This window comes from Epinephelus fuscoguttatus, linkage group LG3 (assembly GCF_011397635.1).
Source record: "Epinephelus fuscoguttatus linkage group LG3, E.fuscoguttatus.final_Chr_v1".
NCBI lineage: Eukaryota > Metazoa > Chordata > Actinopteri > Perciformes > Serranidae > Epinephelus > Epinephelus fuscoguttatus.
Window position 1 is genome coordinate 1770082 of NC_064754.1, and position 65391 is coordinate 1835472.

The 65391-nt window shown below is 43.0% G+C and overlaps 1 protein-coding gene and 1 pseudogene across 1 annotated transcript; both read left to right on the forward strand.

Annotated features, from left to right (window-relative positions):
- Positions 1-1771: 1771 nt before the first annotated feature.
- Positions 1772-18561, forward strand: LOC125886159 (NACHT, LRR and PYD domains-containing protein 12-like; annotated as a pseudogene).
- Positions 18562-22133: 3572 nt separating this feature from the next.
- On the forward strand, positions 22134-39441 carry LOC125886154 (NACHT, LRR and PYD domains-containing protein 12-like). The gene is made up of 11 exons (XM_049572157.1): positions 22134-22516; positions 22728-23010; positions 23965-24033; positions 26112-27975; positions 28341-28514; positions 32467-32640; positions 33594-33767; positions 34268-34441; positions 35447-35620; positions 35913-35959; positions 37285-39441. Exons 2-11 carry the CDS (start codon positions 22734-22736, stop codon positions 37851-37853), a joined length of 3696 nt encoding a protein of 1231 aa, XP_049428114.1. The 5' UTR covers positions 22134-22516; positions 22728-22733; the 3' UTR covers positions 37854-39441.
- Positions 39442-65391: the final 25950 nt, after the last annotated feature.

Genomic DNA, 65391 nt, shown 5'->3' on the forward strand with positions numbered 1-65391 from the left:
TAATTTTTTAAACAGAGGTGTGGATGGAGCTAAATATGGAGAGTTAGTTCTTACAAAGGATTTTTGGAGTCTATGAATTGGTTGTAAGTAAGAAGGATAAGTGCTAGCCCAAATTAAATTGCAATAAGAGATATGAGGATAAATTAAACTGTAGTACAAGGTTAATAAAGTACTTGTTTTTAAATAGGGTTTAATCTTTTTTATGATACCTAAGGATTTTGAGACCTTCTTGCACACAAATTCACAATGAATCTTAAAACAAAGTTTCTCATCAATATTAACACCTAAAAACTTTGCTGATGAAACATTAGAAAGTAAATTGTTATTAATATAAATTTTAGTTTTTTCTGGATTGTAATTCTTATTCTTGTTCTTAAAGATGATGAAATTAGATTTTTTTGACATTAAGTGATAGTTTATTTAACTGAAACCACTGAGCAAATTGAATGAGCCCAGAATTTACTTTATCAGTAAGTGAGTCAGTGGTACTGTCAGTAGCAAAGACATTGGTGTCATCAGCAAATAAGATAGGTGACAAAATACTAGACAATTTTGGTAAATCATGAATGTATATCAAAAACAACAATGGACCCAAAATGGACCCTTGTGGAACTCCACATTTTAGAACATCCCGCTGTGACAGTTTATCATTAAAAATGACATATTGCTCTCTGTTGTGCAAATAATTTTCAACTACAAGTAACTTTCAATTACCTTTCAATATTTAGCAAGTAGGTGCTTTCCGGCCACCAGATGGTGCTATTTTCATCGTCTTTAGAAATTGGAATTGCTGCTGAGGCTCAGACGATACATTTTATTTATTATTTTATCCACTTTGCTTCAACCGATCACCACCAAAATTTTATCATCTGTTCCTTGTCCCATTATCCACCTTTCCTGAAAATTTCATCAAAATCCATTCATCACTTTTTGAGTTATTTTGCAGACAAAAAAACAGACAAACAGACAAACAGACCAACGCCGGTGGAAACATAACCTCCTTGGTGGAGGTAATAAATAAAACATACACATGTATTAAACTTATCCCTGAGATTCACTGGTGATATTTCTTGTCTTTTACTTTTGTAAAAATCTTGTTTTTCACTCTGATGTTTAGGAAGCTGTTTGATTTTGCAGCAGTTCCTGTTACACTTTACTTATGTAGAGATTAGAGAGGTGCAGATTTGATCCTAAAGATAATGAAGCATTTCAGATGTTAATAGTATTATGATGACAGTATTAAATGTCTTTCTTAGTTTGAACAGTTTACATTGTCTCACGGCAATGCAAAGGTGTAATGTACAATGTTACAGGTGAAGGAGACTCCGATGACACCATCTTGCATGTATATAGAAAAGGTTTATTACAAGAAGTACAGCATCAAATCAAGCACCTAGGAAGCCTGAGAGAGAGTTCGACGCCAATATGAACTGCTCTGAATAACGGCTCAATTTACCCTGCATATATAGGTCGGTTGTTTTGATGAACTTTGAGACAAAATGTGACAAGTGACAGAGAGACAATCTAGATGGAATCCAACCTTTCACCTTACTTATCTATCCTTGACCTGGGCCTCTAACTGATCATATAAGACCCCGGTCGTCACATAACACGTGGCACGTCAGATACTACACAGGAACTCACACAACAAAGAGGAACCTGAATAAGATGAAGTTGGAATTTCACTTCTGTGTTCACACATGAGCATTTCCTCATTTTCTACTTCTGGTAAACTTACTGGCTCAAACACAGCAGCCAGACTGCAGAGTGACCTGACTCTGATGTTGTCGATACGTTCTAATGTTCTCCAAACTTTCAGGTAAGAGTTTTGTGATTTTCTTTTTATGCTTCAGCTCATTATGTAGTTAATACAGTAATGCAGTTCTGATCTGTCACTTACTCAAAAATATTCAAATTAATATTTTTGAGACAAATCCCTGATTTCTTAAATGTCCAGTGTGTAGGATTTTGGGGGATGTGTTGAAATTGAAATGATATAATCAGTCTGTTTCCTTTACAGGGTCTAGACTATCACAGGGCTGACACACAGAGACAGACAACCATTCACACTTATGGACAATTTAGAGTCTACCACATGTCTTTGGACAGTGGTAGAACGACATAACTTTCCAGACTCTGCACACCAGTCACACCAACACAGCCCCTGTGTCAGCCAATCAGAACTCACTGTTGCCGCACTCATACATTCGTGTTACAGTTTTCTTTCAGTGAACAAAACTGTCTGATTTTAGCAGGAGGCCACAATGACGGCAGAGGACCTTTTGAACGTTCTGGAGGATCTGAAAGAAGATGAATTTAAGACCTTCAAATGGTACCTGCAGCAGCCTGACATCCTGGAAGGCTACCAAGCCATCAAAGTGTCCAAACTGGAGAAAGCAGAAAGATGGGACACAGTGAATGTGATGGTGAACACCTATAAACCTGATGGAGCTCTGAAGGTGACCAAGAAGGTCTTAGAGAAGATCAACAAGAATGATCTGGTGCAGAGTCTGTCAGACACCAGCTCAGGACCACGAGGTCAGTGACACTTTTTTATTTTGTATATCCAGGCAAGAGTGAGTTGACATGAGCAACACAATACTTGTAGAGGAACAGGCTCTTTGTACAGACGCTCATTGTATTCACCAAAGAAGAACAATTGGAGACCTGATCTCAGAATTATGAGAAAAAGTTCAGGTTATTAATCATCAGAGGTGTGATGACACTACCTGATTTAATAATCTAAATTTCTCCTTAGCAGTGTTAATTTTGATGACAAAAACTATGACAAAACAACCTTTTTCCATGATGAAAGTGAGACGGTGACGAGCTACAAACAGATCTCAATAATATAAACTAAAGACGTGATGAAAATGCAATTATCTTCAAATGCTGCAATAGACAGGCTGGTAAACTCCAGTAAATAGTCTGCACCAGGATGTTTGGGTTGGTGCGAGTTGTGAGCTGTAATTCAGCAGTAAATAATCAGCCGTGTGTGTCTGACTGTGGATGGTGGAGCTGCTGAATGGATTTGTGGAGTTTGTTAGTTGCAGCGGTGGCTGTTAGCAGCTAGCTCCGCTTGCAGCCTTCACAGCTTCACCCCGCAGGACTCCACTCAGTCCGGACTGGAGATGGTTTGTGGGTTGATGGTGTTTGATAGGCAGGTAGGAGGCTCAGTTATCTGTGAGTGTAGCTGTGCTGTAAGTAAACAGTCTGAACTCAGATCAGTTTTCTCTGACAGAGATGAAAGTTTAGTTTGAATCACCAACTCTGTGAGAGGACACCAGTTTAAACCTCCAGACTAACATGTTGCACATGAAGAAACAAGTTATGTTTCTGCTTCTTAACAGTCACATGGATAAGTCAGAGTTTACAATGAACCTGGGGACAAATCCTAGTTGGCTCACATTAGTTATTTGTTGAGAGCATAAATAGAGAGATGTTGAGCTTTTCAGATGATGATCAGTAAGTGTGTGCTCGTAAATCAGCCCCTAAACCTGTCACACACTGCTGGAGACATGACACACACATTACTTTATACAACCTGTCACCTTGAGTCTGATTTATGATCCATGAATCAGACTCACTGGATTAGTTTGAAGATAAAAGACATATAGAAAACATCAGGACTGAAAGGTGACTAAAATGTTTTGAATTTCCATCGACTAAAACTATGAAGGATAAAAATAACTAAAATGTGACTAAAACTAATGAAACATTTTAATGTCAAGACGAAAAGACTAAATCTAAAATAGCTGTCAAAATTAACACTGCTGCTCAGTTTGAGACACTGTGAGATATTATTCGTAGTAATGTGAATGTTGTTATTGTGCCTTGAGTTAATAACCTGTGAGATGTCCTGATGACGCAATGCACTTATGCACATGAGGCTTATGGACATGAAATAAAGCAGTAGTATCCTGTATGTCGTCATCAGAGAGTTCATGGAACACATAACCTGTCTCACACAGTGTCAGTGGATGTCAGCGATGTTGGAGAGACTTCAGAGAACAGAGGAACTTCCTCCTCTCAGAGCAAAGGCAAAGCTGCTATATTCTCTGGTATGTATAAAAGCCCTGAGAGACAAAGTGCAGTTTGAAAGTTTGAAATAATGAAACGTAAGTTTTACTTTGTGTGTGAGGCATCATGAGTTTGTTACAGTAAAGTAAAGACAGGGAAACTCCCTGAGATTTAGTCAAAGGAGTATCAGAGTATCTTGAGGTCTTAAAGTCTGAATTCAGTTCCCTCCATAAAATTACAAAATTAAAAATTAAAATAAAAAAATCCCTACAAGCTTTTAAAAATCTTAAATTTCATTTTGTGCTGCAGGACACTGTTCAGACCCCTTTTGTTTTGTTTGGTGGCGTTTCAGTCAGCAGCACCAGACCTGCAGCAAACACGGTCACTGCTGCAGCGCTAAGAAGCTCAGTCTTTACTTCTGATGTACAATACACACATGGACAACACACACAGTGGTTGGCGTGAATTTGGTGCTTTAATTGCTATGACATTATTTACATTTGAATGATGAGTAAAGTCTCAACTTGAGCGCTTGTTACTTAAACAACTGTGAAGACTTCATATTGAAAATGAGTGATGGTTTCAAGAATAGCTGCTCATCAATAAAACAGGAATTCTGACAATTAGTCATTACATAATTTGCAATATTTATGAGACTTATATGCTGTAATATTTTATAATCAAACCTTCCCAAAAATGTTCTATATTTAGAAAAATGAGCATGAGAAATGCTGAATAAACAGAATCTGATAGCCAATACAGAGTGAGAATACAACCCTACATCAGACCTGTCATGGTAAGAAAAGAGACTGAACCACCGATGAGGATGATATGTCTTTGGGATTTGAACATTCATGTGAAAATTTCAGTAGAATCTGCTCCTCTAATGGCACAGAATTTACTCCACAGATGCTCAGTTATGATTTAATTGATCTCTGTCATGTAATAATAATAATAATAATAATAATAATAATACATTTTATTTATAATGCCCTTTTCATCAAAAGATCTCAAAGTGCTACAAGTTAAAAGCAAAGAAAGATCAATAAAAAAATAAAAACAAAAAAGGAATGGAAGAGAATAAAAACAAGATGAGCATTTATTGAAAAAGGTTTAAAAACAAAAACATCAAACCAAAAGGTTTGCTAAAAAGAAATGTCTTAACCTCCTGAGACCCGGAAGAAAAAAGGTTTTGATATTTAGAATTTTTTTTTAGATAGTTAAAGTATTGTAGTTGAAAGAAACATGTTACAGCAAAAAAAAAAAATCATGAATGTTATTTATTTATTTATTTTTTATCAAATGTCCCTTACAGTGGACATCGGGTCTTGCTTGGTGTAAAATTTAGTTTTTTTCCAACAGATAAATTACATTTCTTTTCATTTCCTGAACACTTAAAACAGATTAATCCAATTTCTTTTCATTTCATGAGCATTTAAAACAGTTAAATGCATTCAATAAAAAATGTTTACAAAAAAACAGTTAGATGAAGGAAACACATCTGAACACTAAAACATAATTTTAAGAAGTAACATCTCATTGTGGAGCTTTTTAAGTTAATTGCATTCTGCACACTTGATAGTCACCTAAAGCTGAGTTTAGGTCACATCACACACAGCACTAACAACAGATCAATCAATTTCAATCAATTTTATTTATAAAGCCCAATATCACAAATCACAATTTGCCTCACAGGGCTTTACAGCATACGACATCCCTCTGTCCTTAGGACCCTCGCAGCGGATAAGGAAAAACTCCCCCCCAAAAAAACCCTTTAACGGGGAAAAAAAAATGGTAGAAACAGATCATGCATGGTATAACAGGAAGCAGTTTTTTGTCTTTGAAACACACAAAAACATGTTACATTTGATACACTTCACAATTTCGGAAGTATGGAAATTGGATAAAAACAGAAGTTAGCAAGTCCCGCTGTCCCCTACAAAGGACATTGAATAAAAGTTGTGTTTTGACAGGGTTAAAAATATTGTACATTTCTGAAATCTTATTAAATTGAAGTTAAGACTTTTATATTGAAGAAACAATTTGATTATTAGCAACAGAAACATGATATCTGCAAAAAATTGATCACTTTCCTCCCTTGATGCCAAATGTGTAAGCTGTGGTTCCTGCCATTTTGAAAAGAGTGCATGTGCTCTGTTAGCCACACCCCCACACATGGATACATTGATGTGTGAGGAGGGAAACCTTGTACTCAATCCTGATGGAGACGGGAAGCCAGTGGAGTGAGTAGAGGATGGGAGTGAGGTGCTCATGTGTCCGCACTCTCAAGCGCTCCAAGCTGCAGAGTTTAGGATGTACTGAAGCCTCTGCAGGTTCTTGCTAGGAATCCCGATGAGAAGTGCGTTACAGTAATCCAGTCTGGAGGAGAAAAAGGCATGAACCAGCTTTTCGGCATCTGAGAGGGAGAGAATGGGGCGGAGTTTGGCAATGTTACGGGGGTGGCAAAAGGAGGTCTTGCAGAGGTGGTTGATATGGGATTCAAAGGTGAGCTGGGGGTTCATTTTTACACCAAGATTTGTGACTGTTGATGAGAGGGGGATATTGGAGCCAGAAAAGGTGATGCTGGTTATGGATGATGATTTGGTCTGGTGAGGGGTGCCAACCAGGATGGCTTCAGTTTTGGAGCTGTTGAGTTGGAGGAAGTTGTGCTCCATCCATAGCTTTATCTCCTCCAGACAGGTGGTGAGTTTTGATGGGGATGACTGTGATGATGAGGGTAGGGTTGTAGCAGTGGCATTTACATAGAACTGTGTGTCATCAGCATAGCAGTGGAATGAAATTCTGTGACTGCTGATGACTTGTTTTCCATTGATTCAAGGGACAGTAATATCCCATTCAGACTGACACTAAAGGGCAAAGTGCATTAGTTAGGCTTTTTCACAGTGGAAATGCTTGATTTTTTTTTTTTTTAATAAAGTCAAAATATTGCCAAAAAATGCTTAGCTGTGGTGGAAAAGTTGGCACATCGCTAAGTGAAGCCAAACATTACACCTGTCATGATATTAAACTATTAAATTAAAACTTATCATACAAGATTCAGCCATTCAAGCATTCTTCCTTATTTTTGAAAAACACCCCTTGTCTCATTTCAGAGCTACTTCCTGTCAAGTTCCCTGCCTGTGTGATTGCCTGCCCCACCCCAGTGTATTGCACGTGTCTCATTGTCTTCCCTCTCCTAGTGTATTTAGTCTGTCTTCCCTTTCTTTTGTGCTCAATCTTATTTGCCTTAGTTTGAGAGTTCCAGCATTTTCTTTTAAGTATTACTACTGTGTGTTTAGACCTTTGCTCCTCTTCATTACCTACATTTTACCTGCTGATTTGGATACATTTTCCCGGACTGATTGTCTGTATACCAACCTGTGCTCAATTAAACCCCCAAACTGTTATCCTCCCTAAAGTCTGCTTTGTGGGTCCATCATTGGTATGCCCAAGGACATACACTGGCAAGAGGAGCAATCAAGTGTTCATGGACACAAAATGAGAGGCAAACCTGAGTTGTCAGTGCCGACAGCAAACTTAGTAATTCTGAACGGTAGTAGTCTGATAACCTGCTTTAAGTTTTGAAAGCCTAAATTCTGACAGGACTAAAACACCACTGTCCAACTTTGCAAGTAGATTTTGATTACTTTCTTGGTAGTATTTTGTCAGTAAGACAACTAGTTGAAAAACATGAGCTTAGGACTAGCAGTATGATGTAACAGAGCTAGTCGAGCACGGGTCCATGTCACTGGTCCGCCAGCCCATTGGTCCGACATCCCATTGGTCCGACGGTCCGCGGTGCTGAACGGCTCCCGGCGGGCGTATTTCTACCTTGATACTGCGCCGCAACCGGCTCTGGGTCAGCTGGGAAAGGCTTGAGGCGAAGCAGGGTCACAGCTTATGTATTTGCCACTTTCTTTTTCATTTTAACCCACACCATGATCTTACAAACCCCCAGTTTGTTAACAAACTGTCCAGATGTTACAACTTGAACAAACTGACAAATGAACTCTTTCAACTGTGAACTTCACATCTTTGTGGGGTCACATATCAGGTGCAATGAGACCAAAGGGGGGAATGTTGGGATCACTGGACTCCACAGATAATTTGTTCATTTGGGCAACTCTAAACTGGACTGCATGCAATTTAACATCCCTTTTACTAACCCAGCACCTTTATACGACATAGATCTCATACACATATACTCTGATTTGGCTTTTGAACTTAGCTACTCTCATATAGGGAACTCAAATTTCTCGCTTCTCATGTTCCCATTGTTCCTTTGTCCTGACTCACCACATGTGGTCAGAGCCAACCTCCCCAACCACCTTATAGTTTTTTAAATAGTTTATGTAGAATAAGTTTATAATTTGTTATAGACTGACACTGTTTTACAAAACCAGAAAGCCATGGTGGAGATGGGTTTGCCTTATTTAGGGCATGTATGGAAAACAGCACCATTTTTATTTTAATGTGAGTTCTTCTTTGAACACGGGCGTAGTTCCAGGTGGCAGTCGGGCCCCTCCACCCCATGGACCCCAGTGCTAACGCACTGCCTGCACTGTCTATATTTACGCCCCTGTATCTCTCCTGTCAGCCATTTTGTCTTTGTATGTTCTCACAAACACCCTCGCTGTCTTTGTCTCTCTCCCCCTCTGTCTCTCTCTCTCTCTCTCTCACACACATACACACACACACACACACACATACACACACACACAAATTAAATCATATTACTTAATTCAATTAATTGTTTTTTTTTTAATATTAGTCATTATTTCTGATAGCCATTTTTATACTTTGAACGAGCGCTCAATACGTAGTTTTTCTGTCGTGAAACTGCCTCTGCAGAGCTTGTTAAGTTTTGAGACCTCTGTTAAGTGCGACTAATTCAACAGCTCTGTTTTTCTTCTTATTTATTTATATTTATTTTAACACTGTGTTTGTGTGTGTGTGTGTGTGTGTGTGTGTGTGTGTGTTTGTTTACTCTGTAGTTAGTTCTACATTGTAATATACACTGATCAGCCAAAACATTAAAACCACTGACTGGTGGAGTGAATAACATTGATGGTTTTGTTACAGTGCAATGCTCTTCTGAGGAACCAGGGGTCCTGACAGTCATGTGGATACCACTTGACACGCTGCACCCACCCAAACACCATTACAGCCCAATACACCCTCTCATGGCATCCGCACTCCTTGATGGCAGTGCCCCCCCCAAGACAAGACAATGCACCATGTCGCACCACAATAACTGCTCAGGAATGGCACGGGGAACGTGACTAAGAGCTCAAGGCGTCAACCTGGCCTCCAAATTCCCCAAATCCCAATCCAATCCAATCCAATGCTGGTACCTTAACTCACAACCCACAGGACTCAAAGGATCCATTGACGACGCCCCGGTGCCAGACAACCAGACATGGGGGAAAGTCACACATGTTCAAGTCACAAGCAAGTCTCAAGTCTTTACTTTCAAGTCTCAGCTGCAAGCTAGCTCCGTTGTGTTTGATAATGTTGTTGAACGTAAACAGAGGTGACGTCCAACGGTGCTTAGCGTGCCTTTAATATTGAATTAAAGCCAAGTCCTTTCGAGTCATCTGTCTCAAGTCAAAGTCAAGTCTCAAGTAATGAATACAAAGTCGCGTCTTTTAATAACGTTTGTCAAGCAAGTCTCAAGTCATCATATATGCGACTGGAGTCTGACTCGAGTCAAGTCATGTGACTCGAGTCCCGCATCTCCGCAGATAACACAGGACACCCACAGAGGTCCTGTCTCCATTCTTTGACAGGTCAGAGGCTCCACCGTAGATCAGACTTGGCTCTGACCGGTGGAGGCATGGAAAAAGGACCTCTAGCTTAACAGTTTGTCTCACAGATGCTCGATCAGATTGAGACCTGGGGAATGCAAAAGCTAGGTCAATGCCTTGAGCTCTTTGTCACCTTCCTTGGGCCATTCCTGAGCAGTTTTTGTGGTGTGGCATGGTGCACTGCCTTTCTGGGGGGCTACTTCCATCAGGGGTACTGTTGCAATGAGTGTGGGTACTTGGCCTATGACAACATTTAGATGGGTGGAGTGTAGGGTTGGGTCGGTTCTCGGTAATACCAATTCAGTCCGGTACTCCGTCTTGGACCGGGTTTTATTTTTTGAGACCGACCGGACTGCATACTCGGGCAGAACATACGCGGAGCGGATGTTGCGGAGGTCCACCCGGTAAAAGTGAATGTCCGCAAGCCCTGTGCATGCAAAGCACGACCGTGCGGACTTCGCTCCGCGCGGACTTCGCTCCGTGCACCAGTGTCACACAAAAGACTGTTCGGCATGTATTTTTCCCATTGCGGGGATTTTTCACAGACATTTTTACACGTAGTCCGCTCCGCTTATAGTAAGCCCGAGTCTGTGAGCACCTGTGTCTGCCTCTTCACCAAGCCCACAGCGAGCAGGAGAAAGAGGGGGGTGGGGCGGGGACTGAGCCAGGAGGTGCAAGTACCCATGCGCCTCTACTGTAGCCTGGAGTTTATTTAATAGTGACGGGGAGTCGATAATGGGGGACAATTTAGCCTCGACGAAATCAAGGAATGCGCCACTATGGCAACACTTTGGCTTTGAGCCAGACGAAGGAGGCAACCCTTGTTTGCACTGATTGAGTAAGCTGCAAAATTTATTTGTAAGGAATAAAAGAAACAACTTGTAACTGTCACTCTGTTGTCCTAAGGTCGTTTTTTATTTTAAATGAGTCAATTGCGCCCCCAAGTGGCAAAAATCCGGTATTACCGACTTGATGCGGAATGTGTTTGAATTTAAACCTTAAGATAGCTTGCTGTTACATGAATACAAATCTCTTAATGCTAGATTACCATCCACAGACAACTTGCTCCACTTGTAACTGCAAATTTCTGTTTGACTGCATTTTAGATTTTTGTCAGACCAAACAACCTGACAAAACTAAAAGCATGCATTTACTGACACTTGTGAGAAAAGAGAGATCTGTACACACATTTCTTCTATTTATGTCACACAGATATGATTGTTCCAGTACCAGTGCCACGACACATCTTACTTTACCAACACTTGCTTCAATCATACCTTCAAGATAAGTTCATGTGTGCACAAGAGGGGTGGGCACAGAAGAAGGATGAGCAGCGTCTAGATGATATCTACACAGAGCTGTACATCACAGCTGGAGGTGACGTACACATCAACACACAGCATGAGGTCACACAGATTGAGGCCAAGAGGAAGCCAGCAGATACAGAGAATCCAATTAAACCCAATGACATGTTCAAACCCCCCTCTGGAAGATATAAACCCATTAGAACAGTGCTAACCAATGGAATTGCAGGAATTGGAAAAACATTTCTTGTGCGCAAGTTTGTGTTGGACTGGGCTGAAGGAAGAACCAATCAAGATGTGCATCTTGTTTTCCCCTTCACCTTCCGCCAGCTGAATTTATGGAAAAGAGAGAAGTTGTGTTTGGCAGAGCTCATTCATGAATGTATCAGGGAGACCAAAGACATCAAGAGAGAAGCTCTTAATTACATCTTTACAACTCTGCAGTCATCAGGAAACACCAACTTTGACAAGAGCAGGTTCAAACTTCTCTTTGTGTTGGATGGACTGGATGAGAGCCGCCTTCAACTGGACTGTTCTAATAATAAAACCAGGAGGCAGACTTTGATGTGACAGAGTCGATCCCGGTGGATGTGCTGGTAACAAACCTCATCAAGAAGAATCTGCTTCCCTCTGCTCGCCTCTGGATAACCACACGACCTGCAGCAGCCAATCAGATCCATTCTGATTTTGTGGACATCATGACAGAGGTTAGAGGATTCACTGACCAGCAGAAGGAGGAGTACTTCAGGAAGAGATACAGAGATGAGGAGCAGGCCAACAGAATCGTCTCCCACATCAAGAAATCACGAAGCCTCCACATCATGTGCCACATCCCAGTCTTCTGCTGGATCACTGCTACAGTTCTGGAGGATGTCATGAAGACCAGAGAGGGAGGAGAGCTGCCCAAGACCCTGACTGAGATGTACGCAGAGTTCGTGAAGTTTCAGGTTCATCAGACCAAAAAGAAGTACGACCAAAAAAAGTGCCTTCACTACGTTAAATCATTAGCAAAACTGGCTTTCCACCAACTGGAAAAGGGCAACCTGATCTTCTACGAGAGAGATCTCAAAGAGAGTGGCATTGATGTCAGTGGAGCCTCGGTGTGCTCAGGAGTGTTCACAGAGATCTTCAAAGAGGAACGTGGGAGGAAGAATGTTGAAGATGAAGACAAGATGTTCAGCTTTGTCCATTTGAGTGTTCAGGAGTTTCTGGCAGCTTTATATGTAGAGAGGGAACTCGTTAACAGAAACAAGAATGTGATGTCTGAACCAGGGCAAACTTGTGGTGGACAAGTGAGAAAGGTTTTCAGCAAAATGTCTATGACAGAGGTCCACATGTTTGCTATTGACAAGGCCTTACAGAGTCCAAATGGACACCTCGACCTGTTCCTCCGATTCCTCCTGGGTCTTTCACTGCAGACCAATCAGAGACACCTACGAGACCTGCTGAAAAAGAAAAGAAGCTCAGAGACCAATCAGGATACAGTCCAGTACATCAAGGGGAAGATCAGTGAGAATCTGTCTCCAGAGCAAAGCATCAATCTGATCCACTGTCTGAATGAACTGAATGATCGTTCTCTAGTGGAGGAGATCCAACAGTACCTGAGTTCAGGAAGTCTGTCCACAGATAAACTGTCTCCTGCTCAGTGGTCAGCTCTGGTCTTCATCTTACTGTCATCAGAAAATGATCTGGACGTGTTTGACCTGAAGAAATACTCTGTTTCAGAGGAGGCTCTTCTGAGGCTGCTGCCAGTGGTCAAAACCTCCAACAAAGCTCTGTAAGTGTGCAGACAACTGCAGATACTAACATTGTCGCATGTAAGGTTATAATCAATGATGAATGTCGTAGTCAACTGAAAGCTGCAAGAGTTAGCTCACAAATTGAATCATTAATCAATTGGAAAATCCTACAAATTGTTTCTTCAGTTTCGTTGTACCTACACAGACTAAAGCAGCCATAATATTTAAAAACATTTGTCACATTGTAGTTTATTTAAGGCTTAATTTAAAAAAAATGGATCCAATTTGACTATATTTAAAAAAAAAAAAATAATAATAATAGTTGCTGTTACATCCCAGTAGTATACACAATAAAAAACAATTTTTGTCCAAACAGTCCTCTCGTCACTTGGGGCCTTTGATCGTTTGACTCATCAACTTAGTAGGGGCAACTGTAGAAATCTCATGCCTTTTACACTGAAGATATGAAACCAGTATCAGTGTTTGTAAATATCACCATCTCATCTTCAGGCTGAGTGGCTGCAATCTCTCAGAGAGAAGCTGTGAAGCTCTGTCCACAATTCTCAGCTCCCAGTCCTCTCGTCTCAGAGAGCTGGACCTGAGTGACAATGACCTACAGGATTCAGGAGTGAAGCTGCTCTCTGCTGGACTGGAGAGTCCACACTGTACACTGGAAATTCTCAGGTCAGAACTCAACTTCTGTTTCACAGTAGGGTTTAACAGAGTGGATTACACTCAAAAACACTGTGGTAACTTTTTTTTTCTGAGAAATTGACAGGGAACGATCTCACAGATGTCTGCTGTCTGGCCGCAATGATTAAAACATTTCAAGGAAAAGTCAATGTTTAATTCTAGTATTTTGACAGTCTGTCACTCTGTTCTTCTCCACTGTGCTAGCTTACCTCATGAGGTGTTAGTCTGTCAGTGTTATGTTTTAGCGATTGTTGTGCTGCCCCTGTGTGATCAAAAATGAACTATTGCAGATTTGTTGGAAACAGGTTCTGGTGGTATTTGACTGTATACTAGCGACAACTCTTAAAAGCAGCGGACTGATGAGAAAATTGAACATGTAGCTAATTCTGTTTTGTGTGTGTGTGTGTGTGTGTGTGTGTGTGTGTCCAGGCTGTCAGGCTGTCTGATCACACAGGAAGGCTGTACCTCTCTGGCCTCAGCTGTGCGCTCCAACCCCTCCCATCTGAGAGAGCTGGACCTGAGCTACAACCATCCAGGAGACTCAGAAGTGAAGCTACTGACTGCTGAACTCAAGGACCCACACTGGAAACTGGACACTCTCAGGTATGAACAGACAGCAACACACTGTTTCATGTGGACAACACACTGTCTCTCTGTCACACTGACAAGCTAGACTGTTAGTTCACAGTCTGTACCTGCAGCACTGCTGATAACAGTGAAAACGGTAACTGATATGCTGAGAGTCCCTGCTTGACCAATATTTAGGGGTGCAAAGAAAGTAGCTAAGGTCAGTGACTTCAGAGTTACTTTGTAAGGCTGTTCCCATTTTCTTTTTCAATAAAAGTAGATATGGTACATGGCATTTTTGATACAAATGTAGATTTTCATTTAATTTGGCCAAAGAATATTCAACAATTTAACTATCTGCCTAACACAAGTAAACACACGGCAATGGCAACAAAGTCTTACACATGCAAAAGTGAAAAGACTTCAGTACTGGACAATGCTGATGCAGCCTGCGTGGGGTCTGTACAGTGCTGAAGTCTTTTACAGACCAACATCCCCCTAAAAAAAATCATAATAATAAACCTTATATAGAAGATGCTTTTCAATACAAGTATGTACAAGTACAATAAAGTGCTTTACATGGTTCAACTCGGATTTAAAACAATGCAGATTTTAGACAAATATCAACAGGCAACTTAAAGCTATAGTGCATAACTTCTGTCGCGCCCCCAGTGGATAATGCATTATTACAACAAATAAGCGGGCACTTCCATGTACACAGAGTAACACTGGCTTCACACCGTGTAACTTACACAATGCTACACAACGTGACGAACACCAGGCTGCTAACATTACATTATGTTCATAGCACCATTTCCAAGAAAATAATAAAGTACGAGGTCCAGTAGATGTAACAGCAACACATACTACTCATAATATAATTATAAACCAAGTCACTTACTTATCCAACAGCAGCAAGGCAACATCTGTGTCTGCCCTCAGCCCAATTTCTTCCTTCAGGGCTCTTTACCGAGGAAAAGCGACACCAATACAAATCCTTGTTTGCCTTCTCCGTCGGTCACTTTCCTTCTTAACTAATAGACTTTCAGACTTACGCGGCATTTCCTGTGCGCCAGCGTGGGAATGTTGCCGGTCGACACGCAAACTAAAAATGATATATATTGGAAAAATACCGCGAGATGTTAGAGCTGATCAGCTTAATCAGCATTGTGTCATCTCCTCTCGTCGTGGCTTGGGTGAAACGGACATTTACGGACATGTAGAAGTTATGCACTATAGCTTTAAAGAAATTCATAGAGACAGCTCAGCAAAGTCACCAACAAACTGCAGCAAAGACTGCGCTGAAGACAATTATATCAAACAATTCAAAAATACCATACCCAATGACAATATAAAATTAAAAAAAACAAACAAGAAAAGTCAAATAAGACATGTTTAAAATAATCATAGTGCTAAAATTAATAAAAAGGCTTTTTTCAACAGATAAGTTTTAAGAAGTGATTTAAAAGATGTCACTGATTCTGCAGCCTTAGATCCTCATGCAGGGAGTCCCAGAGCTGAGAGGCCTCGACTGCAAAAGACTGTTCACTTTAGACAGAGCCCTGCCTGAGGATCTGGCTGCGACCTGGCACATAGGGGAGCAGCATCTCAGCAATGTAGCTGGGGGCTGAACCATAAAGTGCTTTAAAGGTGATCAGTAAATCTTAAAATCATTTCTAAAACTGACTGGTAACCAGTGAAGAGAGGCTAAAACAGGGCTGATATGGTCATGTTTTCTAATGTTTGTTCAAAGCAGCTGCATTTTGCACCAGCTGAGGGTGTGAGATGGCTTTTTAGCTTAACTCTAAATACAGCAGGTTACAATAATCTAACCAGGAGGATGCTTCTTAATTGATGGTAGCAGGAGTGGACAACACCTGTATTTTTGTTTTCAAAGGAGAGGTCAATCTCAAGTATCACACCAAGGGTTTCTGGCTGCAGGTTTGACATTTCCAGACACAGACCAAAATGGTTATTTAAAACAGTGATGGACTTTGCTGGAGAACAGAGAATTATTTCTGATTTGTTGTTGTTAAACTGGAGAGGGTTTTGGGAGATCCGGGACTTTATATCTGATAGACAGGATAAAAGATGATTAAAACTGCCTTCTTTGCCGTTTTGTATGTAACAGTATATTTGTGTGTCATCTGCATCACAATGGTACTGGATTTTGTGTTTGTTTACAATGTGACCAATCAGTAGCATGTTTATGCACAATAACGAGGGGCCCAGGATGGAGCCTTGGGGGGCACCCTGGGTCAGAGTTATTGAGGATGAGGCATTGCCTAAGGTGATTGAGAAAGACCAGTTAGAAAATTATTTAACCCTAACTCAAAAAGTTTTGTGATCCTATTTGTCAGAGTGATTGCTGTGATGGGAGAAGTAGGAAAAAAAACAATGAATCATCACACACACGACACTTAGTGTGACACATCACAATCTAAGTTTACATTGTACAACAGCCGTGCTGGGCTGTAATCAGGCTGATGTCGTGTAGTCTGAATTCAACATTAGTTTAAGACCAGACCGAAGCCCTCCTGGTGCATCCACCCTAGGGAAGCAGTGAGTGGCTGTGTTGAAGAAGCAGCTTTGTCTGGTTAAGGAGTTCCCAACAGTTTATATGGTTGGAGAGAATAGGAGATTAGAAGATGATGGTGGTCAAGGATTTGGAGACGGAACATGTAGGTGTTGTGGTGAAACAGTAACTGCAGAGCTAGGAGAGGAGTAAGGAAAACTTCCAGAGCGTCTCATCATGTCGTCTTTCTAAAGTTTGTGACAGGAAAAATAGGTTGTTGGACAGAATGTGATCCATTAATCTGGCTTTGCAGGGTACTGGGAATCTTAAATTTAGTTGAGTCTGTGTATGAAATGTGTTTTTTAACTGCTGCTGTTTTGTCTTACTGATGGATGAGTGAAGGTTTATGAAGCTTATTGATGACGAAGGTTCATTCTGAATTTGTTTCCCCCTCTAGGTTGGAACCTGGTGGTGAGCAGTGGCTGAAACCTGGTCTGAGAAAGTGTAAGTGTGTGTTCACTTTGACTCATGAAAACAAGGCAGCACATGTTAAAGTAGTTTAAATCAAAAGTTTGAGTATCTGCATTCAGTGCTCCGTTTGAAAGAGGATCCTAAAAGATGAGTGTTTGTGTCTTGTTCTCTCCATCAGATGCCTGTGAACTCGAAGTGGACATGAACACAGTAAACACACACCTCAAACTGACTGACAACAACAGGACGGTGACAGCAGTGAGAGAGGAGCTGCCTTATCCTGATCATCCAGAGAGATTTGACTTCTCATATCAGCTGCTGTGTACAGATGGTCTGACTGGTCGCTGTTACTGGGAGGTGGAGTGGAGAGGAAAGGTTCGTATATCAGTGAGTTACAGAGGAATCAGGAGGAGAGGAGACAGTGCTGACTGCAGGTTTGGAGGAAATGATCAGTCCTGGAGTCTGAGCTGCTCTGATATTGTTGGATACTCTGTCTTGCACAACAAGAAAGACAAAGACCTCCCTCAGCCCTCCTCCTCCTCTGTCTCTAACAGAGTAGCAGTGTATGTGGACTGTCCTGCTGGCACTCTGTCCTTCTACAGAGTCTCCTCTGACTCACTGATCCACCTCCACACCTTCAACACCACCTTCACTGAGCCTCTTTACCCTGGCTTTGGGTTACGGTCTGGTTCCACAGTGTCTCTGTGTTCACTGTAGGAGGGAGAGTCTCATCCTGTGCAGAGAAACACTCACACTGCTGACACACAGCAAAATTTTTGTAAATCATACTAACTCAAAATTGCAAGAAAATATTTCATTCTTAAAACATTATTTGTCACTGCACGTCCATTGATACGGCCAGCTGTATGTTTCACGGTATGTTTCATCGTGTGTGGCAGCAGAAGTGTTTTAGGAGAGTGAAAGCTCTTGCTGTCTTCGGAGGATCTTTGTTTTCCTCCTGGTGCTGGTGCCCAGCGCTGATTGGGTGAGCCCTTGTGATGTCACTGCCGTGGATAGGCTGATCTTGAGGCTTGGGCTACATAACATCTGGACTGACTGAGATGATGCAGAGGGTCGAAACTGTTGCCGCTTTTCCTCCTCGGCCTTCCGACTTTGCTCTGTGAGACTCTCTGATTTACTGTGATCTATTGTTCTCTGAACAGTGAGCTCAGTTATCTGATGAAAGTGTTTGTTTTCTGCTGAATCGGTTGCTTGCTCAGTGTCTGTACACTTGCTTGGGGCTAGAGATTCTCAGCGTGTGTGTAAGTGTCACACTAGCTTAGCTTAGTGTGAACCCCATTTGTAAATATTGCAACTAAACCAAATCACTGTGACATCATGCTAACAACAGTCACCTCTGGGAAGAAAACTGGCAGTTGATTGTGATTGCAGATATAAAATCAGCAAAACTGTTAATTTCTGTTATTATTTTCAGCAGTAATTGTAACATTTAAATATATTTAGCTAAACAGACGTTTGTGCTGTACTTATTTTATGTACTTTGTTGTTTTGCTATCATTTTCCATGAACCAAATCTACTGACATGGAAGATAAACAATGTGCTGCTGTGGACAGGGTCGCAGCAAAACATATTTTTGCCACCTAAAAGAGGTGGTGGAGGTTTTACGGTGGTGGAAGGAGCATGCTAGAATAATTAAAATAATGTTCATCACAGCAGGCAGACTGAAGACGTGTTCAAAGGACAACAGCTGCTGCTGTGGAGGACATGAACTGTGTGGATGAAAAACAAAACCGTGCTGAAATCTTTGTTCATCTGTCAGATGTTTTCATAGTGTTGATTAGGGATGCACAATAATGGATTTTTTGCCCATATCTGATATGCCGATATATGACAACTCATTTGATCAATTACCGATACTGTTATTGATATATCCACTTTTCCCCACCTAATTTTAGTGATCATCAAGTCTCTTCTGTAGTGGAATTAACATCAGGTTATACATGTGTACTCTTATTGTTATTTTTGTTCAAAAACAATTGTTATCATAAATTAGTATTGTCTATAACCCTGAAAATCCAGAGTTCTGGCGAGAGCACAATTTGAATTTGCTCAGCGAGTCACTCTGGCAGTCAGTAATGATGCTCATTACCTATGCCCATGAAACCGAGCTGCACCAATCACATCAGTGTATCTGATATAGGCGGGCCAGAGGCGGGCTAAACCGATGACGACAGCGCTGCGATGACAAAGTCCGGAATCAGTCAGTAAACATTGCAAGATGGCTACGGATGAACACCAGCTGTTTGAAACAGCTTTGGCCGCCACAATGAACGAGTTAGACTTGGCTTTTTCTCTAAAAGAGGAACAGAAGACGGCGCTCGAGTCTTTCCTTTGCAAGAGGACGTTTTTGCTGTTTTGCTGACCGGATACGGCAAGAGTCTAATCTACCAGTTAGCTCCGCTGGTAGCTAAGCTCTGGATACGTCACCCTGTGTATTGTTCTGATTGGTTGTAGTGTTATCCAATTGTGCGCAGTTTACAAATGCATGCTTGGTGCCGCCCCTCAAGTTGGGCCATTTGCATTACTCATGGCCAGACCCTAAATCTTTCTAGATTTGGGTCTGGATTTCCAGGCTAATTGTCTATCACATTACAAGCAAAAAAACACCAAACAAACAAACAAACAAACAAACAAAAAAACATGCATGTGCAGAATTCAAGAGATTTTCATTTTGGATCACCTCTGAAAACTAAAACTTAAAAAATCTGCAGATTCTATATGGGCCTGGTAATCAGCAGTGTTGGATAAGAGTTACTTTAAAAGTAATCAAAGTACGTTACTGCGTTACCTTTTAAAAAAGTAACCAGTTACTGCGTTACTCCCTGAGTAAAGTAACTCAATTACTTTAAAAGTACTTCCAACGTTACTCCCTGAGTAAAGTAACTCAAGCACTTTTAAAGTTTTACTTTTGAGTATTCTACATTTCCTATTGGGCAATGTACCACAGGGCGCTAAGCCTACATTTTTTTGTCTCCAGAATTAAAGTTATGGACCACTTGCCATTCACTGAGATCCAGTTCTCCCATCACAGCCGTCACTTTGACCAGTAGAAACACAGAACCATCTGCTGCCATAGACAACTGTATGACAACAACACCCCAGCGTTTTTAATATTTCCTCTAGGGATGTTACCACACAGAGTAAAAGGGGGAAATGATGGTGTGAAACAGCAGAGGCACTTTGTCAACCCGCTGAGTTAACGTTACTGTCATTAGCATCAAGCTAGCAAACAATGGCACATCCTCACGGTCGGACATAAAGTAATAACATTAACAAATAGCGGCGGGGCTTTTACTCACCACAACTGCAGAGGCTCTCAGCTTCATTTGAAACAAACTACATTATAGACGCTCCGTTATTTATTAATCCCTCTGTGTGTTTATAGATTTACTTTTTATCCGCTCCGTTGTCTTTGTAAAGTTAACTTATCGCATTGTCATTTCAAACTCAACACTTGTTTCAAATTAAAAGCCCCTTATAACCTCGGCTGAGAGAATCCCTCCATTTTCTAAATAGGCTTTTATTCTGAAACATTTGTCAGAACTTCCTGTGGAAGATACAGTAGCTTGATAGTTTACGTATGGCGCTCCAAATGTAGCTCCTGCCATCTGCTGACGCTTTTAGGAGACTGCAACAACATGTCGGCTGGCACATGAACACACACAGTGACTCAAATAATAGTGAAAGTAATAAAAACAGGACAAGAATAACCCGATGACATCACACACGCCGTGAAAGACGACCGGGGATAATTGGTGAGTACCAGCGTGTAGCGTGTACCAGGCATAATGCAAGTCCTGAGTCTGAAATATGTCTGTCAGCGAGTCCTACTCCACCTGTTCAGACTCCACCGTAGACAACGGCAGCATTTCTCCGACCACGTAGCGAGTCACAAGCTCCGTGGCTTCTTTCAGACTGATAGGTTTAACGTTATCTCCGTTATTAGAACCAAACAACAGCCGTTGCTGTTTCGGAGCTGAAGGACCAGCGTTCTAAAAGTAACGGACGTAACTGATGTCTTGTTTGAAAATGTACTTAAGTATTTGATTACTCAACAGATCCCACAGTAATAAGCTCTAAATAGTTACTGTCTCTTCCTGTTGTTCATTATTCATAACATGCAGTCAGTTTGCAGTCAAATAAAACTATAAATGCTCATAATCAGCTACTTCTTCATGAGCGCATTGTGACAACAAAGAACATTAATATAAACATCAGAAGCATTAAAGTGTTGCATGAACCTCTGTCAGTCACCAGAATGTGAGTTCCCCACATGGGTCGTAGTGATGCAACATGGCAGTCGCCAAAACAATCCAGTCAACAAGTTACCTGTCAGTCTGTAGAACCTCACGTGACCTCATTATTGTAATGCAATAATATATCAGTTATTTTCCCCATAGTCCAGACCAAATGAACTGAACTACAGGTGTGAAAGCACCCTTAGAACCAGTTGCAGTTTGCAGCACTCGGGCCAGCGTTGGCTCAGTGTCTGCACGCGTTCATCATGAGTCTTGAATCTCCATGAGCCAAACCCACAATTTTTCTATCTTGAAAAAGTTAAAGGACAGCAAGTGTCAACTAAACACACAAACACAGCATCATGCAGTTGTGTAATGTAAAGTTTTACAGGAAGTCACACAACAAAGAGGAACCTGAATAAGATGAAGTTGGGATTTCACTTCTATGTTCACACATGTGCATTTCCTCATTCTCCACTTCTGGTAAACTTATTGACTCAAACACAGCAGCCAGACTGCAGAGTGACCCGACTCTGATGTTGTCGACACGTTCTAATGTTCTCCAAACTTTCAGGTAAGAGTTTTGTGATTTTCTTTTTATGCTTCAGCTCATTATGTAGTTAATACAGTAATGCAGGTCTGATCATGGACGCTTGTATGATGGGTACACTTTGTATGATATCCTATGAATTAGTGCCCCACAGATGATGTTGTGTCCTTAACATAAAGTTATAATTAGGAACTATAATTAACGTAAAGTTACAGAGGTGAGGTTATGGAAAAGAAACATGGCGAGGTCGTACCTTAAAATGATTCACACAGTTCTAAACAGCAGTCTCCAGGGAAAAGTTCTGTGTTTTTTCTTAATTTATTAAACCTTTATTTAACCAGAAAAACTAAAAAAGAAAACCTCTCAAGATTAAAAATCTCTTTTTCAAGAAGGTCCTGGTCAAACAGGAAGCAACGTAAGTTACAGACAGACAACACAGACCAAAACTACAAAATAAAACCCACCCCAGTCTGGGCCACTCAGGACAAACTCTCTTGTTTACCCCCTTCAGAACATTGGTTACATGATTGCAGCCCTCCAAAATATATGGCTTACCGTATGCAAAGATTACTGGCTCATGATTTCATAGGGTAAGTATGCATTATTTTTCATAGGAAAACACACAAACAGTGCATGTGAACAGCCTGATGTGAGTGATGTGCATGGCGTTATATTAAGTATGGTGTTAAAAAGTGGTCGGTGGAACCAAAGCTAATGGATAATGTGGCAGACTTCAGCTCTTTGAATGTGTGGCTGTAACTGTCCAGACTCTACAAACAAATGATTGCTTGATTTTAGCAGGAGGCCATGATGACAGCAGAGGACCTTTTGAACGCTCTGGAGGATCTGAAAGACGATGAATTTAAGACCTTCAAATGGTACCTGCAGCAGCCTGACATCCTGGAAAGCTACCAAGCCATCAAAGTGTCCAAACTGGAGAAAGCAGAAAGGCGGGACACAGTGAATGTGATGGTGAACACCTATAAACCTGATGGAGCTCTGAAGGTGACCAAGAAGGTCTTAGAGAAGATCAACAGGAATGATCTGGTGCAGAGTCTGTCAGACACCAGCTCAGGACCACGAGGTCAGTCACACTTTTTTATTTTGTATTTTCAGGCAAAAACAGTGAGTTGACATGAGCAACACAATACTTGTAGAGGAACAGGCTCTTTGTACAGACGCTCATTGTATTCACCAAAGAAGAACAATTGGAGGCCTGATCTCAGAATTATGAGAAAATGTTCAGGTTGTCAATCATCAGAGGTGTGATGACACCACCTGGTTTATTCTTTTATTTACTCCTCAGTTTGAGACACTGAGATATTAATGCAAGCAATGTATCCTCACACAATTCATATGATATCAGACAAATTAGCACCCATGAATGACGTTACATCCTAATCAACGATATGGAGTTTAGGTTTAGGCAAATAAAGCTACTGAGGTTCAGCTTAGGGAGAGGAAACATGGTGTGGACGTCCTTTAAAAATGACTCAAAGTTCACATGGTTCCAAACACTGGTCTCCAGTGGAAGGTCTCTGGGAAAGTGTTTGTGATCCATCCACCACTCAAGCCTATCCCCTTACTGGACCATTTGCGACCACATCCTTTTTTACTCGCGTCAGTGCATTGAGTTATGCTCGAATTACTGGCTCATGATTATGTAGTGGGATATGTACGAATTTTGGTGCTTTGCTTTTCATGGGAAAACAGACTGTGAAGTGAAGCAGCAGAGAGTGGCAATACCTGTTAGGACGACACACCTCTGGACCGGAAGTGATGTGGCGGGGGAGCGCAAACGAAGACAGCGGAGGACCGCTGCACCATATACCGCCGCCCCAGTGATCAATCACCAGCTGCGGCCAATTAAATGCAGCCACATAATGCATAGATCACCGCCCTCTATGCTGCTGCAATCACAAACACATTTTTAAAAAAAACTAAAAATGAAAGTTAGTTAACAAGCACTGATTAAGTCAATGATAAATAAGGGGTAGTAAGTCCAACTAAAAAATAACACATAACCTGTCCCACACAGTGTCAGTGGATGTCGGTGACATTGGAGAGACTTCAGAGAACAGAAGAACTTCCTCCTCTCAGAGCGAAGGTAAAGCTGCTGTATTCTCTGGTATGTATAAAGTGTACGTTTTACTTTTTGTGTGAGACATCATGACTTTATTGTAACTGTGGGAAAGCAAAGACAGGAGAACTCACTGAAATTTAGTCGAAGCATCATCAGAGCGTCCACACGTCTTAAGGCAGATTTATATTTGTGCGTTGGCTCTACACAGATCCTACACCGTAGCCTAAGCAGAACCTACACCAGTGTGAGCAATTAGACTTGTGTGTTGGTGTGTCTGTTTTGCTCTGCAGTTACACCTCTAAGACACTAGTAAGTTCGATTGATTCAAAACCTCTAACACACATTAAACATGGCCTTATAGCAACAAGTGACCCTTCACTAAGTTCCGCCCCTCGAACCCAGACTGGCCAATCATGGCATAGCATTGGCTGTGTTCCAGTGGAAGAAGATATACGTTTCTTCCCTGTTCCAAAACCAAAGTCAAACCCAAAAAGTGTAGGGTTATGTAGCTACTGAAGGTAAAGCCCTCTGAATGTATACACATGCTGCTTTTGCTTTTAAATGATTGTAACAGTGAATAAAGACCTGTACAGGAACCAGTGAAGGGAAGCAGGGAAAACTTTGCTGATATTCAACCAGCTTGTTGGACTTCCCCCAGGTCTCCTTGTCCATCCGCCAGTGGAAGTCCAGTGGCAGATGTCCGGCGGCTGGCAGCAGTTTTCCGGTTTCCCGTCACTGGTGAAGGGACAGTTCTCACTCAGCAGTGATGTGGTGGTTCACTTTTACACTGTGATCTGTAGCCTATAGTTCGGCTTCAGCTTCTAACTATCTTTGTCTTTTTAACCTGTTGTTGCTGCTGAGTCAGTTTGACATCCTGGATATATCCTTCAAACACAGACTGCAGACCCCTCTGTCTGCTTCTCTCAGGAGTAGCTTTTTTATTTTTCTAAAAATATTTCTTCAGGGAGAGCAGTTTAGTGACAGCGTGGGCTCCATGCTAGCTCCAGCAGCTTGACCGGGGCCTAGTGAAGGGTTAATTTTTAAACACAAATACACAAATCAGCTCCACTATAACCCACAGACAAAACACTTGTGTTTTTACCTTGCATCTGTTTCATTCTCATGAACACAATATCTCAAGAACACCTTAAGGTAATTCCTTTAAAGTTGGTACAAATGTCCACTTTGGGTTATGAATGAATTGATTAGAATGTGGTGGTAAAAGGTCAAGGTCTCTGTGACCCTGTCTGTCACATTCTCAACACAATATCTCTAGAACACCTTGAAGAATGTTTTTTAAAAATTTTGTACAAACGTCCACTTGGGCTTAAGAACAAAATGATTAGAATTTGGTGGTCAAAGTCAATGTGACCTTACAAGACATGCTTCTGGCCATCAATTCATACACTAATTATTCCCAAAGTTTTATACAAACATCTTTGATTTTATGAGGAAATAAAGACATGTTATATTCAAATAATTGCCTGTGGATATTTTCATTTATCCAGGTCATAGTTATCTCAAGGTAACTGAATCGCACGCAACTGGACTTAGTTTTGTCTTAGAAGACGTTTCACCTCTTATCCAAGAGGCTTCATCAGTTCATCATGCTTGTCTGACTAGGCTGGAACTAGTCTGACAAACTGGTGTGGAAAAACCCAGGTATTTAACCTCTGAGGAGGTCTTCACAAGGCCAATGATGTCACTGGTTTGTTAGTGCTCCAATGGTGTGTCAACGACGGGCAACGATGATGATGCTGTCCTTTTATCCTTGCCCAGGAGATTAAACAGCTTAACCTTTACAAACAACGGTCATTCACAAATGACCTCATGTGACTCTAACGACTGTCGTTGACACACCATTGGAGCACTAATGAACCAGTGACATCATTGGCCTTGTGAAGACCTCCCCAGAGGATAAATACCTGGGTTTTTCCACACCAGTTTGTCAGACTAGTTCCAGCCTCGTCAGACAAGCATGAATTGATGAAGCCTCTTGGATAAGAGGTGAAACATCTTCTAAGACAAAACTAAGTCCAGCTGAGTTCAATTCAATTGCCTTTAGATATTCAAATAATTGTATTTTGGGTGATGTCATACAGATGTGATTGTTCCAGTACCAGAGCCACGGCACGTCTCATATTACCAACACCTACTTCAGTCACACTTCCAAGATAAGTTTATGTGTGCACAAGAGGGGTGGGCACAGAAGAAGGATGAGGAGTGTCTGGATGATATCTACACAGAGCTGTACATCACAGCTGGAGGTGACGTACACATCAACACACAGCATGAGGTCACACAGATTGAGGCCAAGAGGAAGCCAGCAGATACAGAGAAAACAATTAAACCCTGTGACATGTTCAAACCCCCCTCTGGAAGGTATAAACCCATTAGAACAGTGCTGACCAATGGAATCGCAGGAATTGGAAAAACATTTCTTGTGCGCAAGTTTGTGTTGGACTGGGCTGAAGGAAGAACCAATCAAGATGTGCATCTTGTTTTCCCCTTCACCTTCCGCCAGCTGAATTTATGGAAAAGAGAGAAGTTGTGTTTGGCAGAGCTCATTCATGAATGTATCAGGGAGACCAAAGACATCAAGAGAGAAGCTCTTAATTACATCTTTACAACTCTGCAGTCATCAGGAAACACCAACTTTGACAAGAGCAGGTTCAAACTTCTCTTTGTGTTGGATGGACTGGATGAGAGCCGCCTTCAACTGGACTGTTCTAATAATAAAAACCAGGAGGCGGACTTTGATGTGACAGAGTCGATCCCGGTGGATGTGCTGGTAACAAACCTCATCAAGAAGAATCTGCTTCCCTCTGCTCGCCTCTGGATAACCACACGACCTGCAGCAGCCAGTCAGATCCATTCTGATTTTGTGGACATCATGACAGAGGTTAGAGGGTTCACTGACCCACAGAAGGAGGAGTACTTCAGGAAGAGATTCAGAGATGAGGAGCAGGCCAACAGAATCGTCTCCCACATCAAGAAATCACGAAGCCTCCACATCATGTGCCACATCCCAGTCTTCTGCTGGATCACTGCTACAGTTCTGGAGGATGTCATGAAGACCAGAGAGGGAGGAGAGCTGCCCAAGACCCTGACTGAGATGTACGCAGAATTTTTGAAGTTTCAGATCCATCAGACAAAAGACAAGTATGATCCCAAAAAATGCAGGCGGTACATTAAATCATTAGCAAAACTGGCTTTCCACCAACTGGAAAAGGGCAACCTGATCTTCTACGAGAGAGATCTCAAAGAGAGTGGCATTGATGTCAGTGGAGCCTCGGTGTGCTCAGGAGTGTTCACAGAGATCTTCAAAGAGGAACGTGGGAGGAAGAAAGATGAAGACAGGATGTTCAGCTTTGTCCATTTGAGTGTTCAGGAGTTTCTGGCAGCTTTATATGTAGAGAGGGAACTCGTTAACAGAAACAAGAATGTGATGTCTGAACCAGGGCAAACTTGTGGTGGACAAGTGAGAAAGGTTTTCAGCAAAACATCTACGACAGAGGTCCACATGTTTGCTATTAACAAGGCCTTACAGAGTCCAAATGGACACCTCGACCTGTTCCTCCGATTCCTCCTGGGTCTTTCACTGCAGACCAATCAGAGACACCTACGAGACCTGCTGAAAAAGAAAAGAAGCTCAGAGACCAATCAGGAAACAGTCCAGTACATCAAGGGGAAGATCAGTGAGAATCTGTCTCCAGAGCAAAGCATCAACCTGTTCCACTGTCTGAATGAACTGAATGATCGTTCTCTAGTGGAGCAGATCCAACAGTACCTGAGTTCAGGAAGTCTGTCCACAGATAAACTGTCTCCTGCTCAGTGGTCAGCTCTGGTCTTCATCTTACTGTCATCAGAAAATGATCTGGACGTGTTTGACCTGAAGAAATACTCTGTTTCAGAGGAGGCTCTTCTGAGGCTGCTGCCAGTGGTCAAAGCCTCCAACAAAGCTCTGTAAGTGTGCAGACAACTGCAGATACTAACTCTGTCACATGTGATGGGTTGTACTCAGTGATGAATGTCTCAGTCAATTTCGAGTAACAAGATTAAGTCAACAAATTGATAAGTTGATCAATTTTAATGTCCTTTTATCTTCTGTATGATTGGTCCTCCACAGATGAATGAATGAAAATTACAGTCTAGTTCATTTAAGTCTAAAATGTATTCATTTTGTGATCTGAGCTAGAAGATTGCTTTTGTCAATAGTTTTCAGTTAGTTTCCAGTAATATCAACTAGGATAATTATCAACTCAGAGAGGGAAAAAATAGAAATGTATTTTTCACATTGTAAATTATATGTATCACTGACTCTTTTTCAGACTGAGTGATTGTAATCTGTCAGAGAGAAGCTGTGGAGCTCTGTCCTCAGTTCTCAGCTCCCAGTCCTCCAGTCTGAGAGAGATGGACCTGAGTAACAACAAACTGAAGGATTCAGGAGTGAAGCTGCTCTCTGCTGGACTGGAGAATCCACACTGTACACTGGAGACTCTCAGGTCAGATCCCACTGTGATACTTTTGTGCAACATTGTATTGCACCTGTGTAAATTGGAGAGATTTCTGGGTGAGCACATGAATGTGAAAGCTTGATGCCTTCAGGGCACACACACTGAGAGTGGACTTTTAAGTGAAGTAGTACACATCTTGTGTCCAGCATATTTCAAACAGAAAATTCTAAGCAGAGCGGGCTGTCATAAGTTTTCATCATAACAGATAACACTGTTTACCCATTAGTGAAACATTCTTGAATTATTGCTAACGAACTATATGAAAGAGACAAATATTCCTTTGGTTTATACTTTGATGACAATATGTTTGCACTTTCCATCAATAACAATCCACTCGATATATACACGGAACCCTTTTCTCTATCGTATCAAGGCTTTCTCTCCACTCCATTACATATTCCATATGTACAGGGATGATCTCCCTGCTGTCAGGGTACGCAGATACTTCTTTAAGACACACCTGCTTGTCCAGTCATGCCTGGGATTAACCTACAAAACACCCAGTCATCTAACAATGTTGTTTAATGGATCAAGCCCTTTCTCTGCTGGTCTCTCCCTCCAACTCTATGCCTGGCAAAGCCACCTGCCCTGGCAGGAACTGCTGAGTAATGGATGGTCTGAAGACTATGGCTTCACAAACCTGTTTGGCTAAACCTGGAGCCATTATGGCCCTATACCATAATTACCTGTCCCATCAGGCACGTGAGGGCTCTGAGGGTTCCAGTCTTGTGAATGAACTCCTAACGGCTTCATCAAACCTCTCCTCGGTTATAAGGGGGCAGGCTTAGGCTGCAGGCTGGCTGTCTCAATACCAGCTCCAGCAAGTGGATCGGACCTATCTATTGAAACTGCCTGTGGAACCTTCAACTACGACTGGGCCAAATAGGGTTACGTTTTTACAGCAGTCATGGGAAAGTCACCAAAGGGCACAAGAAGTTTCAGGTAGCCCTTTCCTGAGGGACAACTATCCACGTCTGGAATGGGATGCTCTGGCACACCCATGGCCTCAAGGTCTGCTTTACGCCTTTCCTCCTTTCACTCCGCTCCAGCCCCCACTTCAGCAAAACCTGCTGTAGCAGGCGAGCAGGACCCTGTTCCACCAGCAGGGCTCAGATCGGTGGTCTGGCCCCTGAAAGGGGCAGCCTCCTAGCTTTGGGCTTGTCAAAGCCTGTAGTGAGGACTATACAAGAGGCCCGGGCCCCATCCGCTAGAGTTGTCTTTTTGTACCTAGGGATGTGTACTGAAACCCAGTACTAAATTAGCCCCGGGGCTAAATTATCAAAGACCATAGTTTTGATGAGCTCTGATGGTATTGATTCCTTTATCAGTACTGTTACACATTTTGTTTTAATTCATTATCATCCTGCAGCCTCTCATCTGCGCACTGTGCCATCACTGATCTCCTCTACATACACACACACGCCTGCACGACACGGTAACCGGTGAACAGCTGAGCGGCCCCGGTGGAAACGAAGTTAAGATAACTCTAAAATCACCTGATTTGACGGCAGCTACTCTCGTTACTGTTAAGTGCAATTCAGCCTTAGCTAGTAAGATGCCAGTAATGTATCAATACATGTGTTCAGCAGGATGAACATGTAGACAGCAATATTCAGTATGCTCCTTCCACAGTCTCTCATCCACCGACACTAACGTTATGTCTTACACGCTGATTTAGACAGCACGCTAGTTCGGCTAATAGTGAATTGTTACTAATAAGCTTAAATGACAGCTGTCTGCATGTAGACTAACATAGTTTGACACTTTTTTTTTTTTTTTTTTCTTAAAGATATTTTTTGGGCATTTTTAAGCTTTTAATTGATAGGACAGACAAGTGTGAAAGGGAGAGAGAGAGAGGGAGTGACATGCAGCAAAGGGCCACAGGCTGGATTCAATCCTGGGCCGCTGCGGCAACAGCCTTGTACATGGGGTGCCTGCTCTCCCACCAAGCCACCGACGCCCCATAGTTTGACACTTTTAAACTAAGCTGCTGGCTGAGACAAACAGTCCCAACTCTCTCTACCAGCACTAATGTTACCTGCACACAGTGAATCACATCAGCAGAGAGGGAGCAGGACAGGAGGACAGAGGACAGAGGACAGGAGGACTGACTGATGAATACTAAACTTCACTCAGTATTGTGATGTCTAGAATAATGTTTATATAGTGACTTTTCTGTTGTAAAAATTACCGTTCCAGAAACAACTATTTGTTTTATTTCAAATATTCAATAATCCTGTTCTGGATTTATTCTTTTTAAATCAATATATTTTCTAAAAAGTAGTTATTTAGAAATAAAAAAGAACCTATAAGAGTACCGATAAAGTACCAAATCAATAAGGAGTATCATTAAAATCTTAATGATATCCATCCCTATTTGTACCGCTGGGAGACGGCTCTACACGGTGCGAGGTTCAGCAGGTGGACGCCTACTCAGGCAGGGAAGTCTGCCCTAACCTGGCAGGGATAATGGCAGCCGTCAAGGCAGTTCGTATGGGCAAATTCACACTAAGCAAGGATGACTGTTCCCTGATTTCCTGGTTTCTCATAGGCGCCCACAGGCTGACAGTTCAAAGGACTAGACCTTTGTCCTTTCCATGGGATTTGGATGTAGGCCTCGGAGCACTTCAGCGCCCCCCCTTTGAGCCCCTTAGGGCTGCTGAACTGAAATGGGTCTCTCTCAAAACAGCATTCCTGTTGGTCATTACCTCTGCCAGAAGGCTAGGTGAACTCTGTGCACTGCCAGTTCACAGTGAATGCTGCAGGGTCTTGCAGCATGAGTCGGGTGTAATCTTTTGCCCCAGTTCAGCGTTCCTGTTCAAAGTTCCATCCGAGTTCCACCTGGCTCAGCCACTTGAGCTATGGGCACTTTCCCCTTCTGAAGGAGGTCAGGAGGTTGTGCAGCTCCTGTCCATGCTGTGCTGTGTCAGAGCCTCGGCAGGCAGAGTACATCAGGGAAGACTGATCAGCTGTTTGTTTACTTCAAACTCAGTCATTTGGGTAGACCCTTGTTGAAGCCTGGGCTGTTCCACTGGGTTGTTGACACAATTCAGCAGGTATATGTGTTTTTGGTTGTGCCGGTCTCAACCGGACTTTGGGCACACTCAGCCCTTGTGGGGCTGATCCCTTATGAGCCTTGTGGCAGGGAGCCTCTCTCACTACTATATGTACAGCAGCCACATGGGCATCTCAGTCCACATTCATTCTTTTACAGTCTGAACTTAGCAGCCAGCCCCTTCTTCAGTGAGTAAGAGATGGATGTGACTAAACAGTGACTAGGCCTTGTGGGCAATGCTAATTTTTCACCTGTTTGTTTCTCCCTTGGTGAGCTCAGCTGTTTGTGGGCTGACCATGGCCAATTCATTTCAGTTTGGCCTTGCCTCTTGCAGGGCGTTTAATTTGTTTCCTTGAGTCAGTCTTGCGTCTTGCTGACTAGCCTCAGCCGCCCCTCTGCATCTCAAGCTTTGCCTTTGCTGTTTGCGAGGCCTTGAGGTAAATAGTTTATGTGTTACCACTGTGTCACAGATTGGGCTTATGAGTAGCATTGTCTCCTCACTCAAAGAGTTCACCATACAATGGAAATGGAATATGTGATGGAGTGGAGAGATAGTCTCGATACAATTGAGAATGTGTGGTTACATTGTAACCTTGGTTCTCTGCAGCTTTAAGGCCACTTGGAGACAGATTTGATAAAACTATTAGTGATTACGTGCCAGCACAGGTGATTTATAGGTTAACCCTAGGATGTGGCTGGGCAAGCCCATGTGTCTTTTACAAGTATTCACATACCCTGACAGCAGGGAGATCATTCTCTGTACATATGGAATAGAAATAGTCTATCCACTCAGACAGTCAAGGTACAATGTAACCATACATTCACACTGAACATATCTGGGATGCTCAAGCAAAATAGAGGAAATATTCTTTATTTCTATTTCAGCTTGAGTCACTCCAGGCTCACAGAGAAATGCTGTCAGGAGCTGTCCTCAGTTCTCAGCTCCCAGTCCTCTCATCTCAGAGAGCTGGACCTGAGTAACAACAACCTGCAGGATTCAGGAGTGAAGCTGCTCTATGCTAAAATGGAAAGTCCACACTGTGCACTGGAGACTCTCAGGTTAGATTATACTCTTTAACATTTAAAAAGTCACCTGGAGATGTACCGTAAAACTTCCATTATAAACCCAGTCTCTTTTACTAGCCTGGCGTGGCTATACATTCTGACACTCCTGTTGCAGTTAGACGCCTTGTCTAGAAGTCTTTGGATGTACAAAAGCGAGGTGTTGGCTACCTCAAATTATGTATCTCATTCCTCAATTACCCTGTAGGTTATTCATATTTCTGTAGTCTGTAAGAGTCCTCAGATCAAAAGAAACAAAAGTTTTTGGGGTTTTTTTTTTTGTGAAAATTAATCTAAATTGTAAGTATTGTTTAAACAGGATAAAGTGGTGTTGTGTCAGTATCCCGGGTGCCGTAATCCTTGAAAGCCGTGACTATCTCTCTCTGATGTGCTGTCAGACGAAGCTAGATCAAATGAATGATTCAGCCTAAATCTGAACAAGCAATATTCATACTGGTTTATATAAACAATTTGATTGTATCTCCTGATCTTTGCCGAGCAACATGTGAGAGAAAATAAAGGCCAGTTCCAAATAGACGCCTGTTTCAAATATAGGTCCGTTGGTTTCAATGGTTTAAGCAAATAAGAGCCTGGGCTATTAATTGAAGTTTTACGGTAGTTTACAACTAGTTCACAGAGATTTAGTATTAGCATTGTCTTATCCTAGCTAGCTAGAGTTGATAAAATATGCAAACCAAAGTCACACACTGCAGCCTACAAAATCAACAGTTGTCTGCCAGAGGTCGACAGATATACAATGTCAGGACTCAACTTCAGTTCTTAGATCCCAGGCCTTTAATTTGAGAAAACTGGAACTAAGAGCCAGATCCTTCATAACCAATTAGTAAGTCATCAATAGAAATAAGGAAATTCTAAAACTGAGAGGCTTTTAGTACATTATAGAGAATAGAAACAGTATCAGTATTTCTTTATCTCTGACTCTCCTTCAGGCTGAGTGGCTGTAATCTGTCAGAGAGAAGCTGTGGTGCTCTGTTCCCAGTTCTCAGCTCTCAGTCCTCTCGTCTCAGAGAGCTGGACCTGAGTAACAACAACCTGCGCGAATCAGGAGTGAAGCTGCTCTCTGCTGGACTTGAAAGTCCACACTGTACACTGGAAACTCTCAGGTCAGAACTCACTCTGATGCATGTGTGTAACACCATATTGTGCCTCAAAAAATGTTTTATGGTCTAGTTTCGCACTGCATGCCTATGACTGAATGAGAACTTTATTTTTCATGACCACCATAATCAGCAAGGTAAATTGCTTGTGTACGAAAATCTACTTGTCAATAAACCTGTTTCTCAAACTCCTTTTCTCCACTGCAAAACAGTGGCAGATATGTCACAAGTGTCATAAAGAAAAAAAATCTGAAACTTGTCATCAAAAAACACATCAGCATGCAAAAATATCAAACTAAAATAAAATGTTTTTAATGCTCATGTTTTATTATTTAGTGTCAGTACATGAGTTTCAATGTCAATGTTTCCTTTATCAGTTCAGTTTTTTTCTCAAAATCAAATGTTACTGTCAATGCCAAAATTTAAAGAGTCCCAGTTCCACCACAGACAGTTCTGGGAAACTAAATTGAAACATCAGAAAATATGTTTCTTATTTTTCATTTTAGGTTGAGTCAAACTAGGCTCACAGAGAAATGCTGTCAGGAGTTCTCATTGGTTCTCAGCTCCCAGTCCTCTAGTCTGAGACACCTGGACCTGAATAACAATGACCTGCAGGATTCAGGAGTGAAGCTGCTCTCTGCTGGACTGGAGAGTCAAAACTGTACACTGGAAACTCTCAGGTCAGGCTTCACCATCTGTTTAACAAATGGTTATTTAAATGGTATTGGCCATACAAATTAGTGTCACTGATGATATCCAACAGTATTTTGTTTGCAATCACGTGACTATTTTAATGTAAAAAATTCGGATGGAGGGCAGGAAGTGATATGTTTATAGTGCATGAATTGGATATAGAGGAAAGTGACTACATACATTGTTTTGGATAAATGATTGTCGTTACGAATTATCTCATTCTCCGGACCCCATAACAATACTAATGTTCCTAAGTTAGCTGCTGAAAGCGTATGGGAGTCAAGTGGACTACAACAGTTTTGTGTGCCACTGGGTCGACAACTGAAACTACTGCCGCTCTGTGTTTGGTTTGTGAGTAAGCAGCTTAAGTATAACTGTCTTTTATATTTCACCTCTATGCATGAACGCACCACCTGTCAGACTAATGTTACTAGGTAATGTTAGCTAACTTTAGATACTGATTTCTATCTTTAAGGTTTACCGTTCCTAGAGGTTTGGTGAAACACCGGCTCATGGCTAAAAACACTGTGAAGTTGTCACAGCACGTTGTTATTGCATCCAACTAGGGGCATATTTAACACAACACTTAAGCTTGAATGTTTGAAATTAGTTGACTGAAGATGGAAGTTTTTGATCCACATCTGCTGCTGTTTCTTAGTCATTTTTTCTTCTCCCCTTTACGTCCCACTATTTTTGAGACTTAAAGTGGCCGTTTGTTCCAGTTTGATCAATTGGAATAGTGGTAAACAACACAAATCCTAGGCACCTGTGCAATGTTGGTAGTCTTTGCCTCCAGTTGCTTGCCCTCCATCTGGACAGGGCACCAATTTATGACATCATATGCAAGTGTAGGATAACTGATTTATAACTGATTCTGGTGTCATTAACACAGGATGATGAGGAAGTCTGATTATCAAGGAAAAGGACACCCATTAGAACACAAAAAGACATGTACTTATGTGTAAACTCTGTGTCTGTCTATCTGTCTCCAGGCTGTCAGGCTGTCAGATCACAGAGGAAGGCTGTACCTCTCTGGCCTCAGCTCTGAGATCCAACCCCTCCCATCTGAGAGAGCTGGACCTGAGCTACAACCATCCAGGAGACTCAGGAGTGAAGCTGCTGACCGCTGGACTGGAGGACCCACACTGGAGACTGGACACTCTCAGGTATGAGCAGACAACAAGAGCTCTCACAGTTTCTCTGTCACATGGCCAAGCTGACACCTGTTGGCTCACACTCTGTACCAGATCTAAATCCAGATCAGGATTTCTCGTAGGGTGGATGACTGACTTTGCTCAGGACTTTGTTCAGACTGTTGCAGCAGCATTCTGAGTGAGCTGCAGATATGCAAGATCTTTTTATAAAGAGGCAGAGACTTGAGGTTCTGAGTGAAGGTTTATGGCGATGACTGATGAGGAAGCTTCTGAAGGTTCATTCTGACTTTGTTTCTTCCTCCAGGTTGGAACACGGTGGAGAGCAGAGGCTGAAACCTGGTCTGAGAAAGTGTAAGTGTGTGTTCACTTAGATTCAAGAAAACAAGGCAGCACATGTTAAAGTAGTTTAAATCAACAGCTTGTGTATCTGCATAAAATTTCTCACTGAAGTAGGTCCATGACGACGAGTCACTGTGAAGTTCTGATCTAATAGTCAGTCTGTTAATGAAGCAACAACCTCTTAACAATCCGACGGCCTGCCTGCAGGCCCTCACATGGTTTTGATTTGACCTTTGATGATTATAATGTGTAAACAACCGCAATGTTTAAGTGCTTTACTCAAGCAAACTGCTGTTGGAAAGCTCCAGTCCTTGCAGCTCAATTGTCAGTTATAACTCATACCGCGAGTCGTCAATTCTGTTTTGAAAAGCGCCTGGACAGAAGTTTAAAACGTGTAAAATGTTTTTCTTCTGTGATATTGTAATCTAATTTGAATTTGGACTATGAGAGGCTTCATGCTACGGTCCCCTTTTGGGGAACTCGCCTTTGTGGGCGAGTTCACAGGAAGTCCAGGAGTGCTTAGGGCTGTCCACATCCACAATTCATTCAGTCCCCAAGGGGCCTCAAGCGGACTTTCTGCAGACTTCCAGAGAGTCCGCTTGGGGTGCAGACTTCAGCATACTTCACTAGTTTAATTACCCACAATTCCTTGCAATATGGACGTGACATTTTAACTTTTCCAAACTGCTGACAGAAAAACACACACTCACACACACACACACACACACACACACAAAACCACATAAACTTATTATAAATTGCAATATTAAAACGTTACTTGAATAATGTAGGCCAAATATAAAATTCAACAACATCATGATACAGAAATATGTGGAAGTATAGGCTATAGAGGTAATCAATATGCATTTTAATATTGCAGCCTAGCCTATAGAAGCTGTGCAATCTGATCACGTAGGCGATTGCTGCAGTGATCACCGTATGCATGATAGTCTCTTAAATGTTTCCACAGAAACGAGCCAAACAGACTCCAAGCCTGTGTATTAGCTCCTTTTATAGTGCTGCAGACTCCTGCTCTTGCAGACTTTATGTGATGACAGTGAAGACGTCACATTACGTACGCCTGAAGTCTGCGAGTGCTCAGTCTGCAAGTCCAGAGGGTGGAGATTTGGATTCAGCCAGTGATTCTGACTGTCGAGGAAAAAACTCAAGTGTTAACTTTCAAATGAGACCATGAATGTATGTGTACTAAAAATGGAACAAGAATAGCTTTCAGACTACTTTGGCTATGCCTTGGAGGGTGTTTTAGATCAACATATAGTGATAATAGGAGGTAAATGATGAACTGCTGCTGGTTTGTGTCTTGTTCTCTCCATCAGATGCCTGTGAACTCACACTGGACACAAACACAGTCAACAGAAACCTCAAACTGTCCGACAACAACAGGACGGTGACAGCAGTGAGAGAGGAGCTGCCATATTCTGATCATCTGCAGAGATTTGACTACTGGCCTCAGCTACTGTGTAAAACTGGTCTGACTGGTCGCTGTTACTGGGAGGTGGAGTGGAGAGGAAGAGTTTATGTATCAGTGAGTTACAGAGGAATCAGGAGGAGAGGGAGCGGTAATCGCTGCAGGTTCGGAGGGAATAATAAGTCCTGGAGTCTGAGCTGCTCTGATGTTGATGGTTACTCTGTCTGGCACAGCAAGAGGAGTACAGTCCTCTCCTCCTCCTCCTCCTCCTCCTCCTCTTCCTCCTCTGTCTCTAACAGAGTAGCAGTGTATGTGGACTGTCCTGCTGGCACTCTGTCCTTCTACAGAGTCTCCTCTGACTCACTGATCCACCTCCACACCTTCAGCACCACCTTCACTGAGCCTCTTTACCCTGGCTTTGGGTTTGGGCTCGGGTTATTTTCGTTTAGTCCCTCAGTGTCTCTGTGTTCACTGTAGGAGGGAGAGTCCCCTCCTGTATAGAAACAACCTGTCCTGCTGGGCTTCCATTTATACAGAGGTCACCTCAGCTCTCAACTCTGATCCCTCCATTCAGTGTTTGTGCCTTTTACAAAGATAAGCAAGGCATGAAATTCCCACCTTGAAGAAGCAGCTTAAAATGGGCTAATGACTGGATCTTGGCTGGCACTGGTATGACATTTTGACAATGTGTTATTCGAGCATGGTCTCCAAGGTCATTGAAATCCGGCGCTTGGGCGATGTCATGCAGCATCAAAAACCAACGGCAAAAGACATCCTTTAACTTCGGCATGGTACGCGGCTGGTTGCGGTTGTAGTTTAACAGTGACCGGCAGCGTTAGAGGGAAACACATGGGGAGTGGTGGTGGATGGGTCCAACAAACACCGACTTTCACCCCAGAGAGTGGTGTCAACGTCCCGCAAGATTCTAAAGCCAAACCCTGTTCTTTTTTCCTAAACCCAACCATGAGTGCGTGTTGCTGAAGGAAAAAAAAAGCCAATTCGCGACGTTGTATGTACGTAGTGCATTTATTACAAGAGAGACTGTATGTAAATGAAATTTCCTTTGAAAATGGAAGTGTAGCTTGAAAGAAGAGAACCTGACACAGTGTCCCAGAACGTCAACAACCAACACACCCAGGATACCTTGCATGTCATGTGTGGACCTGGAAAGTCCATGACCAAAACGTCAATATGTGACGAGGTCGGACTGAGGATGTGTTGGTTGGTTTGATTTTAAAAGTAGCTGTTAGCAGTTAGCGGCTAACTCAAAGACGAAGAATAGTGGCTGAAAATGTCGGTTAAATGTGAAAACCATGAGGCTCGTTTACCCTCAGAGCAGAGGACGAGATCAGTCGCCATATAACATATAACGACTATTATTGACACGTTAATGCCATTGTTATTGATAAGAAAGCTCTGACGATGCATATCTCATATGCCACACTAGAGGCAGACAAAGCTGTGTTTCACGTCACGCCTGTCACGCCTGTCACGCCTCTGCCGGCATGCTGACTATAATCCCACAGTGGAGTGACATGACACCACTGCTTGCTTCTGTGTAAAAACATAAAGGTTGCATAGAGAGGGGACTTTGTAGTGGCTCTATAGCGCCATCTCTGTGTAAAAAAAAAAAAAAAGGCAGTCATTATTCATACGCACAAGAAGACATCAGTCTCATTTCTTTCTGGTAAATGCACGACATGTCTGTGATTTTAAATAACTTGAAGCAACTTAAAAACCATTTTCATTCTGATTTGAAGGATTTGTTCCTTCACGCAAATAAACACAGAATCTATTCTCAATAAAATCAGGTTCTACACACACATAATATGAAAATACATTTATTTCCAACAAAAATACTAATCATCTTAAGGTCACGACATAGCCTACTTAAATGATACTCGCAGTTTACTCAAAGATGCCTTATCATTTTAATATATTTAAAGTTTGTATGTATGGATAGAAAATTCAGTTATATTACAAAATAATATCTCTCAAAGACAGAAATTCAGATAGGCCCCAATAGATAGGGGACACATGCACACACTAGAGTGTGGCTACCCGATCCGAGCCCGACGGGTCCCAACGGTAGGCCTAGCCGACAGGTCGGACCAGGTTCGGTTAAAAATGTATAAATTGTATTTGGGCTCGGGTCGGATTCGGTCAGCTTTCAGTGAAAATGTAGTGTAAAAATAAATAAAATCCAATTGTCTGTCCTGTTTATTACTTGGACACTGTTATTAACGTAACAACACCTGAACATAACACACACACACTTTGGCTATTTGTTTCTACCTCTCCCCTCGCTGGAAGCCTCGGACCTCCCGCCTCCCGCTCCCGTCTCAAACACGAAGGTCTCCCTCTCCGCAGAGCACCCACAGCACACGCCCGGCCTGTTAAATAGCCTGTAACCATGACAACTGTGTGACACAAACTCAGTGCTTTAGTCATTAAATAATGTCGGGCACGGTTCGGTTTCAGACATAACAAAACAGAATGACTGTCGGGTTCGGACAGAAATATGCGGCCTGTGCCGCACTCTAACACACACACACACACACACACACACACACACACACACAAGGAAAACCGGACATTATCATCAATTTATAAACACGCCCTGGACAGGACGTGAAAAGTGGACATGTCCAGGCAAAAGAGGACGTTTGGTCAGCCTAATCAATATTTCTGCATACAGAGTATCGTTTATGTTACACGCTAATAACATTTCACTGCCTCAGTCTGAGACATTTAAGTATCGTTTCATGTCATATGGCATACTGCAGCCTACGTCATTCATGGTTCTGATGATGTCGCTCAACATTACCAGCACCGCCTCTTTCACATGAACACATGAGAGACAAGAAATCCAGAATTCAATAAACTGCACCCACAAACAAGCTGCGAGCCAGTGGCCCCACGGTCTGGATGAAAACCTGACTGAGCCCAGCTCAGGGTCGGCCGAGGCCTGGGTGATGCTTTTTTCTGAGACAGATTTCTGCGCATATATCGATATGTACGATTTCATATTAAAGCAGGCCAGGTAGGCACACCAACATTTACTAACATTTGGCTGGCACTGCACCATCGTGGAAGTTTAAGAAGCAGTCTCATGCCATCGTTTTAGGCCACATTGAGTCTTTGCATGTTGCTCTTCCTAAAGGAGCGCCACTAGGGGGCAGAGGAGTGCAAAATGCTCTAAAAAGAGTGATCTTCACGTTAACTGAACACAGGCTGAATTTGTGAGCAAGCGTATTAGCTTATACACACAGCTTGCCACACTGTCTGTGGATATCTTTGTCATCAGATAAATCATTGACAACATAATGACCGACATATTTGATCTCATTACACAACAACACCAGATAACAAGAATTCAGGAAATACTAATTTTCTGTCTTCTTTACTTCTAAAAATCAACATGTTGCTGTTATTGGCGTTATATCTGATGTCAAAGTCTGCACCATAGTCAGAGCAAATCTTCAGCAGCTGTTGCAGGCCGGCACTATACGGGCACAAGATCACCAAATCATCTGCATACATAAGATGATTTATTAAAATATTACCAACCATACACCCTGTGTGTCTGCATTCAACTGTTGAAACAAATCATCCATGTAAACATTGAAAAGAAAAGGAGACAGAAAGCCGCTCGAGATCGATCTCTGTTACTAACATGAAATGATTCTGATACAGAATGTAAAACACACGTCAGTGCTGTGCTTACGTTTGAAACTAAACTGGTTGTCAGTGGTAGCGCTGTAGTTTTCCAGCCTGCTCAGGAGGATTTTCTCCAGCACTTTAGGCATCATGCTTGCTGAGGCTGTAGGCCTATAGTTTTCCATGCTTTTTATTCTGCCAGATTTGTCCAGTTTACAAAGAGTTAAAACTTATTTATTCACAAATTAATGACTGAATAAACATGAAAGTCAGTAATCAGTCACGTCTGTGTGTATGAGTGTGTGGAAATGTCTGTAGATGAAGTGAAAGTGCCGTGAGGGAAGAGGGAAGTCTGCTGGAAGACGATGAGCTTTACCTTATGAAGCACACTGGTCCAGGTGTGGCTCATGAGGTAAATGACGGCCCTCTGCCTTAACAGCCCCGAAAACACCTGGTGTAGCAGAGGGGCCGTCACACTGCCTACCTGTATCTTTAAGAATTTAAGTTGTTTTACTTCTTTTACAGATCACTCTACTGCTTTTAAACATTCCTCGTGTGGCCCATTAAAGTCCTGGTGAGAGCACCGTCTGTTTTTATGCCCCTAAAAACTGTGGAGTTCACGGCCCACATACAAAGGCTGTGTCCTCACTGCAGTGGCCGCAGCTGGTGCTCATCGTCGTCATCTTTTCCTCTGTGTTTACTGCACTGTTTAACCAAAACAAGTGTTATGCCGAGTTGTGGCTACCCACCAAGGTTTGCATGCACCTTGTGGGAAAGAGAAAACTACCGGACACTGTACATTTTAATATACTGATCTTCTACAGGGAAGTACGGTTTAAGAAGGAGACTGTTCTTTGTGGACTTCATCAGCAGTGATGAGTGATCTGACTTCTGAATGTTTAGAGTCACCAATGTTTTATCAGTCTCAGTAGCAGTAGCTTTCCCTAAATCCCCAATGCGCCGTGCCTGTGTATATACTTGCTGCAGCACTATGCAGCCAAAATGCACAATACTGGCAGTCGGAAATCAAAAATTAGAAAACAACACCAACATTGGTCCACAGGGGGAGCCACAGCGATCGGTCGCATTTTGAAGCATTTTTCTGTTGTTATAGCGCCACCCAGTTGCCAATTAGAGTTAAATTTCTCCAGTCACCTTGAGGCGTCCTGTTCTACATATCTACCAAGTTTAGTAAAAATCCATATGGCGGTTAGGCCTAGATAAGAAATGAGCTCTCTAGCGCCCCCATTTTGTTTGATGGGCTCAATAATGGAGGGGTCCCCTCAGATTATGTGTGGTCATATGCCTACAAAGTTGCGTGGTGATGGGTGAAACCCTTGAGATGTTCTACACCTTTATGTGATGAGCCACGCCCTCCGCAATATTCATTGCCTTATAGAAGCTCAGTTTTAGGAAGTTTTCCAACTTTTGCCAAGAGGGAACTTTAGATATTGCTCCCTAGATTATGTTCACCCAGTTTCATGCAGATCGCTCAAACTTCCTAGGAAGAGATCCATTTGAAGTGTTTTTCAAAAAATTCAAAATGGTGGAAAATCAATATAAGCGGAAGTTATGGGTTCTTGAGGCAAATGTGTTCCTCATGAGGAGAGGCATCTCTCTCATAGCGCCCCCCTTTGGCCAATTGATGTAATATTGCTTCATTGGCGTCCTCCCATGACCCTCTACCACTATATCATTATATAGTAAGATATAGTAAGAGTGTGTGTGTGTGTGTGTGTGTGTGTGTGTGTGTGAATTTGCAAACAGCTGCAGAGCCATATGACCTTTAAAGGCTTCTGCAAAGTTGCCTGACTACAAATCACTGATGCCTTTCAGACTTTGAACATCTCTCTTTTAAATAATGCGGCATTATAACATTTTATAATAAACACGCTTCATATATAACAATGTAAATTTGAATTATTTATTTACACCCTGACCGCTGCGTGTCAGTTGTTCAGGCAGCCGTTGGGCCGCCTTCAGACCGGATGTGGTCCTGATGAGGACCGGATGTGGATCGGATGAGGACATGATGGTCGGAGCAGGAGGAACAGCTGATTTGTGAAGGTGAGAGCGGCTCAGTTTGTTCACCTCAGGTTCGTTTATGATTTAAATCCTTCGGTAAAGTTTGATTTCTGCCGCTCAGCTGTGAAAACAGGAAACCAGCGAGTTTAGCTTCAAGCTAACAGGCTGCTAGCATCGTGTCACTGCTAGCTGTGTTAGCTTAGCTTACACAACTGTTAGCAGGTTAGGTAAGTGTTGGTTATTCAACGTGAGTGTGTGTTGTCATGTAGCGTCATTAAATGGCAGGATGTGTTTGGGTTTTTTTTGCAACACACCGCGAAATAACCTGTGACACAATTAAAAGTGCTGCTGTGAACATGATCCTCGGGTTTTCACTCTTGTGATGCAAACAGTTTATTTTGAATCATATTTTATATGAGATTGTTGAGTTGTCTCGTGGACCATCGAAAATTTGACAATCTGATCCGTTTTTACCGTTTCTTAAGAAAACATTAAAATTCACGGTAAAATAAATACAAAAGTCAGTCATTTAAAGTTGCATGCCCCTCCCTTATGCCAAAATATAAAACAAAATTTTGCCCCAGTGCTTAAAAAATTATATGACATGTCTCCCCCCTTATGCACCACCCCTCCACCCTCATCAGTAACGACCGGTTCCTAAAATGACTCTGACTCTTGCACTTATGTTAAAGCAGGATGTTACTGTTGTAGTTGGAGCTCATGTTGAACTATTAACTATTGATTATTTTCTCCATGAATCGACTGATCGTTTTCTTTGTGACAATAGTGACAAACGTTCGTCACAGTGACCCAAAGCCCAGAGTGACACCTTCGCACTATTTGTTTAAGCTCAACATCATTTCTAATACATCGCAATGATTAACATGCTTGCTAAGACATTACAGTGACTTAAATGCTGAATTTAATATTAGCATATTTGCTGATTTGTTGCTTTGATTAATAATGACCTCATCACTGTAGCTAAAAGAGACAAAGAGTGTGTGATCACAATAAAATGGTTTTGACCCCCTGCTCCTTCAAGATCCTGAAATGAGAAAGAAAGTTAATCACAAAAGAATCATCTGTGTGATGACAAGAAAACTAAATAAATGATCATATTCACTTCACTTCTCTGTAATGTCTTTGTTTTGCACTTGTTGTCAGTATTATTGGGAAGACAACACCAGCAGAGTCAGATCTGTATTTTGTATGAAGGCAGAGCTGACACATGTCCTTGTTTGTGTTTCCCAGCTCGGTGCCCGTCAGTCATGGGTCTGCGAGAGTTCTGGAACAGCTACAAAGTCTTGATTGTGATGGGCACGAGTCTGGGGCTGATCCACTGGGGCTGGTACAACCTGAAGTCAAACCCGCAGCTGCACAAACACAGAGAGGACTACATTCCTGAGCCCGGCATCGTCACTTACGTTTCACCTCCTGCTGCTCCGCCTGCTGCTGCTAAAAGCAAGTAACCCACACTGAGGTATGTAACTGTGTCTCGCCCTGCAGCACCTGCAGCTGGTTACCTGTGCTCCAGTAAAGGTTCAGTGTGGAAGATTTAGGGGAAGTTCGTAGCATCTAGCAGTGATGATTACAGATTACAACCAGCTGAAACTTCTCCTGGTCAGAATTTCTTCAGTGTTCGTTGTTCAGGAGCTGAATTATCCTCAGAGGTCTCCTCCTCTCAGAAGCTAACAGAGCAGGCGCCTCACTTATAACCACCATGTACGGACAAAAAGAGCTTTGAATGTGCTTTTGCCACTTTCTAAGCATAAATTGGAATTTATGAAGAAAAGCTTGACGAGGAAATGTCCATAAATTTAGGGAAACTAAAAGTTTCATAAATCAGAATATTTTTTGGCAAATACACTTCCTCATTTGTATGTGAGCAAATATTTAGTGTGGATTCCTGCAGAGTTTTATACATGAGACCCCAGTTTGTCTGATGCTGATGCTGACAGACGGGCTGCCGACTACGGTGGCTGTAAGAAAACATGATTGTCCCTGTGTAGAGCCGGTGTTTGTTTGTCCGCTCTGGGCTACTGTAGAAACATAGCAGTGCAACATGGTGATCTCTGTAGACGAGGACCTGCTCACTATGTAGATATAAATGTCTCATTCTGAGGGAACGAAAGCACAACAGTTCTTATTTCCAGCTGATTATAGACTAAAGAAAACAGACTGATTACATTATGTTCCATTTCTGACAACACATCCCCCTGAATCCTTCATACGAGAGCTTTAAAACACCACCAGGGCTCAGCTGTGTTCAGCCTTAGTTCCTCTTCTGTCCACTAGGTGCCGCTCTAAGACAATTCTCTCTGTACGTGAAAAATCAGCTTCTCTCCACAAACACTCAGTGAGTGCAGGTTTTACACAACAACTTTAATATTGTGTTAAAACAGAACTTCCTTTGAGTTTGAAAAATACATTATTTGGTTGTGGTGGAGAGAAACATGGCTGAGCCCTCTGTTTCTGTCCTCACAGTGTGCCGGTGTCAGACGGTGTCAGACGGTGGGTCACTGCTGCTACTGCTGGCTGTATGTGCTTATGCCCCGCCCACATACACATCACTGTAGCCAGTATCTCACTGTCACTATCCTCATTCAGATTTTAAGAAGCTACAAATTATATTCAGCCACAAAATAAGTCTGAAAAGCTGCAAATCAGAACAAAGCACAGAGAGTTGTTGACTAGAGATGATACGCCGTCTCATGGTGGTCACTTCCTGTCGACGTTACAGATCAGAAGCACAGAGAGTTGTTGACTAGAGATGATACGCCGTCTCATGGCGGTCACTTCCTGTCGACGTTACAGATCAGAAGCACAGAGAGTCGTTGACTAGAGATGATACGCCGTCTCATGGCGGTCACTTCCTGTCAGCGTTACAGATCAAAAGCACAGAGAGTCGTTGACTAGAGATGATTAACAACTTGTCTCGTCGTGAATCGTTGGTCTGACTTGGTGGTCAGTATTTAAACTGTGTAAATGCAGTGTTTGTGTCTTCCTCTCCTGCACAGGTGTCGGTATGAAGCCTCAGAGCTGGCTCAGGAGGAATTGGCTGTACGCAGCAGGCGGGGCGTTCGTCACCATCCACCTGGCCACTTGGCTGATGCAGAGAGCCATGAAGAGCTCCGCGCGCTCTGAGGCTGCACTCAGACAGAAAACTGCTGAGGACAAACTGGACTGACATTTTGTCACTTCTTCATACATGTCAAGGAAGAACGGGAACAGAGCGGAGGACTGTGACTGACACTCAGAGATCAGCTGTGTCCCCTTGTTTCTCTTAGAATATTAAATTGTGAATCACATCACTGCAGCGAGAACGCTGCTCTGTTGTTTTCTTCTGTTTCATTTCAGAGTTGATTGATGAGTGTCTGTAAATTAATCAATAAACCAATAAAATGATCAGAAGTATCAATGAAATCATGAAGCCAGTCATTAAATTAACTATAGACAGTACTTTAGTTTGAAACATTTGAACATTTTGAAAAGGTCCGACTCTATCTCATGTGTTTACCAGCTGACAGGAAATGAAGTTGGACCAAAGCTGCTTCCTGTTCTAATAAATGCTGCACATAGAAATACAACTATTATTATTACATTTACATATTTAATTCAAACAATAATATCGAAGAAGCTGTGGTGTCAAGGCGACGCTTGGTTGTATTCTCTGTTTTTCTTTATGTTGAGAGCCAAACTAAAACTGATCTAGATGAATGAAAGAATTAATTTTTATTACTGTGTCATGCAAGCAGTTAAGCCCAGCCCGCGTGGGCTTACAAGACCACAGATTCGGCGTGAGCCAGGATCAGAGTCCAGCACGCATAAATTCAGAGCGCATTAAAAAGAGAGAAAATGAAACAAAGCAGCAAAAGCATCATATATGATCAGATCATCACGCTGGAAAACCAAGTTCATGGATCACTCACAGACGTGTTCAGATTCCTTTTATCGTCACTTTTTTAATGAAACATAAAAACGAAATACTGTTTCATGTCTAAAACCAGCAAAACTAAAAGTTCTCAGTGCAGTAAAATGATTCAGTTAATAAATAGATGAATAAATCTAAACTAGAAGCTACTAAAAAGGCCGATAAAGTGCAGGGAAAAGGACTGGGTGAGTTCATGTGTGCTACAGTTAATTCACCAGTGTCCACAGAGGCTACTGCAAGCGTCGGCCTCACCGCCATGTTGTTTTATACCATGTGCATGATGGACATTTGTCATGTAAAATGAAAGAAAGATCAAAACAAATAGTTAAACAATCTTGCCTTCTCTTCCAGGCTTAAGTGACAGATTTGTCAAATTCAACACAATAAATTAGACCAAAAAAAAGCAAAGGAAACTTTATGATTTTTTTATTTTAAAGGTTTAGATTAATATTCAAGATATAATCTTAAAAAACCCTCACAGGATGAGGACACAGTGAAGACATGAAGACAAACTATAATCACTGAGGCTTCACTCTCTGCTAATCACCTCGTGCTGCATCTGAACCGTCAACCAAAAAATGATCAATTTGAAAGTTTGATCACATTTTGTTCCTGAAGTCCAGCCTGAATCCAGACGACTTCTCCTGATTTTATGGACCAAACATATCCTGATCCTACCAAAATGTTTTATCTATTAACACAAACTGAGAGTTTGATCCGGATCAAAACCAAGATTGGATTACATCATCTCATATGACTTCACAATCCTTTTTTACTAATTTTAAACAACCCATTTTCAAGATTTGATGCAGTTGAATATCTAAGATCTGATCAGCTGTCTCGTGACCTGGGCCCGGCAGAGAGCCAGCCTCCCTCCCTCTAACCTGATCTGTAGAAAACAAAGTTACACGCTGAATTTCACGGGCGGGTTTCTGAGTATTTAGAGATGGAAAATGTTTTCCATTCCTCTCTCGTCCTCCACACCAGTTACAGCCCAGTTGTTTCAGCTTTTCACTCAGCCAAGTCTGCTGGTGTCTTCAGGATAAAAGGCGATTTGTTGACTTCCGATAACAAACCTGGACAGCTTCATTTCCTCACAGTGCAGAAAGAGAGGCAGGACATTAAGTGGCTCTTGCTTTTAAGACCTCCTTTAAAAAGTTTTCTTCCACCCTGTTACCCGCAAACGTAGTAAAAGCCCACAAACGTAATAAACCATAAACATAATACAAATCTGCAGCTTTGAATGTAATAATCCCGCAAATGTAATAAATTTCCCACAAACGTAATAGCAGCTGCCTACTACAAACGTAACACACAATTTTCCGCAAATGTAATAACTATTACATTTGCGGAAAATTATTACATATATGGGAAGGTGAAAATCTAAACTGTAATAACTTCCCACAAATGTAATATGAGACTGAATAATGATCTTTGTGGTTGTTGTTGTTTGTTTGTTTACTTATACACCTGCCAATAGAGATGCATGTGTTGACAAATGACCCGCAGGTCGGGTCAGAAAGTGACAGAGCAGCGTTCTGAGTAAGTTAGAGATAACTTACAGAAACACACACACACACACACACACACACACACACACACACACACTGGTCATTCCTTGTCAGTTCACAGAATTACTCTATATATATATACTGCAATTCATATTCAAATAATAATAAGTGGATGAGACCTTACATTACACTTAACTGAAAGGCTGTTTATTTAAAGTAATGTAACATCATGTATCAGTTTGTCTGGGAAATTTTCAGTTACCTACATGGCAATTCTCACTTTCCTGCATTCACATAGGCTACATTAATTTAAGTTCACCAGTCATTAATTATTTGCAAGCCTTCAATTGTCAGTGTTCAGACAGTCTTGGTCCATGTTACTATCAAAAAGTACACAGACCAGTCTTACATCTTGAAAAAAGTTTTCATTACTTCAAAGAATGAATGACATATTCAAGATTTTGGCTTTTGATATGCAGGCATATTTTAATTAAATGGTTCAAACATAGGCTACATAAGCCACCAACATAGGCTCGTAGCCCTAGCCCTTAAAATCATATGAGCATTTTCAGCAGATAAATGTGAAAACAGCCTTCAAGTGTCAAGCTCTGCACATACATCATTGTGCACAGTGAGGCTCGAACATTCATCTGTAGGAACAAGAAGAAAACACATTTTTGAGTGGAGGAGGATAAGTTATTGTAAACCATGGTTTTTAAAACCTTACAACCTGCACCTGACCCCCTGTGAGAGCCAACCCATCCCGCTGCCCGCTGAACAGGTACTGTAGGCCAGATGCTGCAGAGAAATCCGTATTAACAAGAGGCAGAAGAAAATAAAATAAATCCAATTAAACGACAGAATTGCTGCCACAGAGTAATTCTGTGAACTGACAAGGAATGACCAGTGTGTGTGTGTGTGTGTGTGTGTGTTTCTGTAAGTTATTTCTAACTTACTCAGAACGCTGCTCTGTCACTTTCTGACCCGACCTGCGGGTTGCTTGTCAACACATGCATCACTATTGGCAGGTGTATAAGTAAACAAACAAACAACAACAACCACAAAGATAATTATTCAGTCTCATATTACATTTGTGGGACGTTATTACAGTTTAGATTTTCACCTTCCCACATATGTAATAATTTTCCGCAGATGTAATAGTTATTACATTTGTGGGCTTTTACTACATTTAGTAAGCCAGTTAGATGTCCTCGTCCAGCTGGAACTGTAGCTGCTCTACACTGTGACTGGAAACGTACTGAGTGATTTTGGCTTCAGACACAGAGACCAAAAGCCGCCTTTCGCGGTGGTATGATACGCCAGTGGATGGCGTCAGTTTTTAACGCGGCCAAACCGAATCTTTGGTGGTGTTACGATGCACCGCCAGTCAGCTGGACATCACCTGTTGTGGCAGTATGAAATGCAAACAGGTGACATCAGTACATGACACAGCCAGGCGGCACCTGCTGGTAACCATGTAGGATAAGGAGTTGGACAGTCTCTACAGGGCGGGTGGATGAACCCAGCAGCCCGCTATTTGCTTCCCGTATGAATGTTGAGCCAAACCATGATGTTTTTCCCAAACTTAACCATGTGCTTGTGTTGTACGGTGTATACTGACGCACCATCCTGGAACGTCAACAACAAACGCAGGAGGATACCTTACACGTAATATTTAGACGTGAGTGGCACTGAGTAAGCAGAGATGTGTGACGAGTTGGGATGAGAATGTGTCGGAGACGCACCAAAGTTCACGGACACCATGAACGTCTCCTTAAATCGTACAATAATCCGACGTCATGGTGCACGATCACTAAAGTCGTCCATGATTGTCTGAACCAAACTGGATTAATCTGGTGAGTAGATGTTGAGTTACTTGACCTGATGATGGCGCTGAATGAAACGTCAGAGGATTACCAGAGTGGTTTCAGTGAACTCTCTGGGCACCATGACCGCCGGTGATAGATTTCATGACCACCTATGTAACCGTTGTTGAGTTATTTCAGTCTGACGACCAGCAGCCGCACAGCTGACGTGGCTCAAACTGTTTTACAAGAGAAGCAGTTTGAAGTCTTTAAAACTTTTTCTGTATTTGCTTTATTTTCCAAATCAATAACTTAACAAGCTTCCATAATTACACGGCAGATTGTGTTTGGTGGTTTTTGCTGAATCAGAATTCAATTACTGGTTATCATTTAGAGGCGTCCAGAGAGGTGATTACAGTCATTGATCATCCTCACACCGGCAGACGTGTGGCATTAACTACCGCCTGAGACTCTTCTGCATGTTTAAGTGTTTCTTGTTTTCTTCATGTTACTTTGAGTCAGTGTGTGAATGTGATCCTGTACAGGAGCCCTGACACGGTGTGAGAGACGCTCAAAAGACTCCACAGGAAACCTTTCAGGGTTTTTCCCATTTGGTCCTTTTCAGCCCTCGAAGCTAATATCTGATGGTCACAGTTTAAGATTTGATAAACAGACCAATGATCCATTTTCAATTATTGATCTGTTCAAAGATTTATTTGAAAACTATTTCTCAATGCGGTTTGATTCATAACAGAACGAATAAGAGATGAAAAGACTTTTTGCCTGATTAGTGAAACTTAGTGTTTCTCTCTGACTTCATGAACCAAACGTGATCCACTTCACAGCAGCAGCAGTAATTAGTCCCACATCTCAGAGAGAGGCACGCTGCGTAAAGATCGCAGCGTGTTTGCCAGTTTAATTTGATATTGATCTGCTGAAGCCTGGTTTGGTCTCTCAGAGGGAGGAGGAGGAGGAGGAGGAGGAGGAGGAGGAGGGTGCGTTTGTTTTAGTCAGGAGGACACACAGCTGAATAATGAGCAGTTATTATGGTGCCATTTAAGAGCAGCTTTAAATCACTGTTGGTCCGTGTTCCTTCCTTTCTTTCCGCTTCCCTGCTGCTTTCTCCTCCCTGTGGTTTCATGAGTCAGCCTTTAATATGTGTTTAAATTTCTGATGGAGGTTTTATTCTGATTATTAGTGGAATAAAACGCTCTGAATGCAGTTACTATGTTTACACGCACATATTAGATTAATACATAAACATAATTTTCAAAAGTTCAACGGTCAGACACAAGATGTCTCCAAATTCATTGTCAGTGTTTCTGACCTGGAGGCTTCAAGTGTCCTCGTCACTGTTGCAGTTTCATGCTGGAGCCTGATTGGCTTCATAGCAGCTGGTAATATCGTAGCTATATCGTAGGCAGCTGGACTTGCTTGGGTTTCTTGAAGACACGTCGCCTCTCATCCAAGAACCTCACGTCCCTGTGCACTTTAAACCCAGTAACACACTGAGACAGAAGCTTGTCCACCCTGAGGACAAAACACCCAGACAAGAGTAGAGTAATGTAGTGTGAGCAGCTCAGTGCAGCCAGGAGTGCACAGATTTATACATTGGTGAAACTAAACAACCACTCCACACGCACATGACCCATCACAGGAGAGCCAGCTCGCAGGTCAACACTCTGTGTGCATTTACATCTAAGGTAGAATTAGCAAATTAGAAGTAGCTACTGCACAGGCTCTGCGTCCCTCAGTGGAAACAAAGCTTTGATTTACTTTAATTTCACAAAAAAAAACAATAAATTGTGAAGACAATAAAGCCTCCACTAGAATAGCATTTTAAGTCTTGTGTGTGATTTATCCTGGCTTCATATGAGCAGAGGAAATCTCTGCTAGCTGCTAGGCTAATTTATGCAATGTAAAATGCCATAGGCTTGTGCTAATAACGTTAGCATGTTGTATTTGTGGGGAAAATGTGTCCAGATAAAGACAAGTGTTTGTCTGTGAATGCTGCGAGTTATAGTGAAGCTGATTTGTGTTTGAAACTGTCTCTATTAAGCCATGTTTAATGTGTGTTTAATGAGTGTTTAATGTGTGTTTAACATGTGTTTAATGTGTGTTTTGAATCAACTCAACTTTACAGCACTTAACAGAAACCTCGCTGGCAGACTAGTGTTTTGGAGGTGTAACTGCAGAGTGACACAGACACACACCGCACAAGTGTAATTGCTCACAACAGCTTGGGCTACGTGTGTAGAGTCTGCTGCACAAGTATAAATCTGGCTTAAAGGAGAAGGGACGCTCCTTCGAGTACGGCAGTGTGCACATCTTGGACAGAGAAGACAGATGGTATGAAAGAAGCCATCTATGTCAAACTGGAACGACCATCGTTAAAGAGAGGAGGTGGCCTATGACACCATGTATCACACACCTACAATGCAGTTTTGGGATCCCTCCCCAAATGACTTCACACCCATTCACACCTGGACCCATGTAACCCTAATGACACGCAAGATGGCCAGGTGGGTCAGTGACTCACATGTGACCCCGACGACTCTGCAAGGGTCAAGTTGTTTTACATGATGCATACCAGTGTTCATCTCTCCTCTCTCACACAGCTCCGCCCCCTCACTCACTTACTCACAGTTTCTCCATCAACACTCAGAGAGACACAGAGCTGCTCCTCTGTTTCATCTGTCTGTTCATTGGTCTACAGTGTGACGTTAGTAGTGTGCACTATATGTTGCACGTGCTGCACTAAATCAGTCTGTGACATGACTGAAATGACAGCAGCAGCACATGTACAGTATTGTGGGCCTTTTCCACGCTCACGTTTGGCCGCGCCGAGTCAAGCCAAGCTGCGCCAGAGATGGATCCGAAAGTCAGGTCGTCTGCCCTCAAGTGGGTAGCGGTGACGTCTTACCGACCGCAGCCAATCCCCGATTGACCCATCTTCTCCCCCTCAAACAAGCCGTGTGTGATGTGAGACTCTCCTCCCCTCTGTCTGCAGGAGACCAGAGAGACAGGTGTCTTTAAAAGTCTCTTTCAGCAGTAAATAATCAGCCGTGTGTGTCTGACTGTGGGTGGTGGAGCTGCTGAATGGATTTGTGGAGTTTGTTAGTTGCAGCGGTGGCTGTTAGCAGCTAGCTCTGCTTGTAAGCTCCTGAATGGCAGCAGAGCAAGCAGCCGCATGGGACTTCACATCTGTTGATCCCCGCAGGACTCCACTCAGTCCAGCCTCAAGAAGATTTATGGTTTGATCCTGTTTTCTCTGACAGAGATGAAAGTTTAGTTTGAATCACCAACTCTGTGAGAGGACACCAGTTTAAACCTCCAGACTAACATGTTGCACATGAAGAAACAAGTTATGTTTCTGCTTCTTAACAGTCACATGGATAAGTCAGAGTTTACAATGAACCTGGGGACAAATCCTAGTTGGCTCACATTAGTTATTTGTTGAGAGCATAAATAGAGAGATGTTGAGCTTTTCAGATGATGATCAGTAAGTGTGTGCTCGTAAATCAGCCCTTAAACCTGTCACACACTGCTGGAGACATGACACACACATTATTTTATACAAACTGTCACCTTGAGTCTGATTTATGATCCATGAATCAGTCTCACTGGATTAGTTTAAAGATACAGAAAACATAATGACTAAAACATTTTGAATTTCCATCAACTAAAACTATGAAGGATAAAAATGACTAAAATGTGACTAAAACTAATGAAACATTTTCATCTCAAGACGAAAAGACTAAATCTAAAATAGCTGTCAAAATTAACACCAGATCAGGCGTCTGATCAGGATCCTCCTTGGTGCCTCCTGTTAAAGATTTTCTGGGCTAGTGCAGCTGGTAGGAGGCCCCGGGGCAGACCCAGAACACACTGGAGGGATTATATATCTCATCTGGACTGGGAACACCTCAGGGTCCTCCAGGAGGAGCTGGAAGAAGGAGCTGAGCAGAGGGACGACCTGGCCCTGGATAATTTGATGAAAATGGATGAACAGTGAAACTACCTTCCTGTGTGTGTTATTCTGTGAGAGAAGATGGCGACTGCTGGTGGACAGTTTAGTTTTGTGGAGGTTCATCCTGTTTATAATGTTGGTCGTGGTCACATAACGTTCCTGAGAGGTTCATACCTGAAGCCTTTTGTTGATCTCGTTGACGGACAGATTGAACAGACTGACCTGCTGACTTTCTGGTTATGATGCGTCCCTCCAACCACCAGACCACCCTGCTGACTGCCTGACCTTGTGTCAAGCTTGTAATGCTAATTTCCATTTTCTGACTTTGATCCTGACTCTGCCGTAACCATTCCACTTCCCTTTTTTAACCACAGCTAATTCATAAAACCCCAGTTCGTTCCGCCAAAACACCGCTAATGCAGTTGGTGTCAAACTCATTTACATTTCTGCTGGGAGGATGTCGGTGTGTTGTGCATACCGTGGCTTGGCAGCCCGCAGTGCGCTCCCCCACATGGCTGTCGTCCAGGTTTAGGATCCCTGAGGCTGGTGAGCAGCACCGCAGATGTTTACCCCAAAACCAAAGCAGAGAAACTGCATCCTAAGCAGTACTTTTCCTGTCAACGCTACCTACTGGACCGTTTGGGAACAGTGAACCAGGCTGAACTCGCAGCGGTGGATTTGCATCTTTGTGAGAAACAACAGACCACCCAAACCGGACTGATTCAAGTCATAAGAGCGAGAGCGAGTCAGTGTAGAAATGCCACCAAATCCACTGGCAGCAGACTGTTTAACAATGAGTCATTTCAGCTGCTGAAGTTTAAATTGTGTTGTTCTTCATCATGTGGCTTTGGAGATGCACACACTTCAAAATTCAGCCATTATCTCATGAGTCACACTGGAAACAAACACTCAGGTCGACACACAGCAACATGTGGTAGTCATTACACTCCCCAAAACTATCGCTAAACACACACATTTATACACTCTGGGATGAGAATTCATGGTATGTACAACAATCTCTGCTGTGGCTTCAGATTTAGAGTTTGGACAAGATGATCTGGCTTCAGGTCAGCTGGAACAAATCCGTTGGCCCCAGCTGACACTCGAGTTTAGATTATTAGGAATTTTAATAACCCTCAAAGGAGAAACTCTCTGTGCTGTAGTCAGTAGAAAAAGTACAAACAGTGCTGGACATTAAACATTCAAAAGCAAGTACTTATGGTGAGACTACAGCAGGACTAGCACTGTGCGCTTTGTAAACCACAAATACGTTACATTTGTACGTTTCACACATATCATATCAGTGTTTATAAAACGATGCATCTAGAGGTGGACAGTGCGTCAGCACACTGCAGATCACCGTTCAAGACCAGCAAACAACAAAACCTGTGTTTTAGGAAGTCATCGCTGTGTTTTCAGCAGCTTTTAGCCACCAAACGTGGGTGTTTTTAAGCAATCTGTTGCTGTATTTCCTGCCGGAATAGTGCCACAAAAAGCAGCTTTTTTTCCCCAAGACATCGCTGTATTACCTGCCGGGATAGTGCCGGCATCTAGGGATGTCAGCTTTGGTTAATTTGGGCCTTTTGATAGCTCGACACCCATCAACTAATCGGTTCATTTTTAAGAAAAAAAAAATGCAGAATGACCTGAAATACAAGAGCCCTTTCTTTTAGTTTGGCACTCCATTGACTCAGTGAGCTTTAGCACCACATTTGAAAGTGCTATTCATTTAGAGGTGGTGACATTTTCATGTTTTATGATGTAAATGTTTTGCCTTTAATTTCTGGTTGGCTTCACCCTCAGCCGGCTGGCCAGCTAGCTTAACGTGGAAATACAGTGCCCACTTCTCCACTGGTTAGCGAACATTAGCCTTGGCTGACCCTGCACTGTGCACCACCCAGGTCAGATGGGAGCTAGCAACGCGGCTCATTTGTGTTTTGTAACACTGTGAAAGCATGGTGACTGCCCTCCAGTCTTCCCCAGGTTGCCCTGATGGATAAGCAGCTTCATTTTGAGCTACAAAACCCTTTTAGCATTGTTAGCTCTGTTAGCACCACTAGCTGTGCTGACACTGCTAACAGTGCTAATAGAGCTAACATGGCTGAAAATGCTAAAGGGGGTTTGCAGCTAATAATTGAGTCACTTATCCACTGGGTCCACAGCAACACTTTGGGGTTGAGACCGTGTTAACCAGCAGTAATTGCTGAATGAGCGGTCCCACTGGCTCCAGGTGGTGTGAGGTGCAGTAAACTTCTGAGTGTAAAAATTAACCTGTAGACTGACATTTGTAACTGTTGGAAAATATTCTTGGTGGTTAACTGATTAATGGTTAATCCAGAGATGGGGACTCGAGTCATTGTGACTTGGACTCGAGTTGACTCAAGTCGCTGTTTTGATGACTTGTGACTTGACTTGACAAAAAATAAAAGACTTGAGACTTGGACTTGGAAGTTAAAGACACGATGACTTGAATGACTTGAGTGTTATTCACATCATGTTTTCAGTTAGAATATAAAATTAATAAATTAATTTAAAAAATAATGGTAGGAGCGCAGGCTGAGAATGGCGTTGTCATGATTGGATCACTCCCCTGTCAATCAGTCATGCCCTCTACGTACCTTACATGTTTATTGGAGAAACAGGCCCTCTTATATCAGATAGGCATCAACATGTCAGTGGGAGGGGTACCGAGAGTCATCATCTTCGGCTTTCGGAATTACCATTATTACGGCAAAAGACGAACAGCACAGTGCAAGACATGCGGCATAAACATCTCAGACAGCCAGACGACAACTTCAAACTTTGTTCGTCATTTGAAGAGCCATTCTGCCCAGTAAGTGCTTGTCAATTAGCTAATATTATCTGGTTAGTCGGTAGTTAGCTAACGTTAGTTGATATGGGGGTGGGGTGGGCGGGTGGGTCGGTTTGGTGGAACTTGTTTTTTGATTTATTTGCTAACATTAACCCCAGAAAACGTGAGCGAACATTCCGACTGGTTCATCACAAGACCGGCTGTGCGTTTTATGAACGAGCAACACAGGGTTAAATGAGCTAAATGGGTGATTTTGGCCGCTGCCTCGGTTAGTGTGTGTGTGTGTGTGTGTGTGTGTGCATGGGGGTCGTCTGACAGTTACTTATATCATGTCTTTTCGCTTTATTAAGATCAGATTCTGCAGGTAAAATTACAATAGGGCAGCACGGTGGTGTGGTGGTTAGCACTCTCGCCTCACAGCAAGAGGGTTGCATGTTCTCCCCGTGTCAGCGTGGGTTTCCTCCAGGTGCTCCAGCTTCCTCCCACAGTCCAAAGACATGCAGGTTAATTGGTGACTCTAAATTGTCCGTAGGTGTGAATGTGAGTGTGAATGGTTGTCTGTCTCAATGTGTCAGCCCTGTGATAGTCTGGTGACCTGTCCAGGGTGAACCCTGCCTCTCACCCAGTGTCAGCTGGGATAGGCTCCAGGCTCCTGTGACTCTCAAGAGGATGAAGCGGTTAGAAAACGGATGGATGGAGAATAATAGAGAGGATTGAGATAATTTACTTTTTTGTTTGTTTTATTTTGTTTCCTGCCAAGCTACTGCCTCTCACCCAGTGTCAGCTGGGATAGGCTCCACCCCCCCGCGACCCTCAACAGGATGAAGCGGTTACAAGATGAATGAATGAATGAATGAAAATTACAATAATAAGGTGACTTGACTTGACTTGACTTGCCCAAGAAAAAATGACTTGGGACTTACTTGAGACTTGAAGGTTAAGACCTGAGACTTACTTGAGACTTGCACATACATGACTTGGTCCCATCTCTGGGTTAATCGTTGACGTCCCAAGGCAGATAAGTTTTTAAATGTGTCAGTGGATCAATTCAGTGTGCCAGGGTTAATAAACACAGGTCCTGTTGTCAGTGTGGATCAAAACAAGTCCGTTCACTCAGTGAATTAATAAAATATTTCTGCAGTGTTGAGCCTGCTGTGTCCTCTCAGGGAGCGGTGAGCTCAGAGTCTAAAGGCCAAACATGAACTCCTGTTACATGTTTTGTATTCGAGTAATAATCTGCTCCATGTGAGTTGGCCGGCTGAAAAAAAATTCCTCTCACCTCCAGTGGGTTCATGGTGAAGGCAGAAGTCTCAGCAGCAGAGATCTCTCCCTTGAATCTTTAAACCATCACAGTGTGTGTGTGGTGAGTGTGTGTCATGCAGGCTGCAGGCAGGTAGGAGCGTCAGTGTTACTGACACCAGAAAACAACAGGACGACGGAGGAAATGATCAACTCAGCACTTTACGTGTGTGTGTGTGTGTGTGTGTGTGTGTGTGCCTCCAGCAAATTTGGGTCGGAAAAAGGTGACATCAAACGATATCCCAGCATTCCTCTGTCTCTGCAGACGGGCGGAGCTCCTGGAAACACTGAGTCACAATTTATAAAGCCAGTCAGATGGTTGGTGTGTGTTTGTTTGTGTGTGTGTTTGCACCTTTCTTTGCAAACTAAACTACACACTCCGGGAGCCTGTACGGCAGAACACTACAAAGTAAAAGTGTTTTTCTTGCTCTGTTGGAGGCAGGTTCGTTTTTGGACATCAATATCAGAGTGGCAACATCTTGTTGAGCTGAACTCATTCACAGCAGCAGTGCAAGTCACACCACACCAACTAGGACTCGACACTGACTGACAGCCGACTGTCAGCTTGGTGCTTCAGGGCCTTTAACATCTCCAGCAGTGGAGAGCAGCTACTTTACTCTGCTCCGTGGAAATTTCAAGACGCTGAGCAGTTGCAGGGTTTTTACGTTAGAACAGACTGAGCACAACGTCATCTTCCTCACTACAGAGTTGGTTTAAGTTGTTTAATGCTGCAGCGTGTTGTGGTCAGCTGGTTTACGTGCTGATCGCTGCTCCGCTCCGTTAAGGTTCGCAGTCACAAACGTATTTAGACGTTAAATTAAAACCCCTAGCAGCACATTCACAAGAGCTTTGCATTGTAGATCTGAAGTTTTGCACGTTTGACTGCTAAATTTTGTCGGTACTTTATAGTGTGACTGTTTTTGAATGTTTCCTTTTATATGTTGCCAACTTTTGGAGGTACAACTTCTATCTGAGGATTTAAAGAATAAAGTGTGGAAGCTTTATGTCAGATTTGTGTGATGCCACATTGTTAGATTGGTTGTCTGTTTATCTTTTAAATAAAAACTTTAAACTTAGTTTGTGCATCCGTGTGAAAAGAGCACTGTCCATTCTGGATGCTCATATTTTTGATGAACATAAACTGAACACATCAGTTTGAAACTTATGAACTTGGTGCTAATGGCACTTTAGACGTCATAGTTACTGGTACTGCTTAAACCAGTCCATACGGATATTTGAAGGACTTTTATTAACAAATCAGTGCAAATTTCAGCAGAAAATGTCACTACAACATGAAAATTGTGTCCACCAGATCTGGTGGGTTTCCTCCAGGTGCTCTGACATGTTCTCCCCGTGTCAGCGTGGGTTTCCTCCAGGTGCTCCAGCTTCCTCCCACAGTCCAAAGACATGCAGGTTAATTGGTGACTCTAAATTGTCCGTAGGTGTGAATGTGAGTGTGAATGGTTGTCTGTCTCTATGTGTCAGCCCTGTGATAGTCTGGTGACCTGTCCAGGGTGAACCCTGCCTCTCACCCAGTGTCAGCTGGGATAGGCTCCAGCCCCTGTGACCCTCAACAGGATAAGTGGATACAGAAAATAAATGAATGAAAAACTGAAAACATAAACATAAACTATATAATTTTTTGGGACTGTGAATTCAAAATTTAGATTGAGATATGAATGTGAAGTGAACTGAACTTTGAGTTGCTGTGAAGATGCAAAACTGTTTGAAATAAAACACAGATGTAAAAAACTGTTATATAAAATACTGTAATGTTAGTTACTAAAATAGATATAGAGACAGAGATGGTGAATAAATGATATTCCAGTGTGTGCACATTACTGTCCATGAAGGCAACTATTTGTCAGCTATGAAAGCTACCATGGCTTTTGTCCTGTAGGCTGACAATGTTGTTTATTTGTCAGCTGACAGTTACGTCGTTGCTGCTGCTGGCTGACAGATACAGCTTTCAACAGCTTTGCAGCCCTCGAGGTGTTAAGTGGTGCGATGGTGCACTGAAATGGAGCGGTGTCAAAATGCCACTCAGCATGAGGTTTTAATAGTGGAGTGGAAAGATATAAAACAAACTGTAATGTCAGGTGATATTGAGAAGACATGCCAACTTACAACAGCCGCGATAGCAGTGTCTATATATCCTACCTCGCTTACCATTGTTGTAATAACTCCTCATTGGTTCCAGCACGCCGTTTAACAACACTTAACAACAACTTGATGCTAGTCCTGCCTGTTGTGCTGATTGGTTAACTCCCCGCAACGCTTATTGGTTGAGGCTGCTGTCAGCCCTAGAGTGGTCTCCTCTGGTCTGAATCAGGGACTCATGTTGTTCCAAAGTTGTATAATTGCCTAGAGTTGGTTGGTGTTCTCACGGCAGCATTTACAAGAGGACCAGATCAAATGCCTTGTGTGAGAAAGCTGCTCTTGATTGGTCAGAATTTCCATGTGGGAAAAATCCAGGAAGTAAAGCAAACGTTGAAGAAGAGTACACTTGCAAGATAAATGTGACACTTTCTAATGTCACAATGGAGGGACAACTACGCAGGTTGATTTTAGCGCTGCTCATCGTGGACTATATTGCTGTCATTGTTCATTTTAGTCAAAGCATACAGTTTGAAAACGAGGCGCAGCTCCAACTAGAAAACAATGTTTTGATGCATTGGATGTGCTGAATGTGCATATTAAGGCAGTACAGGAGGAGGTGCACATTAATAATCCTCCAGGACTGTAACATGCTCATGTTTAACCCAAACAATGTGTCATGTGACTGCAGTTGCTTCACATCCAGGTCGCAACACCTTCTCACCACAAACCAACCGCACCAGAGTTCCTTTGGAACCGGACCGAGACCACCTCTTCAAGAAGGTCTCAGTCTGGTTGTTTTGCTGTGTTCACACCTGCACAAACAAACCGCACTGAGGGGGCAAATGAACTTGAGTTTGATTGAACTGAACCAAACAGGGCAGGTGTGAACGCAGCCTGAGAAACTGCTGTTTCATGTCACGATGCCAGACCAGATTCTGTCAACTCAAACTCGATGGCGTGGGCGGATGCAAAGGTATGGACCAGGCAAAGGAAATGGCAGACAGTGGAACAACCTGAGTAACTGTGGAAAACAAATGCAGTGTGTCCTGTGTTGTCAGTAATTCCTCAGCTCTGAAAACAAAACAAAAAAAACGGCAAGAAGTCCAGTTGCCTTGGCAACAGCAGCGCCAACAGTAACACAACTTGGAAACGCTGGCGCAATTTACATAGATTCTGAATCCGTTTAATGCCATCTTTAATCGCCTGACAGTTTGATACTTGCTGCTTTCAGTTGGTACCAAAAAGTACTGAGATTCAGTACCCAGCCCAAGATGTGGCGGTACATGACGTGACATCTCAGTCTGACCAGCTCTCTACATGAAAAAGAAACACAAACCAAACTACTGCGTGGAGAACAAACGAGTGTTTAGGAGGAGTTTAGCCTTCAGCATGTTTATCCACAGCGGGAGGTTTTTCTCAGAGAACGAGTTTCTTTGTGCAGACTTCTGTTTTTTTTTTTTTCCTCTGTTTGCAAATTTGATTGTGAGAAATTGAGTCAAGATGTTGGACCTTCTTAGAAAACACAGCGGACAGAAACAGAGCAAAGAGAGCGACAATAAAACATGTCAGGAATCATGATGGGATCCTGAATCACTGTTGTTTCATTTACTCCTCTGTGTTCAGCCGCAGGGAGTTGACGTCAGGCCTTCTCTCCTCGCTGTCTCCAGACTCCTGCAGTTCCCACAACTGTTTCTGCACAGCTGAGTCACACTGCCACACACACACACACACACACACACACACACACACACACTTCAACCACACCCCTCACAGAGCAATTTGTGAAAACACTGAGTTCTTGAATTACAAAATCCATAACAACCAGACTGGAGTTGAACTTTGAATCGATCCTCTCGGGGCTGAAACCTTACAGCCCCACATCTGCTCACATTATTAGTGCAGTTGGTCACAGCGGGCATTGAACCCCCAACCCCTTGGCAGTGTTAGTGCCTTGCTCCACAGAGGCTCGCAGCATCAACTCTCCAAACTTTAATGTCTTGGTTGAAATAAAGCGCCTGGCAGCTCCGCTCCTTCCCTCCGTGTTCGACATGAAGGCGGGCTCGGGTTTCTCAGATGGATTAGTGGAACGTTGTGGAGGCGGGCAGGCGTTGGTGATCCTAATGATCACGTTAGCTCTGCTTTTCCAACAGCTTTGAAGCAGCGAGAGAGCGGAGGTTCAGGTTTCATGACTCGGACCATTAAAAACAGCGAAAAAACCAAAGGGACACTGGACTGAGTTTGGTGGCTGTGGAGCTGGCTGAACAAAAGCACACACAGGAGGAGGAGCTGTGTGCGTGTGTGTGTGTGTGTGTGTGTGTGTATGTGTGGTAAAGACAGTAGGGTTTAACCATTGTAGTTTTTGAGTTACTGATGGCTGGTGTTCTGTGCCTCGTTCTGTATGTACCTCCTGAGTTTTTGTTTGATTTGCATGTTTAGAATGAGAAAGACCTGATAAATACACTGCTCCAAACTAATTAAGGGAACACTTAAATCACACATCAGATCTTGATGAACGGATCATTCAAGTTGAAAGTTTTTACTGATGCACATTGTTTAATGTGTTTGAAATCATCTACACACTGAAGGCTGGACTCACAATCGAAGTGAAAAATGAAATCACAGCTGATCCAACTCATCGTGTGACTCAGTAGTGTGTTCGGCCCCCGCCTGCCTGTATGACCTCCTGACAACAGCTGGACTCCTGATGAGTCGGAGGATGGATCTCCTCCCAGACCTGGATCAGGGCATCAGTGAGCTCCTGGACTGTCTGTGGTGGACGCATCGATACATAACGTCCCATAGGTGCTCAGTTAGATTTAGGTCAGGGGAACGAGAGGGCCAGTCAATGACATCACTGCATCCATCATCCAGGAACTGTCTACACTCTGGACACAGGAACCCAGGGCTCTCTGCACCAGGAGGAACCCAGGGCCCTCTGCACCGGGAGGAACCCAGGGCCCTCTGCACCAGGAGGAACCCAGGGCCCTCTGCACCAGGAGGAACCCAGGGCCCTCTGCACCAGGAGGAACCCAGGGCCCTCTGCACCAGGAGGAACCCAGGGCCCTCTGCACCAGGAGGAACCCAGGGCCCTCTGCACCAGGAGGAACCCAGGGCCCTCTGCACCAGGAGGAACCCAGGGCCCCCTGCACCGGGAGGAACCCAGGGCCCCCTGCACCAGGAGGAACCCAGGGCCCTCTGCACCGGGAGGAACCCAGGGCCCCCTGCACCGGGAGGAACCCAGGGCCCCCTGCACCAGGAGGAACCCAGGGCCCTCTGCACCGGGAGGAACCCAGGGCCCCCTGCACCAGGAGGAACCCAGGGCCCTCTGCACCAGGGCCCCCTGCACCAGGAGGAACCCAGGACCCTCTGCACCAGGAGGAACCCAGGGCCCACTGCACCAGGAGGAACCCAGGACCCTCTGCAGCAGGAGGAACCCAGGGCCCTCTGCAGCAGGAGGAACCCAGGGCCCTCTGCACCAGGAGGAACCCAGGGTCCTCTGCACCAGGAGGAACCCAGGGCCCTCTGCACCAGGAGGAACCCAGGACCCTCTGCACCAGGAGGAACCCAGGGCCCTCTGCACCAGGAGGAACCCAGGGCCCTCTGCACCAGGAGGAACCCAGGGCCCTCTGCACCAGGAGGAACCCAGGGCCCTCTGCACCAGGAGGAACCCAGGGCCCTCTGCACCAGGAGGAACCCAGGGCCCTCTGCAGCAGGAGGAACCCAGGGCCCACTGCAGCAGCGTAAGGTCTGACAGTCACTCCCTAACAGCAGTCAGGGTACTGTTGGCTCTGACATGGAGGTCTGTGTGACCCTCCAAGGATCTGCCTCCCCAGACCATCACTGACCCACCACCAAACCGGTCATGCTGGATGATGTCACAGGCAGCATAACGTTCACCTCGGCGTCTCCAGACTCTTTCACGCCTGTCACATGTGCTCAGTGTGAACCTGCTCTCATCTGTGAAGACAACGAGGCCCCAGTGGTGGACCTGCCAGTTCTGGTGTTCTCTGGTGAATGATGGAGCTGCACGGTGCTGGGCTGTGAGCACAGGTCCCACTAGAGGACGTGGGGCCCTCATGCCACCCTCATGGAGTCTGTTTCTGACAGTGTGGTCAGAAACATGCACACCAGTATTTTGCATCTCTTTGTGATCGTTTTTTGTCTTTTTGTAGACAATAGTGTCTCCCTGAGGTCATTTTGTGTCTCTTTGTGGTTCCTTTACATCTCTGTGGTCTCACTGAGTCTCTTTCTGGTCGGTTAACTTGAGTGACATTTGTGACACTTTGGATCCCTGGGCCTGTGCCCAGTTGGGCTGTTCAGTGATCCATCCATGGGCAGAACACACATCATTTAAACAAAATGGACTAAAACATGTAAGAAATGTATTTTCAGTAGTTTAAGTCTGTCAACAAAGTAAAAACAAAGTATTTTTTCTTTGAGTAATACATACATACATATGTATATCCTTTTAGTCCAAGAAGCGTAGACAGACAGAGACAGTCAGAGTCTGAGGGTGGAAGTCGTGGTCTGAACCATAATGGCAGGGCGAGGGGGGGGGGGGGGGTTAACCAACAGGGAGGGAGAGATTGGCATCACAGAGTAACTCAGAGCATGAAAACACAAAGCGGCCACAAAACCATCCAAATGATGGGCCACATAAAGCTCTGCTGTTATCCACTGACAGAGACTTTCTTTGCTTATCAGCGTCTGATTTGGATTCCTCTCAGTCTGTTTGAAAATCACAAAATTTGCACAACTTCAGAAGAATGCACATAAACACAGCCCTCCATGGTGAAGCGACCACACCGGAGGGAGCAGCCTGTTTGGAGGAGCGGGGCTGCGGTTCCCCTCACTCTCTTTGTTCTGATCAAAGTTCGGGTATCGGGGCAGAGATTCCTGCAG

Excerpts from the sequence above, each read along its gene's own strand:
- LOC125886154 (XM_049572157.1), top strand. The coding sequence starts at position 22,734 with ATGATGACAGCAGAGGACCTTTTGAACGCTCTGGAGGATCTGAAAGAC. Across the intron at positions 28,515-32,466 it reads TGTACACTGGAGACTCTCAG|CTTGAGTCACTCCAGGCTCA; the intron begins GTCAGATCCCAC and ends TTTCTATTTCAG. Across the intron at positions 33,768-34,267 it reads TGTACACTGGAAACTCTCAG|GTTGAGTCAAACTAGGCTCA; the intron begins GTCAGAACTCAC and ends TTTTCATTTTAG.